Here is a 71834-nt window from a genome sequence, read left to right as displayed (position 1 = left end):
GGCTCTAGTCTGTGATCCCCTGTTGGAAATCAGAACACATGCTGCTTTATAGAGTTGGGTGACATCAGGGAACTAACTGGCTTCTCTTTCGTATTTGAACTACATAGGGGTTATCTTTAAACTCTCTCTCTATGTCTGGTCTGCCTGCACCTAGAGCAGGCATCTGCCTTCAGGAATGAAAGCTCCCATGGTTTCCCGAGCTTCTGTGAGGCTCCTTTTTCTCTTGAATTCAGTTCAACAAGGACTCCTTGCATCTGCTGCTTTTTGTTAGCACCATGGAAAAGTATCTTGTTTTGTCCAAGGTTTTCTGGTAGTTATGGAGAGGAAGATCTTTCTTAAACTTCGGTATGCTAACTGAAAGTAGAAATTGCTTCTTACAGTTCTTTATTCCCATTCTACCTGCAAATAAACTGGGAAGTTTTTGGAATTTTCTGAAGTTTTCAATTTAATGACTGTGACTGTTTTGATTTTGCTGTATTTCTTGGTACAAATGAATTCTCTGCTGGGGAAAACTCAGAACTGTGGAGCAGAATGTAAGAAAGTATCTGGTCCAATTAGTGACTCTTGTCTATGTGTCTCAGTAATGTAGGGGTCACGGGTGTGATTCTTACTTGGGGGGATGGAGTATAATGTATTCCATGACCATGGCTTGGCTTCCAGTCCAAATTAATCACCTTTGATTTGCATGTTGCAAAGGGAAGAAATATGTGTTAATCATTCCAAATCCCCTGTTGCTTTTAGAAATAGTTATACAAGTATATATTCTACTGATGGCTTATTTCCATCATACTTTTAAAAAAGAAAAACTATGTAAATCATAATAGAACTAGATAAAGCTGTTCAAAACATGCCACATGCCTTTCTAAAAAAATGTTTTTAATTCCCAGAATTTTAGAAACATTAATAGGTAGCATGTGAAACCATTCTGTAAGTGGAAAATTCTGAAAGTTGAATCAATTTTATTTCTCATTTTCCACAATGCCTTCATAATCCTGGAGAAAAGCATTTTTAAGTATTATACTTTGATCTTTCAAAAATAAAATAATACATAAAGCGTTTCATTAAAAACTACCTTATTCATATTAACAGTAACCTATTTTTTTTCATCCCCAGAATTTTCTAAATGCATCCTATTTGTGTTCCATGATTGCTAAACTAGAACTAATATTCAAATCCAACTGTTAACATTTCTATGGCATATTAGCATACATTTTGCCTCAGGTAAAATGTAGCAAAGCTAATAACTATTTCCTTCTAAAAGTTTCATAATCCCAAAGGTCCCTATTAACATTCTCTGTCCTTAATGCTATGAAAAATCAAATAATACCGTTTTAGTTGGTTTTCTAGCCCATATTTATTTTACTCTTGAAGTGCCACAGGCCATAAAGACATGTTGTTCTTCTCTCTCTCTGAATGTGTAATCGGTTTTAATATACCGAATGATAACCATAGCTAACGTTTAACAGTGTGATAATTACCATTTTTAGACACTGTTCTCAATGCTTTACTTGTATTAACTTATTTAATCCTTAACACTTACCATTCTTATCCTCAATAGCGGATGAAGTAACTGACTGACAGAAGTTGCGCTCATCGAAATTACACAAATAGTAAAAGCCAAAGCTTGGATTTGAACTTTGGCAGCCTGGCCCTCAAGTCAGTGATAATAAAATACTGATACAATTTAGTATCCAAACTGGAATGCCCTTGAGAGTAAAGGATAGAAATATTAATAATTACACCAGCCCAAAAAGGTACATGGTCCTCCTAGCTTTTAATTGTGAATGCACTGTGATTGTGATATTTCTCAGTAAAACAACACATTTAAGATGCATTGAATTTATGATTACAGTTTTTCTTTACTTGAGTAATGACTGTATTTGGTTCAGTTGCCAAAAGATGAATGATGTTTGGTCATGGGAAAAGAGAAACAGAATGAAGGGCAGGAATTTGGAGGACACGTTGAGAAGCGTGAAACATTTCTTCCTAGATTTACCACTGCGATGGATTTTGAATGATAGAAATACATAAAACAATTACATGAAGGATGGATAGGTTATCAAAATATTATGAATAGCAGCAAGTTAGATAGATGAGATATTCCAAAGAGAAAAAAATAAATTATGAGCTTTGATTGTGTTTTCGATACATGGGTTGATCGCTTTTCTCATTAATTAATTCTGTAGATTTGATGGCACATCTGGCCTAATCACCACTGTGTGTTGTTGTGAAAGGAGGTAGACACAGACATACTCCTGCCTGGGTGGCTTTATGCATTAACGTGAATACTGGTCAATTTGATGCATTACACTGTAATGAGGAAGGAGCTGAATTTATGGGCTTAGGTAAAATAACAGGATGATGAAGAGGCAAAGGTTGGTTGCAGTAGCTCTCATGAAGACATGTGTTCACATGGGAACATTTCCTGTTAGAGACACCTAACAGAAAGTATTGCACTGCTGGTTATGTATGACAAAATCCAAAAAGTATGTTTCATAAAAGTACAAGCTATTATTTTAGACTGAAGGTTTATTTGGGGGAAACCCAAGTTAGCAGGTGATGACCTGAAAACTTCCTTTAACTGCTGTGGCAAAACGTTTTTTTAAGAGGACGTCACAAAATAATGAAAAGCTTCTATACAAACTGATGGAAGGATGAGAGACAGACTGTGTATGAGACACTCTCCACCCATTCCTGGCAGTTGAGCTATAAATTAGAGTTGGAGCTCTGAATGACATCCATCTTCCTTTGTCACCACCTGAAACTTCACCTGCTGACTGCCAGGCATTCCGATTTTGACGGGAACTCTTGGGACGGGGGGTGCTGTGGATGTGGCCTTGACCGTGGCTATGTTGTGGCAGGAGTGACCCAGGATCAGGCTCTGGATTAAGGCTCTGGATATGGTGGTGGCTGTGGGCTGAGCTATGGCCGTGGATACAGGTGTGGCTCTGGTTACTTTCCCTACTGATCCTCATATATCCAAAGATGTCAGTCACCCTGCTGCTAATTTTGGACTCTCGCAGTTTTTATGCCACTTACTAGTGTCCTGCAATGAATTTCAAGAAGCCTGCGTTGATTTTTCCTTACACTTATCTTCATCCCCTTTGGACAGCAGCAGACAACACGACATTGCAATTTACCCTTCAGCCTCTGGGGCCGTTTCCAAAATTTTGATACAATCAATTTTTAAGCATTTGCTCTTCTGTTAAACCATACCATTCTAACATCTCTATGGAGTTTATGTCTTGTAACACAGCTCCTAAATAAATACATTTAAATTCACCTCCCAGGATATTTTTCTGTTTCTGTTTGTCAAAAACTTTATGATTCTTTTTAGCATTCATAAACCAGGCCACACTTAAGAGTTGTAATGGTCCAGAACAATCTGTCTACCTAGAGAGCTGGACACAGGAGCAAACAAGGATTAGACCAAATAAAAGAGCTTTTGTTTTGGTCTCTGCTTCCAATATTTTATGGCTTTTATGCCCAATTTTTAAGTTTCAAGTCCTATAAAACATCTTTTGGGAAATTTCCTTCTTAGTCTTGATTTGTTATAATATAGAATGATTGTTTTCTTCCTACCATGATGTTTATAAAGATCATAGGCTTTTTTACTCCTGCAACACATGAAAATATTATTGTGTTCATCAATTGCCATTACCTGACTTATCTTGAGCACTGTTATGAAATAAACTGTAGGGACCTTCCTGGTAATTTAGAAAGTCTATTTTTAACTTTGTGGCTCAGGTACAACATTCACACTTGAAATATAGCTTTTAATTCAGTGAGTCTAGATAGGAAACTCTTTGGGCAGGGAAGCCCAGATCTTGGAAAAAATAAATAAAATGGGAGATTCTGCTTATGAAAGAACAAAATGCCATATTAAAAGTAAAATGTAAGAAGGAGTTTTCTTAAGTCTTTCAAAAATGATGTGTTCCAACAAACACATTTTACAGCATAAGTTCACTTAATAACCAAAAGTTTGTATGTATAGTGCCAACCATTGAGGCTAATTTTTTTGTTTGTTTGTTTGATATTTTTCCCACTTTTACCATTTGGTTTACTGTCTTATTATCTCTTTAGATTTTTTTTAAATGTTTATTTATTTATTTTGAGAGAATGAGAGAGAACACGCATGCAGGGGAGGGACAGAGGTAGATGGAGAGAGAATCCCAAGCAGGCTCCACGCTGTCACACAAAGCCCGATGTGGGGCTTGAACCCATGAACCGTGAGATCATGACCTGAGCTAAAACCAAGAGTTGGACACTTAGTTGACTGAATCACCCAGGTGCCCTTCTCTTTGGATTTTTGAGTAATTATTATATATGTAAATTTGAAAAATGATGTAAGGTCCAAATTTATAGTCATCAAGAGCCTTAAAGCTTTTCTTTTAACTAGAGGCTCTATAAAGTCAGAGATTATGTCTTCTTTCTTGCACATCTTTGTATTTCCAGCCCCAGAACTGTGTCTGGCATGTAAGAACTCAATCCATTTTTTTGAGATAAATCATGTATGATTTTTTTATTATAATGATGCAAATTATATTGTCTTCAATTTTTAATACTAAACAGATTTGCAAAAGATATTTCAATTTATCCTTGTAATAATCTAATGAAATAGGCAATATTGGCCTTAACATCTGACTTTTTAAATCCCCACACTACACTGTCCCCTTCCCCTCACTCATTTTAAAAATGAAGAAACTATATCTCATTGAGTTTAAATGACTTATATAATATCATATGAAAATGACCTGTAGCTTCAATGTGACTTTCTGATTTCCAAAGCCATGGCCATTTCCCTGTATGATTAATTACTATGAATTCCAAGATATTGTTTAATATGTTTCAAAAATATTAAAATAATAATTCTTTGTACTGATTCCCTCCCCATACACATTTTAATCTTAAAAAATTTTGCATTTTATCTTTAGTCCTCTGCACAAAATTCAATGGTCATTGAATAAAAGAAAATGAATAAATTTAAAAGGTAAAATACAATAAAACACATGATAGAATCCTTATAAAAATATTGATATAAGTTGAATATTTTGTGAACTGATATATCCTTTTCATAGGTATGAAAGAACACTGAATTCAACAAATTATGACAGAATACCTGGATATCCACATGCAAAAGAATGAAGTTAGGCCCCTTCCTATTACCATTTACAAGTCAATTCTAGAGCTAAATATCACAGCTAAAAGTATAGAAGAAAGTATAACAGTAAATCTTCATGACGTTAAGGCAAAACCTAATAATAGTTATGATAATAAAGGCACAAGTGACAAAAGAAATAAATAGATAAATTGGACTTTATGAAATTAAAAACCTCTGATTCAATGGACATGATCAAGATAACTTACAGAATGGGATAAAATATTTCAAATCATAGATCGTATGAAGGAATTTTTCCAGAATGTATAAGGAAATCTTACAACTCAATGACCCAACTCAAATATGGGCATAATGTTTGATTGATTACCAATGGAATCTGTTTATACAAATGATCAATAAACACATGAAAAGATGCTCAAAATCACTAACCATCAGAGAACTGCAAATCAAAATCCCAATGAGACATTTACTTCACAGCCAGTAGGTTAACTATAATAAAAACGTCAGGTAATAAGTGTTGGTGGGGATGTACCGAATTTGGAATCTTCACTAAATGCTGGTAGGAATGTAAAACGAGGCTGGTATTTTGGAAAATATTCTGGCAGTTTCTTAAAAGTTTTAAATATGAAAATACCATATGACCCGGCCATTTAACTCCTAGGTAAATATTCAAGAGAAATGAGAACATATGTCCACACAAATGCTGGTATGTACTTGAACTACACAGCAGTATTCAGATTAGCCAAAAATTAGATACAAACAATATGTCTGCCAATTTATGAATGGATAAGTAAATGTGATCTATCCATAACATGGAATACTATTTAGCAATGAAAAAAGAATAAAGTACTAATGCAAGAGGTTACAATTGTGCCCCTACTGGCCATGTGAAGCATTGTGTATGTACCTGAGCATTGAAACCCGTGAGAAGACTCATGATGAGCTATACTTTAAGGTAGGCAGCAAGAGGATGTGTAATGATTCCTCCTGTACTGTCTATGACGCTTGGTAAACGAGCCCAATTTTTGCCTCTTCTAAGGTTGTTTTAGGCTCACTGTTAATATGAAAATCTAGATTTTACGGAGTTAATTCTTCCTACATCGAAGGTTGGGATGCCCCACATCCCCATAAAGTCCTTGGTATACTCCTCTTTTTTTTTTTTCTTTTGTCTGTATTCAGGTGTTTCTTGGGTCTCTGCAATTCTTGCAAAAGCTTGTGTTTTTTATCAACAAGGAGATACTGAAGAAATCAGGACAGACTATTAAATAATACGGTGGTTCCTAAGATTGCACGAAGGAAAGGTCTCATTTCATTAGCTATTGTTGGCATTATTATCATTTGATTTCCAAGACAGTTCATTGGGTAGCATTTGACTCAACAATAAGGCTGTTGGTTAAAATCCTGTGTTTTTGTGGAAAAATTTCCCTTTATTTATTCATTTTATGCATGCCTATATTTCAGTATGTCTGTGTCCATAGATCATCCTTCATTTAGTGTGGACTGAATACCAAATGAAGTTTTCTCTTCTGAAAAAAAGAAAAAAAAGATATGTGAGATTTATGAAGACATGTGAATACTTTTTGATTCCCTCCTCAGCATTAAACTGGAGTTCTTAAATTGCCAATAAAATTAGAGAGTGCTTAATCAGATGTAATGGTGTGGTGCTCAATTGATTGCATCAATCAATGGCCTGAGGGGTCCCTGGAAAGTGGAGTGTTATGGTTACTCCATCACATGGTCTGACTGATTTTTCTGGGGGGAGGAAGACCATGATAAATATTTGAAAATTAGAAATCTTAGCAAATGTAGATACTGTGTGTAAGAAACGTTCAGATGTTTGAAGTAGCTAGAATACTGTCTAATTCTTTTTTCTCATCTCAGGTAAGACATTTGATCATGTAAAGACATCGTCTGGGTATTTTCCTAGTTTAAATTGATGAAATACTCAAACCTTTCAATGAGCTGGATTATATGAGGTGCTGATGAGAGGTATATTTTTGTATTCATGTCAATTTATCTTATGTTTAATCAAGCATTTACTTTGTGATATTTATTACCTGAAGTAATAGTTCACAACTTAAAACCTAGGTAGGGAGATAAAATCTTGCTAGTGTCATAGGGATAGAAACAAAAATACTTACTAGTGTTAAAAAGAATTCACCTGCCAACTTGTATCAATTCATTTATAATAGAGATATTTCATGCATAGGGAGATAAAAAACAGGAGGTGAGATCCAACGTATTGTTATCTGCTTATTTCCCAGTGATTGAATATAGAAAAACAACACTCGACAGAAGTGAAAATGATTACATTACAGGATTATTTCCTTCGGCTGGTTTCCTGATGAAATTATTTGTATTTTTGAACATGCGAAATCATTTAATTTGCTAGAATATATATTTTTCTAATGTTTTGAGCAATTTTTTTTATGTTTATTTTTGAGAGAGAGAGAGAGACAGAGACAGAGAGAGAGAGAGAGAGAGAGAGCTGGGGAAGAGGCAGGGAGAGAGAGACACAGAATCCAAAAACACAGCTCCAGGCTCCAAGCTGCCAGCATAGAGTGTAATGCGGGGTTCGAACCCACAAGCGGTGAGATCATGACCTGAGTTGAAGTTGGACTCTCAACCGACTGAGCCACCCAGGCGCCCCATGTTTTGAACAATTTTGAGTCTGTTGTTATTCTTTGTTAAAGAGAACTACTTTGAGAACATACAGAAACTATTTTGTTGTCATTTTGGAAAATGTTTATACTATTTTTTTTTCCAAAATAGGTAAGACAAAAATAAGCAATAATTTCCATCGGTCTCTCTTCCTTTTTCTCACTCAGCCATTCTCTCTCTCTTTTTTTTTTTTTTTTTGATTTTTAGTTTCTTTCTAACCATTCTTGATGAGAAGATATTTACTCAATAATAACATAGAAAGGGCATCTTGAAAACTGATTTGCTCACTTTCTGCATGCAATTTATCTATCTATCTATCATCTATCTATCTATTTGTTTCTGAGAGAGTGTGCACGTGCATGCACCAGTGGGGGAGGGTCAGAAGAGGGAGACAGACACAGAGAGAGAGAGAGAGAGAGAGAGAGAGAGAGAGAGAATCTCAAGTAGGTTCCATGGTCACTGTGAAGCCTGACATGGGCTTCATCTCAGGACGGTGAGATCAAGACCTGAGCAGAAATCAAGAGTCAGACACTTCACAGACTGAGTCACCCAGGCATCCCTATGCATGCAATTTTTCAATAGAAAGTAGTCAACTTGGTTCTTGTTAAGATGAAACTTTAGGAAGAGTCAAATTATATCCTAAAATATATCAAGGTAGCCTTGTGATTTCTTGGTGTGTTTCTGAATTCTGGGGACTTCCAAATACAAAGTCGGGTTTGGATGTAATTATTCCAATTACCTATTAAGATATTAAAATTGTGTGCAATCTGTTCTAGGGTTTTGTCTTTTTTTTTTTGTACCATACCTACTATTTGAACAATTTTTCACTTTCATCTGAAAAACCTTGGCTACCATAATCAATCTAAATAGAAACTGTTAGTTTCTTCACTTGAATGTTATGGTTGAAACTGGAGATAGTCATACCAGCCATGAACTGACAGTAACTGTATTGTTAGCTTGGGCTGCATTTTGATGCCCATAGACTGGGTGGCTTAAACACTAGAAATTTATTTTTCTCAGTTCTGGAGGCTGGGAAGTCAAAGGTCAATGTTCCCTGGTGAGAGCTCTCTTCTTGGCTTTCAGATAACCTCCTTCTTCCTGTGTCTTTTCCATGGTAGGGAGAGAAGAAGTAAGCTCTCTGGTATATTTTCTTATAAAACAACACTAATCCCTTCATGAGGGTCCCCCTCGTGATGTCATCTAATCTTAATTAGCTCCTCCAAACCCCATCTGTAAATACTATCACACTGGGGGTTATGGCTTCAATATATGTATTTGGAGGTAGGGGAGACACAGTCCAATCTTAACCTTATGTTAAGTGAAAGTCAGGCTAGTCTACCAAGTGTCATAGATAGTATAGGGAATCGTGGAAACTCTTGCAGCCTGTTTTAAAATCTAGTTCATCATGAGTCTTTTCATTGATTTCAAATTCTTGGCTGTATACAGAACATTTCATAGGATTGTAAGGGCACAGTTGTATCTTCTTTGAGATAAGTTTTTTCTTTCAGTATCATATGCAATGTGTTGCCACAGTTTCCTCTTGAAACAGCCGGCAAAACTATGCATTTGGCACAAAATATATCCCGGCTATCAGATCTCACATGGCTTGCCAGTCTGTCCTAATTTTGGAGACTTGTTAGTTGCAAACACAGTCTTAGAACTTGCATTTCTTATTTTTCTAACATCAGCATCAGCACAACTCAGGCCACAATGCATGCCCTTCCTTGCATTTCTGTTCTGCACGATTTAGGGCCACGGCACAACTGACTTTCCTGGACTCTTCTATAATTTTTTTTTTTAAGAAGTAATGACAAGTTATTGAAATTTATGTTCTCCCAGATATTTAGCCAATTACAGTTTGCTGGTGATCCAGAGCTTCTGAGAAAGGAATTGTCTGATATAAAACTGGTAGTGTCATTCCTAACAGGAACACTTAGGCACGCCTAAATTATACTTTGTCATGATTACCCGACTTGCTGTTATACCAAGATGACAAAATAAATGATATAATGACTATAACTGTGTTTATAATAAGGAATTGTGGTGGTTACAACAATAGCCAGAGGTGTAAAGTTAATAACTGGATCATTTTTTTTATGAGCATTTCCTGGGTGTGGAATACCTAGCGGAGATGAATTATCAGAGCTTTCATTACTCATTTTAATTACTGTTATTGCCAAGTAATATAAAGTCTGGGCCATTTTCTCACCATGCTTTGTGGGAATCTTTCCTTGATCCCAAAGAGCTTATTACACCTTGAAATCACCTTAACTGTAAAGAAAAGTAAAATAATAAATATTAAAATTATGTTATCATTGCCAAGTTGCAAAGGTCTGAAAATTTAACATTATCGTTCATTTCTCCTTTTTCTTCACTACTAGAACCAATCTCTCGCCTAATGTAGTTGTATTTTTTTTTATAACTCCCCCTTCTTTGGAGTGCCATTTCAACTGCTCTGGGCCAGAAATTTCTTGCCTTTTATTTTGTGCAATGACTTCACGAAGGTTCTCTGTGACTTTAGGTTTTCTTCAATTTATACTAGACATTACCACAAGAATTAATTTTTTGCATCCAGTCCAATTCCATCCTATTTCATAAATAATTAATGAGAGCACACACACACACACACACACACACACACACACACACCAGTTGCTGCGTTTGAGAGGCAATGGGAGAATATTAGACAAACAGAAGAAAACACATTGTACCCAAGGTGTTCACAGACTTTAAAAGAAAAGAAACAAACAAAAAAAGTAAGATGAAGATTGTAAAAAGTTATGTCCAGGATGCCACGTAGTTGATTTTAAAGAATACTTGTCTATGAATCTTTACTTTGTATATTAGATTTAAAATGAATAATAAAACAAGAGATAAAAGTAATTCCTCTTCTTAATTCATGTGTTTACTCTTATGAAATCCATTAATGTAATATTGCAGATGGACACTGCTTGGTATAAAAAAAGGAGGTCCTAAAAACCTCACAAAAGAGGTGAAGACTGGGTTTGCCAGATAGTCACCTGATGGAAATATTCCAGGCAAGAAAAGTAGCACCAACCAAATTCAACATCATTGTATCCTGAGAAGTTTGGTGAGGTTAAGAACATATAGAGTATGTCATGTTAAGTTCAGCATTTGTGTTTCACTCTTATGGAGACAGGGAGTACTGAATTAGTGAAGACACACAATCGGACTGGTAGCTTAGAAAAAATTATGGTGGTGGTTTGCAGGATGGGCTGGTGCTAGAAAGATCAAATAATTTGTATCAATAATGTGGGAAAGATGATAACGATGATATATGACTAGAGGATGGCCTGAGAGGATGGTACAGATTTTAGAGATATGTGTAGGAGATAGAATCTATCAGGAGATAGATATGCTTGTAGAGAATGAGAAATAACTGGATAAGGCAGAGGTAAGGCACCCCTAATAATTAAAGGATGAGCAGAAGATATATTAAAAGGAGACAGTGAAAAATAAGGATTTCTCAGAGTGGTGGGGTTGGAGCTAGAAACTAAGGAATGCAAGTGTTTAAGAAAAATCAGACAGATAAAAGAGGAACTGAAAACTGGAACATGGGTCATAATTAGCATTTTTGCCAAGAACAGTTGGGGTGGATGATGGGGTTGGAGTACAGTTCTGAAATGGAGATGACACGGAAAAGAAGCACAATTGGGTCACAGATAGGTGATGTGCGGGCTCAAAAGAGAATTCCTAAAATACAAATTTAAAGCTAGAAGCAGGGACACATATTTTTAAGATTCAGCATCCTGATGCCTATTATATGGTATGTGTTTAATAAATGCTTACCAGTTGTCTGATGACCATAGAAAAGCAAGTAAGAACATTAATGCAAATGAAGATTATTGTAATAAAATCTACTTTGTGGTAATGGAGTTGGAAAGCACATTTATAATAAATCCTGGAGTCTGGAAGGATTGACATTTCAGATGATTATTATAGGAAAGAGTAATCACAGCACCTACAATAATTAAACAAGGATGAGGAAGCTTTGAATGAAACGCACATCTTTAACAGGATTTATGACACTCTATATGTTTCAAAGTTAAAACTTCTAGAAAAATTAATGTTCTTTATCCCTAACTGTATTTAAAATTTTTTAAATGTTTATTTATTTTTGAGAGAGAGAGAGAGCAAGGGAAGGGCAGAGAGGGAGACAGAGGATCCAAAGCAGGCTCCACACTGACAGCAGAAAGCCGGATATGGGGTTTGAACTCATGAACCATGAGATCATGACCCGAGCTGAAGCTGAACACTCAACTGACTGAGCCACTCAGGTGCCCCCCCCCTAACTCTTAATGTTACACAACTCCTTGTCATAAAAATGGGGTCCATTCCTCCACAACTAGAGAATAGCATAGTGTTACCACAAACACAGAATACCTTGAGTTTGAAGGTGTTCAGTTTGTAGCAAGTATAAGAGTTAATCAAGGTGCTCTACTTATGAAGTGTTAATGGTTCAACTAAATGGTGAAGGTCAAAAAGGAAATTAAAAAAAAAAAGATTTGGAATTGAAAAGAGTCATCAGTGTGTGTTACTTAGAACATGTAGTGAATACAAGCTCTATAAAAAGAAATACTCAGCAATGAATTATTTTATTTATCCCTGTCCTGTTTGGGGATATTAAGGAAAAAGTATAAACATTGGATTAGAAAGACCAACTAAACTTCTGATGGTGAAGAGCTGCGTGATATTATAAGTAACTTAATCTCTGACACCAGTCTGTTCATTTATAAAATGGGAAGAACAAATTACAAAACATTTCTCACAGGACTCTTGAAAATAACATGGGCTAAGACGTGTGGGAGTGCTTTATAATCAAATACAATTGTTAATATTTGTGGTTATTTTAGCCATTATTGTTGAAATTTATGTCCTTGTCTCTATATTAAGATAATAAAAATGGAATATTATAATTGGAAGGATCTTCAGTATTATCAAATCTAATGATTCTTTGTCTTTAATTCCTTAATTAATTCATTTTCTCACTTATTCTTTCATTTATTAAACCTTCATTTGCTTTGTGCATCCATTGAATCACACATTGGGCCAGGTCTTAGGGATAAATAAACAAAATAAAAGTCCTTTCTGGGAAGCAAATGAAATTCAGTAAGGAAAGTAGACAAAGCAAAAATTATAGTATGATATGCAGGGATTATGATAGGGTAAGGATCAGGTTATGACCTCAGAGAAGGGGTATGTGGATCAAATTATGGGAAACTTAGAGGGCCTCCTAGAGAAGGGGAAGTCTGTGTTGAGTCTCAAATGATGAGTCAGATTTTGCTAGAAGTTATTCTGGTGGGAGTATGTCTTAGGCATTTGAAGCAACTTATAGGAAATGTGGAATTAATCTTTGGTATTCTGGAAAGCACTGTGGAGAGAGGCTAATGAAGAGAGAGTGTTTTTAAATATGTTTTAATAGCATGGACTTGGGTGATGTCAATGGCCTTCAAGGCTGGTGATTGGCTTGATATACCTTTTCAATAACAGCAAATTATACTGAAACTTTACAACAAATTTGGAATCTCCAAGTAATGAGCTCAGCTCATTTTATGCAAATTACTGTGGTGATGAGAAGCAGAGTCAGACTGAAGTAAGCCGTACCCATTTCTCACAGTATGGGAGAGTCCCAGGTGTGTGGGTGACATTCATGTGTGAAAAAGTTCCTACCACAATTTACTGATCCTGAAACCGTGGGCTGCTACTTTCATGGAAACTCATACAGAGGCCGTGGCTATGTACCTAGTTATGGCTGTGAATGGAGCTACAGAGGACCGAATTGTGGATACAGTTCAAGATATGGCGGTGGATTTGGATCCAGATATGGCTGTGGATATGGTTCTGGCCATTTTGCTACAGATGTTATTTTTCTTGCTGTTAGAACAAGCATATCCTTTGCCTCTGAAGTGATTCTTCTAAGTAAAATCTATGTCAAGTCTTTGTCTGACAAGGCTACGTCCATCTTAGAACTAGGTTATTACTTACTTGAAACCACTTAGGCATAAATAAGTGTTATCATGAATAGAAGCTGAATGACCAGTTGTTCCACATTGAGCTGAAGATTGGAGATCTGAGTTGGATTATTTTTCAAAAGAAACTCTGTATTTCCTGATTCTGTATTATGAACTCTCTCTGGGTGAAGAAAATCACACTTCCCATTCCCATCAATATGCTTCTTTGGATCCTATCAGTTTGGGTATCCCCTCCCCGCTTTTGTTTGTTTGTTTGAATCATTATTATCTTGGGCAACATATATTACAGATGAATCTTACGTTTTCCATTGGTTCAACCCAAACATTGATCTGTATACATTTATTTTCAGTAATTTGTGGTTGATTATTTTTTTATCCCATATTGACATACTTCTACACAAACAGGGAAATTAATTTGGCAGTGAAATCTAAAATAGATATTAAGAAGGACAGCTGAGAATTTTGGTGAATACTCTGAAAGAGAACATGTGGTCTTAACTTTGAACAACAAATTTCTCCTATGTTTAGGGATATTGTGGGATATATAGCAGTATTGCAAGAGGACATGGGGACGGTGTTCAGGATCCAAAGTAATTTTGAACAAGAATAGCAAACCTGGAGGACTTATGCTTTCAGGGATATTGAAACTTATTATGGATCTATAGCAGTTAATTACTGTATTATTATCTGAGTGCCAAATTGGCTCAGATATAGAGAAATATACAAATTAAAGAAAAGAGTTCAGAAGCAGGGCATCCCATGTATGGTTTTCCATTGTGACAAAAATGACTCTGTGTGAGGTTTAAATATTATTTTTTCTAATAAATGGTACCGATCATTGAATATCCATATTTTTGAGAAAGAAACTAACCTTATCTTAAGCCATACACAAACGTCTGTTAAAAAGAAGCATAGATCTAAATGTGAAAGTTGAAACGAGAGATTTCTGACACAAACATTGGAGAATATCTTCAAGATCTTGGAGTAGGCAAAAATTTCTTTAAAAAAGTGTAAAACATCAAGGAAAAATGGATATGTTGGGCTATCAAAATAAGTTGAGAACTTTTGTTTAATCAAAAACATCCACTAAGAGAGTAAAAGGAAAGCTATAGGCTAGAAGAAGACATTTACAATATCTATTTACATTTGATGAAGGACTTGTATCCAAAATACATAGAGAATTATACATTTATAAGGAAAAAAGACATTCTAGTAGAAAAATGAATACAAGACTTGGATACTTCACCAGAGAGGATATAAATAGCTAATAAACATTTTATTTATTTATTTATTTATTTATTTATTATTTTATTTTTTTGAATTTGGGTTCTTTTTTAAAAAAATAATTTATTATTATTTTTTTTCAATTTACATCCAAATTAGTTAGCATATAGTGCAATAATGATTTCAGGAGTAGATTCCTTAATGCCTCTTACCCATTTAGCCCATCTACCCTCCTACAACCCCTCCAGCAAACCTCTGTTCTCTATATTTAAGAGTCTCCTATGTTTTGTCCCCCTCCCTGCTTTTATATTACTTTTGCTTCCCTTCCCTTATGGTCATCTGTTTTGAATCTTAAAGTCCTCATATGAGTGAAGTCATATGATATTTGTCTTTCTCTGACTAATTTTGCTTAGCATAATACCCTCTAGTTCTATCTGTGCAGTTGCAAATGGCAAGATTTCATTCTTTTTGATTGCCGAGTAATACTCCATTGCATATATATACCACATCTTCTTTATTTTTTTTTATGAAGTTTTTTTTTTATTTTTTTAAATTTTTTTTATGAAATTTATTGACAAATTGGTTTCCATACAACACCCAGTGCTCGTCCCAAAAGGTGCCCTCCTCAATACCCATCACCCACCCTCTCCTCCCTCTCACCCCCCATCAACCCTCAGTTTGTTCTCAGTTTTTAACAGTCTCTTATGCTTTGGCTCTCTCCTATTCTAACCTCTTTTTTTTTTTTTTCCCTCCCCCTCCCCCATAGGTTCCTGTTAAGTTTCTCAGGATCCACATAAGAGTGAAACCATATGGTATCTGTCTTTCTCTGTATGGCTTATTTCACTTAGCATCACACTCTCCAGTTCCATCCACGTTGCTACAAAAGGCCATATTTCATTTTTTCTCATTGCCACGTAATATTCCATTGTGTATATAAACCACAATTTCTTTATCCATTCATCAGTTGATGGACATTTAGGCTCTTTCCATAATTTGGCTATTGTTGAGAGTGCTGCTATGAACATTGGGGTACAAGTGGCCCTATGCATCAGTACTCCTGTATCCCTTGGATAAATTCCTAGCAGTGCTATTGCTGGGTCATAGGGTAGGTCTATTTTTAATTTTCTGAGGAACCTCCACACTGCTTTCCAGAGCGGCTGCACCAATTTGCATTCCCACCAACAGTGCAAGAGGGTTCCCGTTTCTCCACATCCTCTCCAGCATCTATAGTCTCCTGATTTGTTCATTTTGGCCACTCTGACTGGCGTGAGGTGATACCTGAGTGTGGTTTTGATTTGTATTTCCCTGATAAGGAGCGACGCTGAACATCTTTTCATGTGCCTGTTAGCCATCTGGATGTCTTCTTTAGAGAAGTGTCTATTCATGTTTTCTGCCCATTTCTTCACTGGGTTATTTGTTTTTCGGGTGTGGAGTTTGGTGAGCTCTTTATAGATTTTAGATACTAGCCCTTTGTCCGATATGTCATTTGCAAATACCTTTCCCCTTCCGTTGGTTGCCTTTTAGTTTTGTTGGTTGTTTCCTTTGCTGTGCAGAAGCTTTTTATCTTCATAAGGTCCCAGTAATTCACTTTTGCTTTTAATTCCCTTGCCTTTGGGGATGTGTCGAGTAAGAGATTGCTACGGCTGAGGTCAGAGAGGTCTTTTCCTGCTTTCTCCTCTAAGGTTTTGATGGTTTCCTGTCTCACATTTAGGTCCTTTATCCATTTTGAGTTTATTTTTGTGAATGGTGTGAGAAAGTGGTCTAGTTTCAACCTTCTGCATGTTGCTGTCCAGTTCTCCCAGCACCATTTGTTAAAGAGTCTGTCTTTTTTCCATTGGATGTTCTTTCCTGCTTTGTCAAAGATGAGTTGGCCATACGTTTGTGGGTCTAGTTCTGGGGTTTCTATTCTATTCCATTGGTCTATGTGTCTGTTTTGGTGCCAATACCATGCTGTCTTGATGATGACAGCTTTGTAGTAGAGGCTAAAGTCTGGGATTGTGATGCCTCCTGCTTTGGTCTTCTTTTTCAAAATCCCTTTGGCTATTCGGGGCCTTTTGTGGGTCCATATGAATTTTAGGATTGCTTGTTCTAGTTTCCAGAAGAATGCTGGTGCAATTTTGATTGGGATTGCATTGAATGTGTAGATAGCTTTGGGTAGTATTGACATTTTGACAATATTTATTTTTCCAATCCATGAGCAGGGAATGTCTTTCCATTTCTTTAAATCTTCTTCAATTTCCTTCATAAGCTTTCTATAGTTTTCAGCATACAGATCCTTTACATCTTTGGTTAGATTTATTCCTAGGTATTTTATGCTTCTTGGTGCAATTGTGAATGGGATCAGTTTCTTTATTTGTCTTTCTGTTGCTTCATTGTTAGCGTATAAGAATGCAACTGATTTCTGTACATTGATTTTGTATCCTGCAACTTTGCTGAATTCCTGTATCAGTTCTAGCAGACTTTTGGTGGAGTCTATCGGATTTTCCATGTATAATATCATGTCATCTGCAAAAAGCGAAAGCTTGACCTCATCTTTGCCAATTTTGATGCCTTTGATTTCCTTTTGTTGTCTGATTGCTGATGCTAGAACTTCCAGCACTATGTTAAACAGCAGCGGTGAGAGTGGGCATCCCTGTCGTGTTCCTGATCTCAGGGGAAAAGCTCTCAGTTTTTCCCTGTTGAGGATGATGTTAGCTCTGGGTTTTCATAAATGGCTTTTATGATCTTTAAGTATGTTCCTTCTATACCGACTTTCTCAAGGGTTTTTATTAAGAAAGGGTGCTGGATTTTGTCGAAGGCCTTTTCTGCATCGATTGACAGGATCATATGGTTCTTCTCTTTTTTTTTGTTAATGTGATGTATCACATTGATTGATTTGCGAATGTTGAACCAGCCCTGCATCCCAGGAATGAATCCCACTTGATCATGGTGAATAATTCTTTTTATATGCCGTTGAATTCGATTTGCTAGTATCTTATTGAGAATTTTTGCATCCATATTCATCAAGGATATTGGCCTGTAGTTCTCTTTTTTTACTGGGTCTCTGTCTGGTTTAGGAATCAAAGTAATACTGGCTTCATAGAATGAGTCTGGAAGTTTTCCTTCCCTTTCTATTTCTTGGAATAGCTTGAGAAGGATAGGTATTATCTCTGCTTTAAACGTCTGGTAGAACTCCCCTGGGAAGCCATCTGGTCCTGGACTCTTATTTGTTGGGAGATTTTTGATAACCGATTCAATTTCGTCGCTGGTTATGGGTCTGTTCAAGCTTTCTATGTCCTCCTGATTGAGTTTTGGAAGAGTGTGGGTGTTCAGGAATTTGTCCATTTCTTCCAGGTTGTCCAATTTGTTGGCATATAGTTTTTCATAGTATTCCCTGATAATTGTTTGTATCTCTGAGGGATTGGTTGTAATAATTCCATTTTCATTCATGATTTTATCTATTTGGGTCATCTCCCTTTTCTTTTTGAGAAGCCTGGCTAGAGGTTTGTCAATTTTGTTTATTTTTTCAAAAAACCAACTCTTGGTTTCGTTGATCTGCTCTACAGTTTTTTTAGATTCTATATTGTTTATTTCTGCTCTGATCTTTATTATTTCTCTTCTTCTGCTGGGTTTAGGCTGCCTTTGCTGTTCTGCTTCTAGTTCCTTTAGGTGTGCTGTTAGATTTTGTATTTGGGATTTTTCTTGTTTCTTGAGATAGGCCTGGATTGCAATGTATTTTCCTCTCAGGACTGCCTTTGCTGCGTCCCAAAGCGTTTGGATTGTTGTATTTTCATTTTCGTTTGTTTCCATATATTTTTAAATTTCTTCTCTAATTGCCTGGTTGACCCACTCATTCGTTAGTAGGGTGTTCTTTAACCTCCATGCTTTTGGAGGTTTTCCAGACTTTTTTCTGTGGTTGATTTCAAGCTTCATAGCATTGTGGTCTGAAAGTATGCATGGTATAATTTCAATTCTTGTAAACTTATGAAGGGCTGTTTTGTGGCCCAATATATGATCTATCTTGGAGAATGTTCCATGTGCACTCGAGAAGAAAGTATATTCTGTTGCTTTGGGATGCAGAGTTCTAAATATATCTGTCAAGTCCATCTGATCCAATGTCTCATTCAGGGCCCTTGTTTCTTTATTGACCGTGTGTCTAGATGATCTATCCATTTCTGTAAGTGGGGTGTTAAAGTCCCCTGCAATTACCACATTCTTATCAATAAGGTTGCTTATGTTTATGAGTAATTGTTTTATATATTTGGGGGCTCCGGTATTCAGCACATAGACATTTATAATTGTTAGCTCTTCCTGATGGATAGACCCTGTAACTATTATATAATGTCCTTCTTCATCTCTTGTTACAGCCTTTAATTTAAAGTCTAGTTTGTCTGATATAAGTATGGCTACTCCAGCTTTCTTTTGGCTTCCAGTAGCATGATAAATAGTTCTCCGTCCCCTCACTCTCAATCTAAAGGTGTCCTCAGGTCTAAAGTGAGTCTCTTGTAGACAGCAAATAGATGGGTCTTGTTTTTTTATCCATTCTGATACCCTATGTCTTTTGGTTGGCGCATTTAATCCATTTACATTCAGTGTTATTATAGAAAGATACGGGTTTAGAGTCATTGTGATGTCTGTATGTTTTATGCTTGTAGTGATGTGTCTGGGACTTTGTCTCACAGGGTCCCCCTTAGGATCTCTTGTAGGGCTGGTTTAGTGGTGACAAATTCCTTCAGTTTTTGTTTGTTTGGGAAGACCTTTATCTCTCCTTCTATTCTAAATGACAGACTTGCTGGATAAAGGATTCTTGGCTGCATATTTTTTCTGTCTAGCACCCTGAAAATCTCGTGCCAATTCTTTCTGGCCTGCCAAGTTTCAAAAGAGAGATCAGTCACGAGTCTTATAGGTCTCCCTTTATCTGTGAGGGCACGTTTACCCCTCGCTGCTTTCAGAATTTTCTCTTTATCCTTGTATTTTGCCAGTTTCACTATGATATGTCGTGCAGAAGATCGATTCAAGTTACGTCTGAAGGGAGTTCTCTGTGCCTCTTGGATTTCAATGCCTTTTTCCTTCCCCAGTTCAGGGAAGTTCTCAGCTATTATTTCTTCAAGTACCCCTTCAGCACCTTTCCCTCTCTCTTCCTCCTCTGGGATACCAATTATGCGTATATTATTTCTTTTTAGTGTATCACTTAGTTCTCTAATTTTCCCCTCATACTCCTGGATTTTTTTATCTCTCTTTTTCTCAGCTTCCTCTTTTTCCATAACTTTATCTTCTAGTTCACCTATTCTCTCCTCTGCCTCTTCAAGCCGAGCTGTGGTGGTTTCCATTTTGTTATGCATTTCGTTTAAAGCGTTTTTCAGCTCCTTGTGACTGTTCCTTAGTCCCTTGATCTCTGTAGCAAGAGATTCTCTGCTGTCCTGTATACTGTTTTCAAGCCCAGCGATTAATTTTATGACTATTATTCTAAATTCACTTTCTGTTATATTATTTAAATCCTTTTTGATCAGCTCATTAGCTGTTGTTATTTCCTGGAGATTCTTCTGAGGGGAATTCTTCCGCTTGGTCATTTTGGATCGTCCCTGGCGTGGTGAGGACCTGCAGGGCACTTCCCCTGTGCTGTGGTGTATAACTGGAGTTGGTGGGCGGGGCCGCAGTCAGACCTGATGTCTGCCCCCAGCCCACCGCTGGGGCCACAGTCAGACTGGTGTGTGCCTTCTCTTCCCCTCTCCTAGGGGCGGGATTCACTGTGGGGTGGTGTGGCTCGTCTGGGCTATTTGCACCCTACCAGGCTTGTGATGCTGGGGATCTGACGTATTAGCTGGGGTGGGTAGGCAAGGTGCACAGGGGCAGGAGGGGCAGGCTTAGATCGCTTCTCCTTAGGTGATCCACTTCAGGAGGGGCCCTGTGGCAGCGGGAGGGAGTCAGATCCGCTGCTGGAGGTTTGGCTCCGCAGAAGCGCAGAGTTGGGTGTTTGCGTGGAGCGAGCAAGTTCCCTGGCAGGAACCGGTTCCCTTTGGGATTTCCGCTGGGGGATGGGCGGGGGAGATGGCGTTGGCAAGCGCCTTTGTTCCCCACCAAACAGCTCTGTTGTCAGGGGGCTCAGCAGCTCTCCCTCCCTTTGTCCTCCAGCCTTCCCGCTTTCCGAGCAGAGCTGTTAACTTATGACCTCCCAGATGCTATGTCGCGCTTGTTGTGGGAACACAGTCCGACAGGCCCCTCCGCTTTTGCAAGCCAGACTTGGGGGTTCTGCTTGGCCGGCGAGCCGCCCCTCCGCCCCGGCTCCCTCCCGCCAGTCCGTGGAGCGCGCACCGCCTCACCGCCCTTCCTACCCTCTTCCGTGGGCCTCTCATCTGCGTTTGGCTCCGGCGACTCCGTTCTGCTAATCCTCTGGCGGTTTTCTGGGTTATTTAGGCAGGTGTAGATGGAATCTAAGTGATCAGCAGGACGTGCGGTGAGCCCAGCGTCCTCCTAAGCCGCCATCTTGCTCTGATTCCACATCTTCTTTATCCATTCATCCATCGATGGATATTTGGGTTCTTTCCATATTTTGGCTATTGTTGATAGTGCTTCTATAAACATTGGGGGGGTGTGTGCCCCTTCAAGGCAGCATACTTGTATCCCTTGGATAAATACCTAGTAGTGCAATTGCTGGATTATAGGGTGGTTATATTTTTAATTTTTTGAGGAACCTCCATAGTGTTTTCCAGAGTGGCTGTGCCAGTTTGCATTCCCACCAGCAGTGCCGAAGAGATCCTCTTTCTCCACATCCTCACCAACATCTGTTGTTGCTGAATTGTTAATGTTAGCCATTCTGACAGGTGTGAGGTGGTATCTCATGGTGGTTTTGATTTGTATTTCCCTGCTGATGAGTGATGTGGAGCATTTTTTCATGTGTCAGTTGGCCATCTGGATGTCTTCTTTGGAGAAGTGTCTATTCATGTCTTTTGCCCATTTCTTCACTGGATTATTTGTTTTTTGGGTGTTGAATTTGACAAGTTCTTTATAGATTTTGGATACTAACCCTTTATCTGATGTGTCATTTGCAAATATCTTCTCCCATTCTGTTGGATGCCGTTTAGTTTTGCTGATTGTTTCCTTCGCTGTGCAGAAGCTTTTTATTTTGATGAGGTTTAAATAGTTCATTTTTGGTGTTGTTTCTCTTGCCTCCAGAGATGTGTTGAGTAACAAGTTGCTGTGGCCAAGATCAAAGAGGTTTTTGCCTGCTTTCTCCTCGAGGATTTTGATGGCTTCCTGTCTTACATTGAGGTCTTTCATCCATTTTGAGTTTATTTTTGTTTATGGTGTAAGAAAGTGGTCCAGGTTCATTTTTCTGCATGTCACTGTCCAGTTTTCCCAGCACCATTTGCTGAAGAGACCGTCTTTCTTGCTTTGTCAAAGATGAGTTGGCCATACATTGGTGGGTCCTTTTCTGAGTTCTCTATTCTGTTCCATTGATTTGAGTTTCTGTTTTTGTGCCATAGCCAATAAACATTTTAAAAGGTATTTGTCTTCCCTAGTCATTAGAGATATGCAAATTGAAACTACAATGTCATATTATTACATGTCAACCAAAATGGCAAAACTATAAAAGACAATATCAAGTGTTACTAAAGATATGGATAAATGGCACTACCACTTAACTTCCAGAAGGATCTATATTGGTACAACAATTTTGGAAAATTGCTTGGAATTAATTTTTAAAATGAGCCTATTCATAGCTTATGATCAAGTATTTCTACTCTTGACTATTCCCCAAAGAAATACATACCTACGTTTATCAAAGGACATACACAGGAATGTTCCTGGTGGCCTTATTTTTAATAGCCAACACATGAAACAACTCAAATGTTCATCAACAAAATGCACAAATGAAACGTCTTTTCATAAAGTGATATACTGTGAAGAAATGAGAAAGAAGTCATGCCTTTGATATATACAAAATGAAAAAAACTACACAAATGCAATGATGAACAAAGGAAGTCAGTCACAAACCGATGGATGGGTGTAATTCCACCTGTGTTATATTTAAAAACAGACAAAATTAATTTATGATATGAAGAGTTGGGATACTGGTTGTACTTTTGGTTCTCCTTTTTGGGAAGAGAATTGGGGCAGTAACTAGGAGGATGTATGAGAGGGTCTCTGAAAATTTGATTTTGTTACATTTTTGGATCTAGACAATGGTCACTCAATTGTGCTCACTTTGCGAGATGTCGTTGAGCAGCACACTTTGATTCTGTACTTTTCTGCATGCGTGTTTTACTGCAATGGAAGGTTTGTAAATATTCTGCCATCTGTCTCATAAAGGATTTATCTCTGGCCAACTATCTACTCATTAACGACCATTCATTGTGCCATGTCTGTTCTCTATTTGCAAACTTTCTCCCTTCCTCTCTTACTTTTAATATGCACAGTAATTTAGTTCTCTTTGTAGCCATCATCCAGGATGCTTCTGGGTTCTTACTTTTCTCTACTAAAAATAAAAACTGTCTACAAGGTTGCATTTCTAAATCAAGCAACATTTATTTCCTGGAGATGAATTCTGTCTACTTCTCCATCTCCTGGAGATGTGGAATTAACTACACCACATTTTTATTTGTATTTCCCTTTGGGAAGTGGCATTCAGGAGAAGCACAGGGAAGATTTTCATTTTTACTTAGTAAGATTCATGATAGAATGATTTAAGTTAAATAGGTATAGACATGGATTAGAGCAACACACCATGTGGGGTGCCTGGGTGGCTCAGTAGGTTGAGCTGCAGACTGTTGATTTCAGCTCAGTTTGTGATCCCAGGATCCTGGGATCCAGTTCCGCATTGGGCTCCATGCTGAGTGTGGAGCCAGCTAAGGATTCTCTCTCTCCCTCTCTCTTTCTCCCTCTCTCTGTCCTTCTCCCTTGCTTACTCTCTCTTGCTCTCTCAAATAACAAAGAAACAAAACAAAATAAGATGCTATGGAGAGCAATGAGGAGGGTATAAGGAAAATGATATGTTATAATCATGTGATATTTGTGATTCTCTGATTCATAAGAAAACATTGATTACCACTAAGATCTCCTGTTACAAGAAAGAATGATTTCAGTTCATTAAAATTGGACATTTCAGAGCCTAAACCTAATGACATATAATGATTAAAAATCCAGAATCTGGCATAAACATTCTTGATTTTGACGTTCTAATCTTCTCTCTGTCATTTACTTGATTTGTGATCTGGAAAATTTATTTTCTTGTCTAAATTGTATTTGAAGAGATAAATTATAGGGAATAATAGTGCCTTTTATAAGAGTGTTGTGAAAATTAAGTGTAGCTTTATAGAGTAGAGTTTCTTATATTCTAAGAGTTAATTATCAAAATGTCATCAAAATCATTTGTTGGTAATAGACTTTCAAGGAAGAATTGCAACTACTCACAATCAAACATATAGAAATATTTCCAAATAAGATGTCATCTCAGAATAAAAATTGTTTATACCTTAGTTACTGAACTCCAAAGTGTTACATGACACCAGACTACTTTCATTATATTTTAAATAGTAAATAATTATTTAAAGCATTTCAGGAAAAAAAAAGGCCACTAAAAGTAAGATATTATATTTCCATGGTTTGGCTCTTTTGATTTTCTGTTTCTTCATAAAATAATATAGTAATTATTTCAAGACATCAGTTACATTTGACAATTAGTTCGATTATAATGATCTTACTGAGAATATTGAATACTTAAGCAGAGTAGTAAGATTGAATACACTTCACTTAACTTGCAAGGGAATGAATAGTAAAGAAGTGAACAAAATTTGTATGGGCTACTGTTTTAAGAAGCTTCATGGTCAAGAGAAACAGGGAGACTAATAGTCATTGATGATATAGGGTGAAGAGGAACTTCCAAAACATTATATCTGGAAACATAAGACTAAAATATATATTCTTCAATGTTGCAACTCCCTGGGGCTTTGCTCATGTACTAATAATCTATTGCTATGTAACTATAGCCTTAGAAGCCTAAAACAATGTATGTTCACTATCTGCAAGTTGGTCAGAAGGTTGGGAACAACTTAACTGGGACTCTGGTCAGGGTCTCACGAGGCTAACATCAAGCTGTTGGTCAACCAACTGGAGGCTGAACTAGAAAGATCTATGTGAAAGTTTCTTCAGGTTTTGGGCAGAATTCATCTCCTTAATGCTGTAGAATTCATTCCTGTCATTTGGTTCTTCAAATCCAGGAATGGAGAGATAGGGTGGAGAGAAAGAGAGACAGAGAGAGATGTGAATGCTGCTTTGGATTAGTCAGGTATACCTAGGATGATCTCCTTTTTGATTAACTTAAAGTCAACATTTAGAGAGCTTGATTACATCAGCAAACCCTTCACTTTTGCTATATGAGGTGACCCAATCCTGGAATGATATCCCATCATTTTTATGATGTTCTAACTGGTTAGAAGAATATTTCAGCTCCTGCCTCTATGCAGGGTGAGGGGATTATAAAAGAGCGAAAACCAGTTGATGAGAGTCACAAGGGCCATCTTAGAGTTCTGTTGGCCATGGCCTGCCATCTTACATATGATCTATGTTTAACAACATCTTGTTGCTTATTAAGACAAAAAACTAAATTAATTAAAAATACTGTCATTATAAAACTACTTGAGAGAGAAGGAATGTGAGGGAAAAAATGCAGAAAAATACTTGGCCTCAGGAAGAAATGAAGGAAGATGCCTACCTTGTGATGGGTAAAAATTATCAAAATTTACCAGTCATGATTGAACGATAAAGAATTTTTACAAATAGCTGAGAACTTGAAGCTTTGTCTTTGCTTGAGTATTTTTGATCTTTGGTACTATACTAAAAACAAACAACAAAAAAGAAAAAAAAGGACAGAAAAAAAAAGAGAAAATTCCTGCAGTGATTCCACTTTTTCTCTCTCTATTCTCCTTTAGTGTGATTTAATGTTTATAAGAGAGCAAAAGTGGAAGAAATACAATAGGTGTGTGAGCCATTCACAGTGACCTACTTGCAAAACAAACTAATTATATCATTAAAATAAAAATAACAGATGACCACGATATGGGAAATACCAGGAAATAATTCAGTGTTAAATTATCAGATATGTTGAATATTGGCATTTGAAAATGGAAGCATGGACAATTGCTTTAGGTTCTAGAATAAAAAGAAGCCTGTTTAATAGTATTTAAAATGGTAGGAATGGGAGGGAGCAGGACACAGTGTCCTTGGTGGGATGTATTTGAAGACTGTGGGGTACTGCATTTCATTTGCTTTGTCCAACTCAAGAGGCTATAACCATAATGAATAAGTGGAAGATTCAAGGGGTTAGACTTATTGAGATAAGAAATCCCTCCAAAAATTAGTTCTGCCTGAAAAGCAGATTGGCAGTGTGCTTGGTTCCCATCTCTGAAGGTATTAAAGCAGCCCAAGGCCACAGTTTGTAGACATGTTGCGGACAGAATTCCAGAACCGAGGAGAGAAGCAGGACTAAGTGTTCTCTCAAGTGCCTTCTTACTGTAGCACTCTGGGATTCTGTATGTGCAGCACGGCATTGAAATACAAAGGCTTGGGGAGAATGATGGTGCTAAATCTAGAAACAGAAAAAAAAATGTGATGCAGGGAGAGGTCAAATCGTAGTAGTTAGTTAGGAACCCCATCCCATTATGGAGAGATAACTTCTAGCATCGAATAACTTTGAGATCCAAAGTAGGAAGCAGATTGTGTGTGTGTGTGTGTGTGTGTGTGTGTGTGTGCACTTTGTGGAAATCTAAAAATTCACCTCTGTGGGCCAAACACTATTTTAGATTCTGAGCTATAAATATTTATTTATCGATGTTTGTGAAATATGTGTTGAACTGTACCAGGGGCTGTGGATTTAATGGTATAAGATAAAGTTTTGGACTCTAAAGAGTTCTCACTCTGGTATACAGGGGAGATAAAAAGATCACAGATTCCATTTTATATCAAAAATAAAACTTGTTAAATAGCACTTACTAGAGGCCAGGTGCTACTCTAAAGGGTTTACAGATACTAACTTAAATTCTCCTCAACAACGTTAAGAAGTAGATATTGCCATTATAGTCTTTTTATAGATGAGGAAACTGAGGCACAGAGAGGTAAAGAGAATTGCCCAAGATGCTAGAGCTAGGAAGTGGAGAATTTGAAGCTAGGCTCCATGTTTTTAGAGTGCCATACCAAGATGCCTCTTTTGAAGAGGTGTGTGGCCAGCCTGCCTCAGCTTGTGAGGGGTTAACTATGTGTGACTCTTCCCAAGCCCACACTGGGGACATCATGTTGCTAGTTTAAAGTTGGCTAAGATGGAAATAGTTATTAATTTTTTTTTCTGGTGAAACAGTTTACCAGCCCCCAATGGCAGCTTACAGTACAGATGACATGATTGCTCTGAAAGTTACACATGGGGTGTTTGGGGAGAAGAAAACTTAAAAGAGAGGCATCGAAATCAGACATGATGGGGAATGAGAAGTTCAGGACACCTGAATTCATTCTTTTCTTTTTTTTTCTTTTTCCTTCCAAGTTTTTATTTAAATTCCAGTTGGTTAACATACAGTGCAATATTAGTTTCAGGTATAGGATTTAGTGATTCATTCTTGAAGGATGAATGGGAGGCAGACTATCAGATGACTGGGGAAATGACCATAAAGGCCAAAGAAGGGAAAAGGAATCAATAAGGTATCATCTTATTGACAGGAGTTTGGCCTTTTCTGGAACAGCCAGATTTAGGAGCAACAGTCCCAGGTTTCTCTTACAAATGTTCTCACAGATTGAGTGTCTCGGAATGCCTGGCTAGAAGATGTCATATCAGCTGATCTGCAATAGTCAGCAGGACCTACCTTGTCAACACGAAAGTGGGAACAGAGAAAGATCACGTTAGGCAAGAGTGTTGCATCGAAATCCACAAAAATGACTCTGAGAGGAAACCAGCGTAGACGATATTTCCATCAGGAATCCTAAGTACCTTGGGTACTATTTGTTGTTGAATGCTGAGGGACTCTGGAGAGGTTGGGACTATTTCTGAATAAATGAATGAATATTCCTGGGAACTAGCTATCTCTTTGTTATGACAAGTCTTCAGTAAGAGACTGGGAAATCATCTTGTACAATGTGGATCAGGAGAATCATCTCTGGATCTGGAAGTTATTGGGTAACTACTTGTGAGCGGGGAGACTTTGGGAAAAGGGCATTCTCCTTCAGTTTCATTTTTCTCCTTGATGTGAAGCTGGGATTCAAACAATTGCTGTCTCCTTCACAATATATTTGTACTGGGACCAAATAATTTTGTTTTTTTTATTTATAAAGTCACTGTGCAATGTAAGCATATAGAGATATTTCTGTTGGAGAATATTTCTTTGTTTGGGAGAATGGCTCATTAGTTTCTTTCTTTCTTTTTTTTCCCCCAATAGTTTCTTGATTTAGCACTGATGGCTTTTGGTAAATTGCCACGAGGTAAAAAGTATACTTAGTATCAGTACAGTTTTTCCCTTCATGTGTACTATACATAATAATGCTCCTAAGTCATTATTTAGCAGGCCACAACTATTCGTATCAAGGTTAATGAACTCTGAATTATGTCACGATGCCAAGCCTAGTAACATACTGCATAGCATTTGTTTTTGGCAATAAATTATTGTACAATGTGCTCCAGGCAATGTGTGGTAAAGCTTCTATAGCTGGTTTATTGTCTGAATGTTTGGTCTTGCTTGTTTCATTCATTCGGAAAATATTAAGATCCTTTTGTAATAAGATGTCCAGACTTTAGTATATCAATTTGAAAACATATAAGGATATAGTACAGCGAGATCAGTAGAGTTATCACCAGCAAATAGTGATTAGTTGTATTTTGGGGGGACTTAAGTGTTTTGAGGATAAAATTGTTGAGTAAGGAATTAAAATTCAATAAGAAGATGGAGGCTTATGTTGTTAAATGCTCCAGAGGAGGTTAAAAAATACCAAGATCTGTTTAGTACCCAGGCAGTAAGCCACCCTTGGTGACTTACTGAGAGTACTAGCTTTAAAGTGCTAATAGGGGATGGAATGCAAACTGAAATTAATTGAAAAAATTAATAGGTAAGAGGAAGTCCACCTTCTGGGCACAGCCCACATTTGAAGAAGTTTCATTGGGAAGGAAAGCAGGGAGGTAGAGTGAATGCTGGACCAGCCGCAGGGTTAAGGACTAATGCCTAAAATATTGATGGAAACTTGAAGGTCTGTGAACCCATGTTTTTCCTACATACGTCCTCCCAATTCTTAACATTGTACCTGGAGCCAGCTACAGAATTTGAAGGCTCAGTGCAAACTGAAAATGTGATACCCCTTGTTTAAAAAGCTGAAAAGTAAATCTTTTTCCTGTATCCTGTGGTCTCTTTTGACATGTTGCGGTTGCTTTTTGTTCACTCTTTAATGTCATGTGCTCTTGGGCACAGGGATACCTACTGAGGGAGGCCAGCCTCTCACAGAGCCTAGACCCCAACCTCTCCCATGCCTGTGCCCAGGCTCCCATGGAGGGAGGGGCAGAAGGTGGCAGCAGCCACTGGGTGGGACTGGGACAGTAGAAAACTGAGGAGGCATTTGGGGAGGGAGTAGGTGGTGGGAGGTGGGACTTCATATGAGAAGACACCACAAGTCCCTAGTCCCATTGTTCCAGCAGAGTTCACTTACAAACCACAAATTCAAAGACAGAAGTAGTAAGGACCTGTGTAGGTTGGCCTGACTGTGCTTCATATATAGTGTGTACTCAGTCCATGTGGGATAAATTGAATTGATTTGTTTAGTGACTATCTCGTGAAGAATCCAATTAAACTTGTGTCAGTAAACATCATCATTCTAAACTTGTCTGGGGAGAAGGCAGGCCAGACTTTGCCATGGGATGGGATCATAAAATTTTAAAGGATCACATGTGTATGGGAGATTTTGGGGGTAGGGTTGGAATGGCCACAGATACTCATGCTGGAAGTCCAAGCTTCAAGATGGCTTTTACTTTCTGGCTTAATTCTGTATGGTCACAATTAAAGTTAATATACTTTTACATAGGCTTAAAATCCAGAATTAAAACACTTATAAACAGCCATATTCATTCTCTCCTACATCCAAGTCTTTTGTTCGGGAAGAAGAATAGTAAGCAATTCTGATGTCAAGGGGCAAAACCTTGAGGAATAGGTAATAATCGTACTTTGTTCATTGAGGGATGGAAGGCTCAGTGCAAACAGAGTAGTTTGAAGTCACAGAAGTATAGTTAAAGTTGACTTGCATTTGGTGTATACAAATCTGTGAGGGTCAAAACACAATGTATGAAATGACCTACTAATACAAAATGGAAAGTTTATGGAGGTTGACAATTTATGAAATACAGATATTGGCATTTTGATTTTTAATGAGATCTAATTTATTGGATTCTGACTTTCAAGGTCAAACGTAAGCAGTATAGAATTTGAAGTCAAATAAGTAAGTTATATCTCTATCATTATACAAGTATGTGATTCTGGCCAAGTCACTTAAAAAAATTTTTTTTAATGTTTATTTATTATTGAGAGACAGAGAGAGACAGAGCATGAGCATGGAAGAGGCAGAGAGAGGAGGAGACACAGAATCCGAAGCAGGCTCCAGGCTCCGAGCTGTCAGCACAGAGCCCGATGCGGGGCTTGAACCCACAAACCGCGAGATCATGACCTGAGCTGAAGTTGGACACTTAACTGACTGAGCCACCCAGGCACCCCACCCCCCCCCCTCCGGTCACTTTTTTAAATGTGAACACAGTAATATTGTTTTGTATAAAATGAGAATAATGATAATAAGAATAGTCTTGCCTAACATGGATTAACACACACATGTACATAACATACAAGCCCATATGTACACATGCACATACAATGTAAAAGTCACTGAATTTAATTAGAGGACGAAACACATATTTTGGTCTATGTAAGGTCACGAGTCACATGAAAGATCGGTTTTTTAGTAGAACCGGAGTGATGAAAAAGAAGTCAATTTTATTCCAGGCTCATTATTAACCGGAGATAAACCCCGGTTAAGAGCAAACCTAAGACTTCTTGACAGAATTGGAATGCCTAGTGAACTGAGCTCATTTGAAGCAAATTATTATGTGACTGAGTAGGCAGACTTCATGTTTCTCATCCACCTCTGACTGTATGTAAAGTTCTGAGACTGTGAGTACCATTCAGGCTTGCAGAACCATCCTGCACCTGCTCTCCCCCTCTCATATACTTACACCTCATTGACATTTTCACCCCCTAAACGCCAGGGACTGCTACTGCTCTGGAGACTCCTGTAGAGGCTGCGGATGCAGCTGTGACTATGGCCGTGTCTGTAGGCACGGGTATGGAATATGGATCTGGCTATGGCTGTGGCCCAACGGGTCAAGCCCTGGTTCTGGCTGCAGTTGCCACGGCTCCCATTCATTTTGTTGCAGGAGATGCTTATTCCTTGCTGTTAGAAAATCACTACCGGAGCATCCTTTGCTGCTAAAGTGGCAGTAGGAAATCTGTTCCAAGGAGTAGTCATTAACGACTTTTATTCCTGTGAATGTTTTTGTCCTAGATGGGCTTTAAGGTCGATGGAAGAAAGAAGATAAAATTCCAATTGTTTTCTGAAATTTAACTCTTCCATCTCATGGTTTCTTTCCACACCGTAGCCTTGGCCACAAGTACTAATGCTCCACATTTGGGCAAATCAGTTCCCCAATGAAATGCTTGTTTGAATCTAGTAAGTCTGTCACCAGTTTTAAGTCATCAGTGAGTACAGATTTTGAAAGTTCCCTGTCTTTTTTTTTTCCTTTCCTGTGATGTTATGGGGTTTTCCAAACAGTTCTCAAAACTTTTTCTTCAATAATTTACTGTTAGTGATTAATCACATCTACAGTAACAAAAACCTCACCCACTTTTGTCTACATATGCACAGAAATCAGAGTTGTGTTTATGGAGAATGAAACTGGTAGTGTCTTGTTGAATTGTCTGGAAGAGGGACAAATACGAGTTGAGCGAATGCAGGGTAGATGTCACGTAGGTCTGAGTGGAGTATCAACACCAGTAAAGGGGAAGAAGTGACAGACTTCTGAACCCATCTGGAGGTCAAATCTCTGAATTCTGGGTATAATGAGGGGGAAGATAGAAGGAAGAGAAACTTAGTGGAAATGTATGCTTAGAATATCTAGATTCGGGGGCGCCTGGGTGGCGCAGTCGGTTAAGCGTCCGACTTCAGCCAGGTCATGATCTCGCGGTCCAGGAGTTCGAGCCCCGCGTCAGGCTCTGGGCTGATGGCTCAGAGCCTGGAGCCTGTTTCCGATTCTGTGTCTCCCTCTCTCTCTGCCCCTCCCCCGTTCATGCTCTGTCTCTCTCTGTCCCAAAAATAAATAAACGTTGAAAAAAAATTTTTAAAAAAGAATATCTAGATTTGTGTGCCACTTGTGTGGCACGAGTCGGTTGAGCATCTGACTCTTGATCTCATCTCAGGTCATGATCTCAAGGTTCATGAGATTGACCCCAGTGTTGGGCTCTGTGCTGACAGTGCAGAGCCTCCCTGAGATCCTCTCTCTCCCCCTCTCTCTCTGCCCCTACTCACCTTGCATGTGCTCTCTCTCTCTCTCTCTCAAAAATAAACATTAAAAAAATTAAAAAAATATATAGTCTTCTGGATACTCAGCAGTGTAGAAAGGAGTTGTTATCTAGTTTAGAGACTAAGGAAAGAGATAAAAAGCTTGTATTAATGGTAGATATTGTGGATAATCTATCATCTATCTATCTATCTATCTATCTATCTATCCATGTATCTATCTATCTATCATCATCATCTATCATCTTTCTATCATCTATCTATCATCTATCTATCTATCATCTATCTATCTATCGTCTATGTATCTATACCATCATCATCATCTATCTGTCTTTCTATCATCTATCTATTTATCATCTAAATGGACCCGCTTCTCAGTGAATTCATAATCTCATGTAGGAGAAATATGGTAAGATTGACAATAGAATGGAGTGATTATTTTTATGGTTATATGCTATAGGAGATATACAATACAATGTGGTTATTTAGTAGTGTGAGAGTCAGGATTGTTCCAAGCAGAGGGGACGCTTGAGTTGAGGCCTGAGGCACAAATAGGACTTGGCCAGGCAGAAAGGAGAGCAGGACGAGCAATCTTCATATGCATTTATGATCACTGTTGGGGGAAGTGTAATCACGAAGCAGATCTGGAGAGGAATTCCCAGGCTTTCCCTCCTCTCCTAAGAGCATCTAGATAGCAGACATACATGAACAGGAGAGGGCAGGGCCAGGAAGAGCATAGGCTGATGAGCCTACCAGCAGAAGACTAAGAAGACGTGGCTGATACTCATCTGCTGTGTGACTTCAGACTAGTGACATAATCACTCTGATCCTCAGCTTTTTTCTGCAAACACTTGCATGTCAGGTAGATGCTCTATTCATTCCATAAGCATATGATAATGCATTGAGATAACGTGTAAAGACACTTTACAAAATACAATGTAGATGGACTGGTTAGCAGAGATTTTCCATTGTTTAATGAGAGTTTAGAGAAGAAGATTTTTTGTGATTAGAAGCTAGAAAAAATTGTATTATGAGGGGGAATTTATATTCATCACAGATTATGGGAATCTCTAGAATGTGTTTCACATGGATATTGAGGATTCACTGTTTAATAAATCTTTAATCTTGACTGAAATCTCTTATTATAAGATGATACTTAATCAAGCTATCTAAACAGACATAGTCCTAAAAATTAAGTACATTTCTGGGGCGCCTGGGTGGCTCAGGCGGTTAAGCGGTCGACTTCTGTTCAGGTGATGATCTCACAGTTCCTGGGTTGGAGCCCTGTGTCAGGCTCTGTGCTGACAGCTTGGAGCCTGGAGCCTGCTTCAGATTCTGTGTCTCCCTCTCACTCTGCCCTTCTCCTGCTCACACTCTGTCTCTCTCAAAGATAAATAAACATTAAAAAAAAATTAAGTACATTTCTACTATGGACTGACCTTTTGACTCTTCTGGAATTTCAAAAAACCCACATCACCTTTTTATATGGTATGTACTTAAACATGTTCCCAAAGGATATGCTTTGTAAATACAATATTGAATCATTCCCTAATTGCTGAACTTGAAAATATGCATGATATCATATCCAATGATATTATGCTGACACTGTAGTTTTAGTAACAAATTACCATACAAAATAGTTAATTCAGGGTGTAAAAATGCCCCTAGGAGAGTAATTTATGTCCCTAGGGGTTTTGGTGTTTCATCATGAAGATATTTTTAATTACACCATATATATATATATATATATATATAAATATATATATATATATATATATATATATATATATATATATATATTACAACCTATTCCAAACTACAAAGTTATTATGTTAAGTGCAGACACAATCAGCATTTCTGCACAAATAAGTATAGATATTTGAAAAACAATTATTTTATGAGAACTTAAAACTATGATGTGAGAAAAATAAGATGAAGGGAATAACATTTATTGAGAACAATTCCTACCTAAAGCACTGAATAGGCATGAAACAAAGAAAACAATTCTGTAATGTGCTCAGACCCAATTTTAGAAAGAAGAAACTAGTGTTCAGAGGATTTAAGCATATATCCAAATCTTTTAAAGCTTATATGTGGCACACCAATATTTGAACATATGTTTGAATTAATCTATCCATTTTTTTTATTGGAGAGATATTAAGTACAAATTACTGAAAGGCATTGTACTCAGAGCTGGTCATTAAGGGATGCACAGAATAGAGATTGTCTTCTTCATCACGGATCAGTATCCAGCATTGTGAATGGAAAGGTATTGAAAATAATGCAATATAGATGGAAGAATGTTTCAATAATCTAGGGGTATTTTTGCATGAAAGAAGGTGTTGGCAGTGACCCTGAAAAGAAAATGGTCTATTCTAAAGAATTTGTGAAGCACAATTTATAATTTTGAATTTCAGGGATGTAAGATAAGGAAAGAAACTGAAGGTAAGTGGAATGGAATGTATTTTCTTTAAGTTTATTATTAAGATGAAACATAGAGAGTGATCAGATTAGACCAATGGAAAATATTCAAAAAAGAAAAAATAAAGGCTTATTGACTGAAGAAAAAATGTTAATTAATAGAAGTTCTCAAAAAGTGAAATTGACAGTTTTGTAAAGATCCCTGTTGAAGGTTGTCAATGAAGTTCTGAATCGCCACTCTTCCCCTTGCCCTTGATGTTCGAGTATTCAGCACAATGAATGATCTTTCATAGTTTGTACTCCTTTCCAACTTGGATTTAATAGTTGTTATAGTAAATTTAAATTTTGTATTCTGTTTGATTCTGAAAATGGTGATTTAAGTAAAATCTAGACAAGTAAGATAAGCTAAAAACTCTTCCACAAACAAACAAACAAACAAAATCCCACTTTTTTGTAAGATTAGCCAAAATATCTTCCACAAACAAAACCCCACTTTTTATGACTATATATATATATATATATATATATATATATATTTAAAGGTGTGTTTGTTTATTTTGAGAGACAGAGGGAGAGAGAGAGAGAGAGAGAGAGAGAGAGAGATACTGTGAGCACATGCATAAAAGCCAGTGGGGAAGGGGCAGAGAGAGAGAGAGAGAGATTGAGAGAGAGAAAGAGAATCCCAAACAGGCTTTGTGCTGTCAGCACAGATCCTGACACGGGGTTGAACTCACAAACCATGAGATCATGACCTGAGCTGAAGCCACACACTTAACTGACTGAGACATCCAGGCACCCCTATGATTGCATATTGTTTATAGAAAGGTCAGATGTTTGATATAGAATGAGAAGAAAGGGCATATTTGGATTTATACACTTATAGGTATAGAAGCTTATGTGTAGATGCATAACTATAAACCAGAGTTTCTAGATCCCAGTACTATTGATATTTTGGACCAGCTATTTCATTGTTGTTGGGGCTGTTCTGTGCCCTGAAGAATTTGAAGCATCCCCAGTTTCTACCACTACATGCCAGTAGCATCCAACCACACCCAAGCCTTGACAGTTGACCACCTGTCTAGATATTGTCAATTGTCTCCAAGATTCCAAGAGGCAAAATCACTCACAGGTTGACAACTACTGATACGGATGTGCTAATAGGTTCATAGTTTGTTTCTCTTGTGGTGTGGAAAGTGGATGAGTAGAGACAGTAGAGACAGTTAAAATGTAGGATGGCCCAGAGAGAACCACTAGATCTCCTTCTTTTGAGGAGTCTCTTTATATGTGCAGATGCTTAATCCTGGGATAAGAATGTGTGACCATCTTTGCAAATTCCCAGTTCCCAAGACAGCACCTTGGCTGTGGCATGTGCTTACTTAGTGTCTGTGGAATTCAGCTAAGTTGCTGAAGGAATGTTTCGCAAACAAAGCAGTCAACACAAATGTATAAGTTATTTACAAACTATTGTAATTTTAGAACTATGTGCAGAGATGAGAAAAACTCAATTAGAAAAACAATGGGATTCTGGTTAGGTCAAGTGAAAATTTAATGTATTTCCCCTGGAAGATGGGATGCAGATAAATAGATTTGTAGGCCTGTTCTTTGGATTAAATACAGTGTTAGAATTTTTAGGGCTACAGAGTTTCTGGGACTAAAAAGCTGGGAGGGACTATGTATGCAAGGACCAAAGCACTGGAGGTCCTGATATTGTTTCTTTAACCCTCCACATCCTGCAGGTGGGGTGTGTGGTCTTCCTAAGTTTGCTTCAATGACCAGTTGTCTTTATAATTTACATATATATATTTAAAAAGTTTATTTATTTATTTTGAAAGAGAGAGAGAGATAAAGCATAAGTGGGAGAGGGGCAGAGAGAGATGAGAGCAAGAATCCTAAGCAGGCTCCACACTGTCAGCACAGAGTCTGAAGTGGGGCTCGAACTCACGAACCAAACCAGGAGATCAAGACTTGAGTGGAAATCAGATGCTTAACCAACTGAGCCACCCAGGTGACCCTAGAGTTTATATTCTTTTAAATGGAAGTTTATGGAGTTTAAATGAGAGTCCTTCTGAGATGGCAATTGAATGCAAGTGCAAAAGGAGGCAATAGAATAGGTATTTTCCCATTTGCTTGATTCCAACAAGATGTACCTACATGAAGAGTGTCATTGACAGTGGACTACTGTGTGGAAGAAACCAGGTGAGAAGGAAAGGCTGGGCAAGACATGATGCTGAGTCCTGCAGAGCACCTCATTTTCTGCTATGTTCTAAATCTTTTTCTGAAATGTCAAGAACTTGGAGCAAGTGTCCTTCTGATCACTTGCCACTAACCGAACCTAACCGGATCACCGTATGGAAAATCATACAGGATAACAAGTCTGAGGAAGGGGCCAGGGAGGGAAAAAAGGAGTCTGAGGAATTCTGAAAATCAGTATTCAACTCTAGCTTTACTGTATTATGGATAGGGATGAATTTTGTAAGTTTTTGGTGATAGGGATGCAGAATTGAGGTTCCTTGAAAGGTATATTTTTCCCATGAATTCTTTGCTTATCCCAGTCACTTTTAGGATATCAGAAGGATATTTTTCTGTGGAGTGCTGAGTTGTGTTGCACATGGAATTTTGTGATTGAGGTAATGTATGGATGGTATTGAAGTTATACACACACACACACACACGTATGTATGTGTGTGTATCTATACATCTACATGTATGTATATATGTATCTGATCCAAGTGCTAATTATAGGTGTCTTCTTGAAAAATGACAGAGGTTCAGCTGAGGGTATGAAAATCAATCAAAAAATTAGAGAAAATAGGGAAAGAAGTCATACATAGTAGACATTTCTGGAATGTGGTAGAAATTTGAAGGCTAAAAATAAACAAGCAAGTGCTATTTTCTGTATCCTGGTCATTAAAAAAAATTATTGATTTACTTTGAGAGAAAGAGAGAGAGACAGTGTGAGTCGGGGAGGGGCAGAGAGAGAGGAGAAAGAGAATCCCAAGCAGGCTCCGTGCTGACAGAGCAGAGCCCGACTAGGGGTTTCATCTCATGAAACATGAGATCATGACGTGAGACGAAATCAAGAGTCAGACACTTAACCGACTGAGCCATTTAGGTGCCCCAATCCTGATCATCTTTTGATCTTTGGTAGAAAGACTATTTATTCAGTGTGGCATCAAAACACCTTGCTACATTTCTTTCTCTCAGATGTGGCTGCAATTTGGGTTTATACTTTAACTTCCACTGATCCTTAAATCTGTCTTGTATAAAATGTGGACCAAACACCAGCTCTGCCCAAAGGTTCCAATATTGAAGGGACAGTACTTCCTCTAGAATATCATTAGTAAAAACAAAAAAAAAAGAAGTAGTTTCAAGAAATCTTGGCAAGTGCTATGACATATGTCTGCATATAGGAGCAAAGAGGAAGATCATTCAATCCAGACAGTAGCAGCAAGGAAAAGCTTTGTGTAGGAAGTGAGTACAGACCTGAGTGTAAAGGAAAGTTTTATTAACTGAGAATTAAGGGTAGCCAGAAAATATTACTGGCATTAGAAAGGACACACACTTTCCTCTTTTGTATGTTGAGAAGGCAAGTATGATAGAGTAATTTGGCAGAAAGGGGACATACATATTGTATTTCAAAATCACAATGAGCATTTTTGTCAAAGACTGAGACCTTCTGTCAACTGGGTAATCTTGGGAACTTTGAATGAGTAGAGTGAAATGTACATATAAATAGGGGTAAAAGTTTGTGTGCTACTTTGTGTCATGACAGTGTCGGGAATTGAGAGCGGGCTCTTGCTGTAGGTATCTTAAAGTTATTCACTCTTCTGCTTCTGAACTAAATGTGCAATGAACAATAGTGGTAGGAGAAGGAAAAACTGGTTTATTAAATTGAAGGAAGGCACTGGTACCTCATGATATGAAACTCTGATAAGATCTGCACTGGAAAAAAAAAGTTTAGTTTTTGGTTTAACTGAGGCATTCTGTTTTCTCATCCAAATAAACTGCAAGACACTTACGTAGCCACAGAAAATGAGACAGAAAAGGAGGGCTGCCCTACTCCCCAGGACCTCAGTTTGCCTGGTATATGGAAGAAGAACATATAAGAAGATACACGCATATATAGCACAGTTCTCCAAACTTATTAATAGTCAGTGTCCCAGTGAAAGTGAATGAATTATCAGATGTTGAGCTGCTTCTTGGGATTTGAGGAGGATTGAACAAAGGGGTGGAGGAATGGAAGTTGAGGGTGAGTGGGAAAAGCCTGGCAGAAAGTAGCAAGGATTCCAGAAAGGAGATAGGAGTTATTTTCTTCCCTATTGGCAGAGGCAGCTATTTTACAAAAGAGAAGAGATCAGGAGTTACAGGTGCACCTGGGTGGCTCAGTTGGTTAAGTGTCTGACTTGGGCTCAGGTCATAATCTCAAGGTTTGTGAGTTCTAGCTTTGGGCTCTGTGATGACAGTGTAGAGGCTACTTCACATTCTTTCTCTCCCTCTCTCTGCTTTCTCCTGCTTTCTCATTCTTTCTCAAAAATAAATGAATAAACTTAAAAAAAAAAAGAGGGGCAGAATTTTTCTATTCCCCTCAGCCTTGTTATATATATTGAAGGATAGGAGGTTGTGAAGGCGAGTATCAGTTTTATGGACAGCACATGATTCTAGTGAGACGATTCTTTGGCAGAGTGAATTAAAATGCTGTTCTTTAAATAAAACAAGAGTGTCCAAAAATAATGAGCTCATTTATCCCAAGCCATTATTGATTGTTCACAGTGCCTGGCACACCACAGCTACTTACATGTTTGTTGGGAACGTCAAGGGATGAATGGCATGCTCTGCCAATCATTGACAGTATATAAAGGTCCAAGGCTAGTAGCAGACACACAGTTCACCACATCCTCTCACAACCCACGTGAATTCTCTTCTCTTGACAACAACATGTGTTGCAACTATGGCAGCTCCTGTGGCTATGGCTGTGGATATGGCCCCTATTATGGCTGTGGTTATGGAATAAGCTATGGCTGTGGCTATGGTAGGGGATGTGGCTGTGGATATGGCTCCTGGTATGGCTGTGGCTCTGGCTGTGGATATGGCTCAGGTTATGGCTGTGGCTATGGCTCCTGTTGTGGCTATGGCACCAGATATGGCTGTGGCTGTGGCTATGGCTCTGGTTGCTGTGGCTACTGGCCATTTTGCTATAGAAGATGTTATTCTTCTTGCTGCTAGAACATCACTGTCCAAGCCACATTTGCTTCTGAAATGACACACCTTAATAGAGGGCTGAGTCAAGGATCCATACCCCAAGATTTCTATATTCAAGAAATTGTATGCTTCACAGAGGCTTTGACCACTGGTCAGCTATTGTAGGATGGCATATTGCGGGTGTATAGTATCATCTTACTTTTTTTCATATATTGGTCTTTACTTCCTTAATCTGGATTCTGCATTGTGACCGTGGCAACAATCCTAACACCCCGCAGTTGGGCAAATCCTTTATTCTCAATAAAATGGTTCTTTGCTTCTAACACGTCTCTGTGTTCTTGCTTGTGAATTACTCCTTTTTTCAGGTGTTATGGCTTCTATTGAAAATTGGGCTGACAGTGTTTCATGAACCTGGGGTTCTTCCTTGATATAATACAAGCATTTCTACTCATAGGTGAATCAGAGAAAATGTCTTCTTCACATATTCCTCTTGCTAAGGTCCTCAAAACCCAACACAAATCACATAGTATTTCAGAACTGTCACCTGGATATCACAGTGTATCTAGAATGGAGGTGGAGGGGAAAGATAAGGAGGAATGACATCTCTTCAGGAGGTTGTGACACAAGCTCAAGGGAGAGGAGGTGTGGCCTGAGTACTTCAAGGATGAATGGAGTGGAAGAGAGAGTTTCCAGGATTAATGAGAAATTAGAAATGGACTCAGGTGTCTGATGAACTAAGGAAAGGATAATTTAGAAGAAAGATGCGGTATTGTATCCTCTGTATTTTAATGGAAGTCCGGATGTATTTGTTGGCATATATTGAGAGTGAGGAAATTGATTTCAGTCACTTAACTCACAAATAGTTTAGAATGTTTATTAAAGGGAACTATCCTACATGCTGAAGATACAGGAGCAAAATTGTAGACAGGATTCCTGCTGTCAGAGCATTTCCATTCTAGTAAGTGAAAATTAAAAAAAAAAAAGAATTAATTTGGATAAATTTAGAGAGATAATTCCTATGGAGGGAATAAAACAGCATCCTTGGGAAGAGAGTGCAGGATAAAGTATTGGAGAGTTAGTTCAAGGAGGTATTTTGACATTTTGTGTAAAATGAATTAATGCCCATTGAAAGAAATACTAGAATGAACAGCTGTAGGTATAAAGAGGAAAGAGAAATTCATTAAGTTTTGGGTATGATCAGTGGTGCCACAATTTTTGGTAGAAAAGAGCAATGATCTAGTGCTTTAAATGAGCTCTCTTTGTTTGGGGCACATATAAGAATGAGATTAATAGTCCCAGTTGATTTTCTGAGCTTGAGGACTGACTACTTTGTTAGGTTCTGACTTCACTGTTCTATCCCTGTGTGGCTTTCCAAATCTCTAACATTTGACCCTACATCAGAAAATGTCTTTTCAGACTCAATTTCCACCAATAGAAAAAATGAGTCATTGTCTCATCTCCATGACAAGGGTCACTGCACAAAGTTTGGATCTGAGGAACTTGGAGCTAGGAGACTAAAACACGGCCAATTCCAAGGAAGATGGCTCTGTCATCAAGGACAGCCCTGAAGTGAGGTTATGCCCAGGATATAATGTGTCTTGCTGATGAATAAATAAGGCTTCTTTTAAGGGTTGAATAGTTTTCATAGATAGGATATTTGTAAGTCATTTCTGGGGACTGACTGTGCTCTGGGTTAATCTGAGGTGGGTACCACTTACAAACAGCAGAAAGGAATGCTATTAATTACAGTTTGTTAAAAATTTACTCATTGTTTCATTATGTTCTTGTCTTTGAAGGCTTTCTGAAAGAGGGAAGAATATCAAATTAGGCACGTGTATAATAATTTACAAATCCAGTAAAGGGTTAATCATTTATTAGGTATATAAGATAATTTATACAACAGGAAAAATGTGTTCATAAACCGACGACTATCTCCAAATGTGAAATTTGAGGCTCACTCAAAGAAATTTGTGACTCTCAGCTTGAATGGATTAAGAACATTGTGATAATACATTGAATTATCTTATAACTACTAAATGCACACCAACGTTTGAACACATTTTTGTTTTAATTCATTTTTTAATTGGGGAAATATTGACTGATTTCAAATTATGTGCCAGGAACTCTACCTACTGGTGATACTGATGATTTCTTCTGCCGTAATGGATCTGTATCCAGAGATCTGAATGGAAAGGTACTAGAAATAATGCAATTAAAGCTAGAAAACTTTTCCAATAGTTCAGGAGTATTGTGACAAGAAAGAGCGTGTTAGAAAAACAAGTGTGTATTCTAGGGATTTTGTGCATTAGAGTTTATAGCTGTGAATTTCAAGAATGGTAGAAAAGTAGAGAAAATTAAGTCAAAGAACAATTGTAATGGATATAGTTTCCTTAAACTTCCTGTAAGGGATGAATCACAGCAGAGTGATCAGATAAACCAGTGACCAGTATTAGAAAAAGTAATAGGAAATACTGTCAAGTGAAGGAAAAATGTCTACTAAGGAAGGATCACAGGAAAGGAAATCAGCAGTTTTATGAAATTCCCAGTTGAAAGCATTTAATAAAAGACTGGATGTCACACATTTCTTTGTTGGGAAATTTTAGTGTGGAGTAGAGGGAATAATCTTCCTGAATTTGTACTCTCTTCCAGCTTGGATTTTATAGTTGTCACATTAAAAAGTAATACAAATTTTGGATTCTGCCAGATTCATAAAATGGTGATTGATGTAAAGCCTAGACAATGAAGATAAGCAAAAACATCCCAAGAAACAACCATACAAACAAAAAACAGAGACACCTTCATTTCTCCCTTCCCTCCTTCCTTCCCTCCCTCCCTCCTTCTTTTCTTTCTTTCTTTCTTTCTTTCTTTCTTTCTTTCTTTCTTCCTGTTTTTTTCTTGACTTCATGTCTGGTGATGGAATGCTTCTATATTTGGTTTACCTGAAGAGAAAGGAAATATTTGGAATTAGACACCAATAAATAGAGAAGCTATAGATGCAAGGTTATAAACCAAGGTTTCTAGATCTCAACACTATTGGCATAGTATAGCAGATATTTCATTGTTGTTGGGGTTTGTTCTGTGGCTTGGGATTAGAGTCTTCCCTCATTTCTCCCACATGCAGCTAGTAGGTATCTGCAGTAGGTATCTGGATGTCAGAATCCTGGCAAGATGTTGCAATGTTTCCAGGAAGGAGATGAAGTATTTCTTTCCTTGTGGGCAGAGGTAGATATTTTGGGAGTGTGGAAAGATCAAGGAGGACAAAACTTTCCAAAATTTCCCTCAGCCTTATTATATAAAGTATGTTATAAGATAGGACGTTGTAAACATGATTCCAGTTTTACCTAAAGCACATGATTCTCCTGAAATATTTTTTTTTGGCAGTGTGAATTAAAATGCTGTTCTTTAAATAAAACTGGAGTCTCCATATTAATGAGCTCACGTTACCCAAGACATTATTGATTGTTGACAGTGACTGGAACAACACAGTTGCTTACATATTTGTTGGGTAAGTCAGGGGATGAGTGACATGCTCTGCTAATTAGTGACAGTATATAAGGGTCCAAAGCAAGTAGAAGACACGCACTTCACCACATCCTCCCACAACCCACGTGAATTCTCTTCTCTTGGCAAGATGTGTTGCAACTACGGCAACTCCTGTGGCTATGGCTGTGGATATGGCTATGGCTGCGGATGCGGTCCCTGTTATGGCTGTGGTTATGGCCTCCGTTATGGCTGTGGCTATGGCTCAGGATATGGCTGTGGCTATGGCTCCTGCTGTGGTTATGGCACCGGATATGGCTGTGGCTATGGCTATGGCTCCAACTTCTGTGGCTACCGGCCATTTTTCTATAGAAGATGTTATTCCTCTTGCTGGTAGAACATCACTGTCCAAGCTCCACTTGCTTTTGAAATGACACGCCTTAATAGAGGGCTGATTCATGGATCCATTCCCAAGATTTATATTTCCAAGTAATTGCATGCTTCATAGGAGTTTTGACCTCAGGTGAACATTTGTGGGATGACATCTTCTGGCTTGAGGCTGTGTAGTATTATCTGACTATTTTCCAAATGTTAGTCTTTACTCCCCTAATCCAGATTCTGTGTTGTGACTGTGGCAATGATCCTTTCATCCCACATTTAACAAATCCCATATTCTCAATAAAAATGGTTCTTTGCTTATAACACATCTCTGTGTTTTTGTTTGTGAATTACTCCTTTTTTGAGATGTTGTATCCTCTCTTGATAATTGGACTGACAACATATTTCATGAATATGAAGGCTCTTCCTTGACATAATACAAGCATTTCTTCTCTTATGTGCATCAGAGATAATGACTTCTCCAACTATTTCTTGTATCCCTAACACCACAACACAAATCACACAATATAAGAACTGTGTTCTTGAAATCACACTGTATTTAGAATGGAGTTGAACAGGTAAGGGGGAGTTACAACACCTCTTCAGGAGATTGTGACACAAGTCCAAGGGAGAGGAGGTGTGGCCTGAGTGCTTCAAGGATGAATGGAATGGAAGAGAGAGTTTCTAGGATTAATGAGAAATTATAAGCAGCCTCAGCTGAGGTAAAAAGAACTAAGGAAATGCAAAGTAAATGAAAAATGTGGTATCGATCATCTGCATTATGAAGTAAGTCCAAATATATCTGTTGGCATATATTGAGTTTGAGTAAATTGATTTAAGTCAATTAATTGACAAATCGTTTGGAATGTTTGTTTTTTTTTTTTAATTTTTTTTCAACGTTTATTTATTTTTTGGGACAGAGAGAGACAGAGCATGAACGGGGGAGGGGCAGAGAGAGAGGGAGACACAGAATCGGAAACAGGCTCCAGGCTCTGAGCCATCAGCCCAGAGCCTGACGCGGGGCTCGAACTCACGGACCGCAAGATCGTGACCTGGCTGAAGTCGGACGCTTAACCGACTGCGCCACCCAGGCGCCCCCGTTTTGAATGTTTTTGAAAGGGAACTGTCTTACACCCTGAAGTCACAGTAGAAAAGTTATAGCTGAATTTCTTGCTCTCAGAGTGGTTCCATTCTAGTAGGTTAATAAAAAAAAAAGGAAGAAGAAGAATTAGAAGAAGAATTAATCAGATAAATTTAGAGAGATAATTTCTATGGTGTGAATAAAACAGCATCCTTGGGAAGAGAGTGCACGTTTAAGTTTTGCAGAATTAATTTAAGGAGGTTTTCTGACATTTTGTTCAAATGAACTGATGTCACTTTCAAGAAAATACTACAAAGGACAGTTGTAAATGTAAAGGGGAAAGAGAAAATCATGAGTTTTGGGTATGATCAGTGGTGCCACAATTTTTAGTGCAAAAGAACAAAGGCTAGTGCTTTAAATGGGCCCATTGATGGGGCAGATATAAAATGAGATTAATAGTTCCAGTTGATTTTATGAGTTTGAGGGAGTACTACTTTGTTGTACTACGTTGTTGTAGACCTCCAACATTTAGGTCCTACAAAAAAAATGTCTTTCAGACACAATTTCAACCAGCAGAATAAAAGACTCAATGTCTCATCTCCATGACAAGGGTCACTGCTCAAAGTCTGGGTCTGAGAACCCTTGCTCCTGGAATCCACGACATGGCCAATTCCAAGGAAGATGGCTCTGCCATCAAGGTCAGTCCTGGAGGGAAACTACACCCAGGATATAATGTGTCTTACTGACGAGGAAAGAGATGTTCTTTCAAGAGCTGGACAATTCTCACAGATGGAACATCTGTAAGTCATTTCTGGAGACTGTGCTCTGGATAAATCAGAGGTGAGAAAATTGTATACACAGGGACAGTCAATTCCAATCATTACAGTTTGTTGAACATCTAACTTACGGTTTCAGGAGGTTCATTTTCATTGAACACTACCTGAAAGAGGGCAGAATAGCATTTATTAGGCACGTATCTCATACTTTCTATTTCTAGTACAGGGTTTATCATTTATTAGGCATATGACATAACTGGTATATCTGGAGAAATAACTTTGAAAACTAACAGATATCTTCAAAAGGTGAAATTTGTGACTGTTTTAGCCATGAACATTTGGAACTTTCGGCTTCAATGAATTGAGAACATTATGACTTATATCCACATTCTTATAGATTCTAAGTGATACCAACGTTTGAACATGGTTTTGTTTTAATGTGTCTGTTTGTTATTGGCAGAAATATTGAGTTGAGATTATGTGCCAGGCACTATGCTTAGAACTAACCGATGATTCAAGGACACACAGAAGATCTTTTTCTGCCATTAAACATCAGTGTCCTGAGCTCTTAATGGAAGTGTATAGAAATAAGGCAATAAAGATAGGAAGTGTTTTTCAATAGTTTGTGGGCATTGTGACCAGAGAGTGGCTGTTTAAAAAGTATCATGTCTATTCCAGGGAACTCATGCATTGGAATTTATGGTTTTGAATTTCAATAATGATGGAAAAGTAGGAAAATTAAAGGTAAAGAACATTTGTAAGGGGATATATATGTGTTATATTTGTTGTTAGGGATGAAACATAGTGGAGTGATCAGATAACCCATGAGCAATATTAGAAAAAAAAAACAGTAGGAAATATTCTCAACCGGAGGAAAAATATCTAATAATGAAACTTCTCCGAAAAGGAAATCAGCAGTTTTATTAAAATCTCCATGGAAATCATTCAATAAAGGACTTAATGACACTCATTTCTTGATGTTGAAATTTGAGTGTGGAGTAGAAGAAATGATACCCGATTTGTACTCATTTCCAACTAGGATTCCATAGTTATTACAGTGAAAAGTAATTTAAATTTTGGATTCTGCCTGAATCTGAACATAGTAACCTAGACAATGAAGATAAGCAAAAACATCACAAACAACCAAACAAACAACATCCCCCCCCCCCCCCCCCACTGTATGTCTGGTGAATAAAAGGTTGGACTTCAGTTTAGTTGAGAAGAAAGGGAATATTTGGATATAGACACTAGTAAAGAGAGAATCTCATTTATAGATGTGAGGCTATAAAGCTAGGTTTCTTGATCTCAGCACTTTTGCCATTTGACATGAGGAATTTCAATGATGTTGAGGGCTATTCTGTGTCCTGAAATGGGCATCATTCTAGGTTTTACCACACAGAGCCAGTAGGTATCTGCGGCAGGTATGTGGGTGCAAGAAGCCTGGTAAAATCTTGCAATGATTCCAGAAAGGAGATGAATTTTTCTTTCCTTATGGACAGAGGTAGATGTTTTACAAGTGTGGAGAGATCAAGAAGGAGAAATAGTTCCTAAAAATCCCTCAGCCTTCTTGTTAAATGATTGGAGATTGTGAACATGGATTTTACTTTTACTTAGAGCACATGATTCTACCGAGAAATGTTTTATGGCAGAATGAAATAAAATGCTGTTTTTAATAAACCTGGAGTCTCCTTAATAATGAGCTTACATTGCCCAAGACATTGTTGATTGTTGACAGTGACTAGCACAGCACAGTTGCTTACATATTTGTTGGGTAAGTCAGGGGATGAGTGACATGCTCTGCTATTACTGACAGTATATAAGGGTCCAAAGCAAGTAGAAGACACGCACTTCACCACATCCTCCCACAACCCACGTGAATTCTCTTCTCTTGGCAAGATGTGTTGCAACTACGGCAACTCCTGTGGCTATGGCTGTGGATATGGCTATGGCTGCGGATGCAGTCCCTATTATGGCTGTGGCTATGGCCTCCGTTATGGCTGTGGCTATGGCACCGGATATGGCTGTGGCTATGGCTATGGCTCCAACTTCTGTGGCTACCGGCCATTTTTCTATAGAAGATGTTATTCCTCTTGCTGCTAGAACATCACTGTCCAAACCCCACTTGCTTCTGAAATGACACACCTTAAGAGAAGGCTCATTCAAGGATCTATACCCCAAGATTTATATATCGGGAACATTGCATGTGTCATAGAAGATTTGACCTCCAGTAACATTTGTAGCATGGCATCTTGTGGTTGAGGCTATGGAGTATCATCTAACAGTTTTCCAAAAAGTGTTGGTCTTACTCCCTTAATATGGATTCTGTGTTGTGGCTGTGGCAAGGATTCGAACATCCCACATTTGGGCAAACCCCTTATTCTCAATAAAAATATTTCATTCCTTCTATCAAATGTGTCTGTTATTTCTTGAGAAAGCCTCCTTTCTTGAGGTGTTATGGCCTCTCTTGAAAATTGGGCTGACAATATATTTCATGTACCCGGGTCTCTTTCTGGATATCATACCAGCATTTCTTCTCTTACATGCATCGATATAATGTCTTCTCCACCTAAGTCTCATATCCCTAGCACTCCAAAACAAATCACACAGTATTCCAGAACTGTGCCCTGGAAATCACACTGTAGGTATAATGCATGTGCAGGGAAAAGACGAGGATGAGGAGGGATGGCATCTCCTAGAAGGTTGTGACAGAAGCCAAGGGGAAGGGGGTGTGGCCTAAGCACTTAAAGGATGAATGTGATGGAAGAGAGAGTTTCTGGTATTCATGAGAAATTGGAAGCTGCCTCAGCTGAAGTGTAAAGAACCAAGGAAAGGGTATGTTAGAAGCAAAGCGTGGTATCATATCATCTGAATTGGATGGATTTGCTAATATATTTGTTGGCATAAAATGAGTTTGAAGAAATTGATTTAAGTCATTTAATTGACAAATACTTTTGAATGTGTTTGAAAGAGAACCATCCTACACACTGAATACACAGTAGAAAAATTGTAGATGAATTTCCTACCCTCAGAGTGTATATATTTTGTTGGTTTTAATAAATATTTTACAAATTAATTATGACAAATTTAGACACATAATTTGCTTGGAGAGAATAAAACAGCTTCCTGGGGAAGAGAATGAAGGTTCATTAAATATTGGAGAGATAGTTCGGGGTGGTACTTTGATATTTGGTGTCAAACGAACTGATCAAGTTGAAAGAATGGCCAGAAAGAGCAGAACCAAGCAGAAAGGGGAAGAGAAATTCATTATGTGTTGGGTATGATCAATGGTGCCACAATTTTCAGTTGAAAAGAGGAAGGAGTAGGGACTAATGGTGTCCTTTAGTGTCTTCCCTGGTGCATATACAAGAATGGGATGAAAAGCCCAGTCCTTTTTGAGTTTGAGAACCTTCCGTTTGTTGGGGTCTGACTTCAGTGTCCTTTCCTCAGGTGCCATTCCAGAACTCTCACCTTTAGATCCTACAATAGAAAATGTATTTCAGACTCAAATTCAACCAGCAGTGAATAACCAATCACTGACTCATATGCATGGCAAAGGTGAGTGCACAAAGTCTGAGTGTGAGGATCCTAAGCCAGGACTCTAAACCATGTCAAATTCCAAGGAGGATGGCCTTGCCACCGAGGACAGCCCTGGATGGAGGCTATGCCCGTATATTAAGTGTCCTGCTGATGAAGAATTAAGCCTTCTCTCAAGAGATGGAATATATGGGATAGTCTAAATCTGGAACACATGGGATAGTCTAAATCTGATGTGATGACTGAGTGTGCTCTGAGTTAGTCTAGGATGGGTACATCCTACAAACAGGGAAAAGAATTCTAATAATTACAGTTTGATGAAAATCTGTTCATTGTTCCATTATGTTCCTTGTCTTTGAAAGCTTCTGAAGGAGGGAAGGATATCATCAATTAGGCACGTATATTATAATTTACATATCTAGTAAAGTTCTGGTTATTTATAAGGCATAGAAGAACATATGGAACAATATGTTCAGAAACAGACAACAATATTAATTAATTAATTAATTAATTAATTTGAAAAATTTTCATTTATTTATTTATTTTTTGAGAGATAGTGTCAGCGTGGGAAGGGCAGAGTGAGACGGAGACAGAGAATGTGAACCAGGTGTCAGGCTCCAGGCTGTCAGCATAGAGCCCTACACGGGGCTCGAAATCACAAACTGTAAGATCATCACCTGAGCTGAGGTTGGGCTCTTAACCAACTGAGCCACCCGGGAATCCCCAGACAACTATCTTTAAAGTGTGAAATTTGAAACTCTCTTAGTCCAAGAATATAGGAGATTTTCAGGTTGAATGGAATGAGAATATTGAGATAATATATTGAATTATTTTATAACTTCTAAATGGCACACCAACATTTGAACACATTTTTGTCTTAATGCATTTTTTAATTGGAGAAATATTGACAGAATTCAAATTATGTGCAAGGCTGTACTTCATCTGGAAAGAGGGGTACACAGAATAAAAGATTTTTTTTTCTGCCATTGTGCATCTGTATTCAGAAACCAAATGGAAAGGTACTAGAAAAAATGCAATAGAGCTAGAAAACTTTTTCAATAGGTCAGGAGTATTGTGACAAGAAAGAGGGTGTTAGAAAAGCAAAGTGTGTATTCTAGGGATTTTGTGCATTAGAGCTTATAGTTGTGAATTTCAAGAATGGTAGACAAGTAGCGAAAATTAAGCTACAGAACAATTGTAGTGGGTATATTTTCCTTAAACTTGTTGTAAGGGATGAATCACAGCAGAGGGATCACATACCCCAGTCTAAAAGTAGTAGGAAATACTGTCAACTGAAGGAAAAATGTCTACTAAGGAAAGATCACAGGAAAGGAAATCAGTTTTATGAAATTCCCAGGTAAAAGCATTCAGTAAAAGACTGGTTGTCACACATTTCTTTGATGGGAAATTTTAGCGAGGAGTAGAAGGAATGATTTTCCTGAGTTTCTACTCCCTTCCAGCTTGGATTTTTTAGTTGTCATAGTAAAAAGTAATGCAAATTTTGGATTCTGCCAGATTCATACAATGGTGATTTATGTAAAGCCTAGACAACCACGATAAGCAAAAACATCCCAAGAAACACCATACAAACAAAAAACAGAGACACCTTCCTTCCTTCCTTCCTTCCTTCTTTTCTTGTTTTCTTTTTGACTTCATGTCTGGTAATGGAATGATTGGATAAAGGGTTTAGTTAAGAAAAAAGGAAGTATTTGCAATTAGACACCAATAAAGTGAGAATATATAGATGTAAGATTCAAACCAAGGTTTTTGATCTCAACACTATTGGCATTGTACAGCAGAAGTTCCAGTGTTGTTGGGCTTTGTTCTGTTGGCTGGAATTTGCATCTTCCCTCCTTTATCACACATGGAGCTAGTAGGTATCTGCAGTAGGTATCTGGGTGTGAGCAGGCAGGCAAAAATTTGCAATGATTCCAGAAGGGAGATGGGAGTTATTTCCTTCCCTATGGGGACAGGTAGATAGCCTAGGAAAGAGGATATAGCAAGAGGACAAAATTTTCCTAAATGTCCCTCAACGGTGATATATAAAGTAAATTAAGTGACAGTAAGTTGTGAAGGTGGATACCAGTTTTACATATGGCCCATGATTCTAGTGAGAGAATTCTTTGGCAGAGCAAATTAAAATGCTGTTCTTTAAATATAACTGGAGACTCCAACAGAATGAAGTCACATTTCCCAAGACTTTTATTGATTGTTGACAGTGAGTGGCATACCAGAAGTGCTTACATATTTGTTGGGTATGTCAGGGGATGAATGGTATGTTCTGCCAATTACTGACAGTATATAAAGGTCCAAGGCTAGTAGAAGACACACAGTTCACCACATCCTCTTGAAACCCACGTGAAATCTCTTCTCTTGACAAGATGTGTTGCAACTACGGCAACTCCTGTGGCTATGGCTGTGGCTATGGCTACGGCTGTGGCTATGGCCCCTATTACAACTGGAGTTATGGACCTGGCTATGGCTGTGGATATGGCACCTGGTATGGCTGTGGCTCTGGCTGTGGATATGGCTCCTGCTGTGGCTACGGCCCCAGATATGGCTGTGGTTGTGGCTATGGCTCTGGCTGTGGCTATGGCTCCGGCTGCTATGGCTCCGGCTGCTATGGTTACCGGCCATTTTGCTATAGAAGATGTTATTCTTCTTGCTGCTAGAACATCTCCCCATTGTCCTCTAAATAAGACACATCTAATGAGAGGGCTGAATCAAGGATTCATACCTCACATTTTCTATATCCACGAAATTGCATGCTTCACAGAGGCTCTCACCTCCAAGCAACATTTCTAGAATGGCATCTTGTGTCTCAAGGCTGTATGGTTTCATCCGACTCTTTTATAAATGTTGGTGTTTATTCCCCTATTCTGGATTCTGTTATCTGACTGTGGCAACTAGCCTAACACCCCACAGTTGGGCAAATTCCTTATTCTCAATAAAAATGATTCTTTGCTTCTAATATATCTCTGGGTTCTTGCTTGTGAATTACTCCTTTTTTTGGAGTATTATGACTTCTCTTGAAAATCTAGGTGACAATATGTTTCATGAACATGAGGGCTCTTCCTTCATATAATGCAAAAATTTCTTCTCTATGTGCATCAGAGAAAATGCCTTTTCTACTTGTGTCTTCCACCCCTTATGCCTAGGCCCTCACACCTCAACACAAATCACAGATATTTCAGAACTTTCATCTGGAAGTCACACTTAGTGTAGGATGGAGGTGGAGAGGAAAGACAAGGAGAGATGTTACCTTTTTAGGAGGTTGTGACACATGCTCCAGGGAGAGGAGGTGTGGCCTGAGTACTTCAAGGATGAATGGAAAGGAAGCGGGAGTTTCCGCATTAACGAGAAATTAGAAATGGACTCAGGTGTCTAATGAACTAAGGAAAGGAACATTTAGAAGAAAGATGTGGTATTGTATCATCTGTAATTGAATGGAAGTCCGGATGTATTTGTTGGCATATATTGAGAGTGAGGAAATTGATTTGTGAGTCACTTAACTCACAAATAGTTTAGAATGTTTTTGAAAGGGAACTATCCTATACTCTGAAGATACAGGAGGAAAATTTAGAGTACTTTCTTGCTCTCAGAGTGTTGACATTCTAATGGCGATATTTAAAAATAAGTAGGAATTATTTGAAATTAATTTGGAGAGATCATCCCTATGGAGGCAATAAAACATCTTACTGGGGAAGAGATTGCAGGCTGAAGTATTGCGGAGATAGTTCAAGGAGGTATTTTGACATTTTGTGTCAAATGAACTGATGCCATTTGAAAGAAATGCTAGAAAGAACAGTTGTAAGTATCAAGGGGAAAGAGAAATTCATGAAGGTTGGGTTTTGATTGTTGGTGCCACAAATTGTAGTGGAAAAAAGCAAGGGATAGTTTGGGAGTTGCGAGCTTACTATTGTGTTGGGATCTTACCAAAGTGTCTTTTCCTCATATGCCTTCCAGATCTCTAACAGAGCGTACATCAGAAAAAAGTCTCTTTAGACTCAATTTCTGCCAGCAGAAAAAATGACTCACTGTCTCATCTCCATGACAAAAGTCACTGCAGAAAGTCTGAGTCTGAGGACACTGGAGCTAAAGGTCTCCATCAACAACATGGCCAATTCTAAGGAAGATGACCGTGCCATCAAGGTCAGCCCTGGCATGAGGCTATGCCCAGGATATTAAGTGTCCTGCTGTGGAAGAAACAGAGCTTCTGTCAAGGGTTTGAAGTTTTCAATATGGAACATTCTAAGTCTGTTCTGAGGACTGCCTGTGCTCTGGGTTAGTCAAGGGTGGGTAAATCCTACAGACAGGGGAAGGAATTCCAATAATTACAGTTTGTTAAAAATCTACTCATTGTGGGGCGCCTGGGTGGCGCAGTCGGTTAAGCGTCCGACATCAGCCAGGTCACGATCTCGTGGTCCGTGAGTTCGAGCCCCGCGTCAGGCCCTGGGCTGACTGCTCAGAGCCTGGAGCCTGTTTCCGATTCTGTGTCTCCCTCTCTCTCTGCCCCTCCCCCGTTCATGCTCTGTCTCTCTCTGTCCCAAAAATAAATAAATGTTGAAAAAAAAATTTAAAAAAAAATCTACTCATTGTTCCATTATGTTCCTTGTCTTTGAAGGCTTTCTGAAGTAGGGAAGAACATCATTAGTTAGGCGTGTATATCACAATTTACATATCCATAAAGGGTCGAAAAATTTTTTTTTTTTTTAACATTTTATTTATTTTTGAGACAGAGACAGAGCATGAACGGGGGAGGGGCAGAGAGAGGGGGAGACACAGAATGGAAGCAGGCTCCAGGCTCTGAGCCATCAGCCCAGAGCCCGACGCGGGGCTCGAACTCACGGACCGTGAGATCGTGACCTGAGCTGAAGTCGGACGCTCAACCGACTGAGCCACCCAGGCGCCCCTGAAAATTTTTTTAGGTATATAAGATAACTTGCACATATGTGACAAGGTGTTCATAAACGGACAAGTATCCTCAAAATGTGATATTTGAGTCTCACTAGTTAAAAACTTTTGAGACTTTCAGGATGGAAAGAGTAGATTGGAATGAGAACATGGTGATAATATATTGAATTATCTTATAACTTCTAATGTCGCACCAACACTTGAACACCTTTTTGTTTTAATGCATTTCTTTACTGGGGAAATATTGACTGAATTCAAATTATGTGCCAGGCTCTACTTCATCTGGAAAGAGGGGTGCACAGAAGAGGAGATTATTTTTCTGCCATTATGGATCTGTATTCAGAAACCTGAATGGAAAGTTCAGGTTAGAAATACTGCAAGAAAGCTGGAAAACTTTTCCAATAGTTCAGGGTATTGTGACAAGAAAGGGGTTGTTAGAAAAGCAAAGCATGTATTCTAGGGATTTTGTGCATTAGAGTTTATAGCTGTGAATTTCAAGAATGGTAAAAAAGTAGAGAAAATTAAGCCAAAGAACAATTGTAGTGGGTATATTTTCCTTAAACTTCTGGTAAGGGATGAATTAGAGCAGAGTGATCAGATAGAGTAGTCTAAAAGTCGTAGGAAATACTGTCAACTGAAGGAAAAATGTCTAGAAAGGAAAGATCACAGGAAAGGAAATCAGCAGTTTTATGAAATTCCCAGGTGAAAGCATTGAGTAAAAGACTGGATGTCACTCATTTCTTTGATGGGAAATTTTAGCGTGGAGTAGAGGAATGATATTCCTGAGTTTGTACTCCCTTCCAGCTTGGATTTTAGAGTTGTCACAGTAAAAAGTAATACAAATTTTGGATTCTGCCAGACCATAAAATGGTGATTGATGTAAAGAGTAGACAACGAATATGAGCAGAAACATCCCAAGAAACAACCATACAAACAAAAAACAGAGACACCTTCCTTCCTTCCTTTCTTCCTTCCTTCTTTCTTTCTTTCTTTCTTTCTTTGTCTCTTTCTTTCTTTCTTTCATTCTTTCTAATTCCTTCCTTCCTTCCTTCCTTCCTTCCTTCCTTCCTTCCTTCTTTGCTTCCTTGTTTTCTTTTTGACTTTATGTCTGGCAATGGAATGATTGAATAATGGGTTTAGTTGAGAAAATAGGAAGAATTTGGAATTAGACACCAATAAAGAGAGAATATATAGATGTGAGGTTACAAACCAAGGTTTCTAGATCTCAACACTATTGGCATTGTACAGCAGAAGTTTCAGTGTTGTTGGGCTTTGTTCTGATGACTGGAATTTGCATCTTCCCTCATTTATCACACTTGGAGCTAGTAGGTATCTGCAGTAGGTATCTGGGTGTGAGCAGGCAGGCAAAAATTTGCAATGATTCCAGAAGGGAGATGGGAGTTATTTCCTTCCCTATGGGGACAGGTAGATAGCTTAGGAAAGAGGAGAGATCAATCGGACAAAATTTTCCTAAATGTCCCTCAATGATGATACATAAGGTAAATTAAATGACAGTAAGTTGTGAAGGTGGGTACCAGTTTTACGTATGGCCCATGATTCTAGTGAGAGATTCTTTGGCAGAGCAAATTAAAATGCTGTTCTTTAAATATAACTGGAGACTCCAAAGAATGAAGTCACATTTCCCAAGACATTTATTGATTGTTGACAGTGAGTGGCATACCAGAAGTGCTTACATATTTGTTGGGTATGTCAGGGGATGAATGGTATGTTCTGCCAATTACTGACAGTATATAAAGGTCCAAGGCTAGTAGAAGACACACAGTTCACCACATCCTCTTGAAACCCACGTGAAATCTCTTCTCTTGACAAGATGTGTTGCAACTACGGCAACTCCTGTGGCTATGGCTGTGGCTATGGCTATGGCTGTGGCTATGGGCCCTATTATGGCTATAGTTATGGACCTGGCTATGGCTGTGGATATAGCTGTGGATACGGCTCCTGCTGTGGCTATGGCACCAGATATGGCTGTGGCTGTGGCTATGGCTCTGGTTGCTGTGGCTACCGGCCATTTTGGTATAGAAGATGTTATTCTTCTTGCTGCTAGAACATCACTGTCCAAGATACATTTGCTTCTGAAGTGGCACGGCTTAAGGGAGGGCTGATTCATTGATTTATACCCCAAGATTTCTATATCCAATGAATTGCATGCTTTTGGTATTGTGACCTCTAGTTAGCATTTGTATGAAGGCTTCCTGTGGCTGAAGGCTATGTGGTATCCTCTGACTATTTTCCAAATGTTAGTCTTCACTTCCCTAATCTGGGTTCTTTGTTGAGACTGTGGCAACATATCTAAATCCCACAGTGAGGCAAATCCCTTATTCTCAATAAAAATGTTTCATTTTTTTCTAAGTAATCTCTGTGTTCTGGCTAATGAATGGCTCCTTTTTGAGGTGTATGGCATCTTTTGAAACTCGGGCAACAATATATTTCTTGGACCTGGGTCTCTTCCTAGATATAATATAAACATTTCTTCTCTTATGTGCATTGGAGATAATGTCTTCTCCTATTTCTTGTATCCATAACACCGCAACATAAATCACACTGTGTAAGAACTATGTCCTTGAGGTAACACTGTATCTAGAATGGAGCTGAAGGCTGGAGGGGTAAGAGGAAGAGTTAGGACACCTCTTTGGGAAGTTATGACACAAGCTCAAGGGGGAGGAAGTATGGCCTGAGTGCTTCGAGGATGAATGGGGTTGAAGAGAGAAATTTTGGGATTAATGAGAAATTGGGAGCCGCCTCTGTTGAGATGTAAGAAACTAAGGAAATGAGAAGCAAAAGAAAAACTTGATATTGTATTATCTGCATTTTGATGGAAGTGCAAATACATTTTTTGGCATATACTGAGTTTCAGTAAATTGATTTAAGTCAATTAATTTCCAAATCGTTTTGAATGTTTTTGAAAGGGAACTGTCATACACTCTGAAGGCACAGTAGAAAAATTATAAGTGAATTTCTTGCTGTCAGATGGTTTCATTCTAGTAGGTTAAAAAAAAAAGAAGAATTAATTCAGATAAATTTAGAGAGATAATTCCTATGGTGTGAATAAAACAGCATCCTGAGAAGTTGAAGTATTGCAGAATTAGTTCAAGGATGTATTTTGACATGTTCTGTCACATGAACTCATGTCAGTTTCCAGAAATACTAGAAAGGACAGTTGTAAATGTAAAGTAGAAAGAGAAATACATAAGGTTTTGGGTATGATCAATGGTGCCACGAGTTTTAGTGCAAAAGAACAATGGCTAGTGCCTTAAATGGGCTCTCTAATGGAGCAGATATAAAATGTAATAGTTCCAGTTGATCTTCTGAGTTTGAATACGTACTACTTTGATGGATTCTGATTTCAGTGAGTTTCTCTCATGTGACTTTCCAGACCTCTAACATTTAGATCCTACAACAAAATTGTCTTTCAGACACAATTTCAACCAGCAGAATAAAAGACTCCCTGTCTCATCTCCATGGCAAGGGTCACTGCACAAATTCTGGGTCTGAGAACCTTGGTTCTGGAGACTCCACAACTTGGCCAGTTCCAAGGAAGATGGCTCTGCCATCAAGGTCAGTCCTGGAGGGAAACTATGCCCAGGATATAATGTGTCTTACTGACGAGGAAAGAGATGTTCTTTCAAGAGCTGGACAATTCTCACAGATGGAACATCTGTAAATCATTTCTGGGGACTGACTGTGTTCTGGATAAATCAGAGGTGAGAAAATTGTATACACAGGGACAGTCAATTCCAATCATTACAGTTTGTTGAACATAGAACTTATGGTTTCAGGACGTTCATTTTCATTGAACACTACCTGAAAGAAGGCAAAGTAGTATTTATTAGGCACGTATCTTATACTTTCTATTTCTAGTAAAGAGTTTATCATTTTTTAGGTATATGACATAACTTGTATATCTGTAGAAATGACTTTGAAAACTAACAGATATCTTCAAAAGGTGAAATTTTTGACTGTTTTAGCCATGAACATTTGGAACTTTCGGCTTGAATGAATTGAGAACATTATGACCTATATCCACATTCTTATAGATTCTAAGTGATACCAACGTTTGAACATGGTTTTGTTTTAATGTGTCTGTTTGTTATTGGCAGAAATATTGAGTTGAGATTATGTGCCAGGCACTATGCTTAGAACTAACCGATGATTCAAGGACACACAGAAGAAAAGATTTTTTTTTGCCATTAAACATCAGTGTCCCGAGCTCTTAATGGTAGTGTATAGAAATAAGGCAATAAAGATAGGAAGTGTTTTTCAATAGTTCTTGGGCATTGTGACCAGAGAGTGGCTGTTTAAAAAGTATCATGTCTCGTGCATTGGAATTTATGGTTTTGAATTTCAATAATGATGGAAAAGTAGGAAAATTAAAGGTAAAGAACATTTGTAAGGGGATATATATGTGTTATATTTGTTGTTAGGGATGAAGCATAGTGGAGTGATCAGATAACCCATAAGCAATATTAGAAAAAAAAACAGTAAGAAATATTCTCAACCGAAGGAAAAATATCTAAAAATGAAACTTCTCCGAAAAGGAAATCAGCAGTTTTATTAAAATCCCTGTAGAAGTCATTCAATAAAGGACTGGATGACTCTCATTTCTTGGTGTTGAAATTTGAGTGTGGAGTAGAAGAAATGATACCTGAATTTGTACTCGTTTCCAACTAGGATTTCACTGTTGTCACAGTGAAAAATAGTTTAATTTTGGAATCTGCCTGGATATGAACATAGTGACCTGGACATTGAAGATAAGCAAAAACATCACAAACAAATAAACAACATCCTTCCCCCCCCCCCCCCCACTGTATATTGGTGATGAAAGGGTTGGACTTTCTGTTTATTTGAGAAGGAGGGGAATCTTTGGACATAGACACGAGTAAAGAGAGAATCTAATTTATAGATGTGAGGGTATAAAGCTAGGTTTCTCGATCTCAGCACTTTTGACATTTGACATGAGGCACTTCAGTGGTGTTGAGGGATTTTCTGTGTCCTGAAATGGGCATCATCCTAGGTTTTACCACACAGAGCCAGTAGGTATCTGCAGCAGGTATGTGGGTGCAAGAAGCCTGGTAAAATCTTGCAATGATTCCAGAAAGGAGATGAATTTTTCTTTCCTTATGGACAGAGGTAGATGTTTTACAAGTGTGAAGATCAAGAAGGAGAAATAGTTCCTAAAAACCCCTCAGCCTTCTTATTAAATGATTGAAGAGTGTGAACATGGAGTTTGGTTTTACTTAGAGTCCATGATTCTACCGAGAAATGTTTTTTGGCAGAATGAAATAAAATGCTGTTTTAATAAAACTGGTGTCTCCTTAATAATGAGCTCACATTGCCCAAGACATTGCTGATTGTTGACAGTGACTGGCACAGCACAGTTGCTTACATATTTGTTGGGTAAGTCAGGGGATGAGTGACATGCTCTGCTAATTACTGACAGTATATAAGGGTCCATAGCAAATAGAAGACACACACTTCACCACATCCATTCACAACCCACGTGAATTCTCTTCTCTTGGCAAGATGTGTTGCAACTACGGCAACTCCTGTGGCTATGGCTGCGGATATGGCTATGGCTGTGGATGCGGTCCCTATTATGGCTGTGGCTATGGCCTCCGTTATGGCTGTGGCTATGGCACCGGATATGGCTGTGGCTATGGCTATGGCTCCAACTTCTGTGGCTACCGGCCATTTTTCTATAGAAGATGTTATTCCTCTTGCTGCTAGAACATCACTGTCCAAACCCCACTTGCTTCTGCAATGACACGCCTTTAGAGAAGGCTCCTTCAAGGATCTATACTCCAATATTTATATATCGGGAACATTGCATGTGTCATAGAAGATTTGACTTCCAGTAACATTTGTAATATGGCATCTTGTGGCTTGAGGCTATGGAATATCATCTAACAGTTTTCCAAAAAGTGTTGGCCTTACTCCCTTAATATGGATTCTGTGTTGTGACTGTGGTAAGGATTTGAACATCCCACATTTGGGCAAATCCCTTATTCTCAATAAAAATGTTTCATTCCTTCTATCAAATGTCTCTAGTCTCTCTTGAGAAAACCTCCTTTCTCTAGGTGTTATGGTCTCTCTTGAAAATTGGACTGACAATATATTTCATGTACCGGGGTCTCTTTCTTGATATCATACAAGCATTTCTTCTCTTACATGCATCGATATAATGTCTTCTCCACCTATGTTTCATATCTCTAGCACAGTACTGCAGAACTGTGCCCTGGAAATCACACTGTAGGTAGAATGGATGTGGAGGGAAAAGACAAGGATGAGGAGGGATGGCATCTCCTGGGAGGTTGTGACAGAAGCCAAAGGGGAAGGGGGTGTGGCCTGATCACTTAAAGAATGAATGTGATGGAAGAGAGAGTTTCTGGTATTCATGAGAAATTCAGCCTCAGCTGAAGTGTAAAGAACCAAGGAAAGGGTACGTTAGAAGCATAGCGTGGTATATCATCTGAATTGGATGGATTTGCTAATATATTTGTTGGTATAAGTTGAGTTTGAAGAAGTTGATTTAAATCACTTAATTGACAAATCCTTTTGAATGTGTTTGAAAGAGAACCATCCGACACAATGAATACATAGTAGAAAAATGGCAGATGAATTTCCTACTCTCAGAGTGTTTACATTTTGTTGGTGTTAATAAATATGTTACAAATTAATTATGACAAATTTAGACACATAATTTGCTTGGAGAGAATAATACAGCTTCCTGGGGAAGAGAATGAAGGTTCATTAAATATTGGAGAGATAATTCGGGGTGGTACTTTGATGTTTGGTGTCAAACGAACTGATCAAGTTGAAAGAATGGCTAGAAAGGGCAGTACTAAGGAGAAAGGGGAAGAGAAATTCATTATGTGTTGGGTATGATCAGTGGTGCCACAATTTTCAGTTGAAAAGAGGAAGGAGTAGGGCTTTAATGGTGTCCTTCAGTGTCTTCCCTGGTGCGTATACAAGAATGGGATGAGAAGCCCAGTCCTTTTTGAGTTTGAGAACCTTCCGTTTGTTGGGGTCTGACTTCAGTGTCCTTTCTTCAGGTGCCATTCCAGAACTCTCACCTTTAGATCCTATAATAGAAAATGTATTTCTGGGCGCCTGGGTGGCGCAGTCGGTTAAGCGTCTGACTTCAGCCAGGTCACGATCTCGCGACCCGGGAGTTTGAGCCCCACGTCGGGCTCTGGGCTGATGGCTCAGAGCCTGGAGCCTGTTTCCGATTCTGTGTCTCCCTCTCTCTCTGCCCCTCCCCCGTTCATGCTCTGTCTCTCTCTGTCCCAAAAATAAAAATAAACGTTGAAAAAAAAAATAAAAAAAAAAAGAAAATGTATTTCAGACTCAAATTCAACCAGCGGTGAATAACCAATCACTGATTCATATGCATGGCAAAGGTGAGTGCACAAAGTCTGAGTGTGAGGATCCTAGAGCCAGGAGGCTCTAAACAATGTCAAATTCCAAGGAGGATGGCCTTGCCATCGAGGTCAGCTCTGGATGGAGGCTATGCCCCGTATAGTAAGTGTCCTGCTGATGAAGAATTAAGCCTTCTTTCAAGGGATGGAATTATCACACATGAGATATTCTAAATCTGGTGTGATAACTGAGTGTGCTGTGAGTTAGTCTAGGATGGGTACATCGTACAAACAGGGAAAAGAATTCTAATAATTACAGTTTGTTAAAAATCTATTTATTGTTCCATTATGTTCCTTGTCTTTGAAGGCTTCTGAAGGAGGGAAGAATATCATCAATTAGGCACGTATATTATAATTTACATATCTAGTAAAGTTCTGGTTATTTATATGGCATAGAAGAACATATGGAACAATGTGTTCACAAATGACAACTTTATTTATTTATTTATTTATTTATTTATTTATTCATTTATTCATTTATTTATTTGGATTTTTTTCATTTATTTATTTATTTCTTTGAGAGACAGAGTGTCAGCGTGGGAGGGGCAGAGTGAGAAAGAGACACAGAATCTGAATCAGGCTTCAGTCTCCAGGCTGTCAGCACAGAGCACTACACGGGGCTCGAACTCACAAACCGTAAGATCATCACCTGAGCTGAGGTTGGACACTTAACCAACTAGCCACCCAGGCACCCTCAGACAACTATCTTTAAGGTGTGAAATTTGAGACTCTCTTAGTCCAAGAATATTGGAGATTTTCGGGTTGAATGGAATGAGAATATTGAGATAATATATTGAATTATTTTATAACTTCTAAATGTCACAACAACATTTGAACACGGTTTTGTTCTAATGCATTTTTTAATTGGACAAATACTGACGGAATTGAAATTATGTGCGAGGCTATACTTTCTCTGGAAAGAAGGGTGCACAGAATAAGAGACTTTTTTTCCCTGCCATTATGCATCTGTATTCAGAAACCTGAATGGAAAGGTACTAGAAAAAATGCAATAGAGCTAGAAAACTTTTTCAATAGGTCAGGAGTATTGTGACAAGAAAGAGGGTGTTAGAAAAGCAAAGTGTGTATTCTAGGGATGTTGTGCATTAGAGCTTATAGTTCTGAATTTCAACAATGGTAGAAAAATAGCGAAAATTAAGCTAAAGAACAATTGTAGTGGGTATTTTCCTTAATTTCTTTTAATTTTCCTTAAATTTTCCTTAAATTTGTTTTAAGGGATGAATCACAGCAGAGGGATCACATACCCCAGTCTAAAAGTAGTAGGAAATACTGTCAACTGAAGGAGAAATGTCTACTAAGGAAAGATCACAGGAAAGGAAATCAGCAGTTTTATGAAATTCCCGGTTGAAAGCATTCAGGAAAAGACTGGATGTCCCATATTTCTTTGATGGGAAATTTTAGCGAGGAGTAGAAGGAATGATTTTCCTGAGTTTATACACCCTTCCAGCCCGGATTTTATAGTTGTCACAGTAAAAAGTAATGCAAATTTTGGATTCATAAAATGGTGATTGATGTAAAGCATAGACAACCAAGAAGAGCAGAATATCCCAAGAAACAACCATGCAAACAAATGCAGAAACACCTTTATTTCTCCCTTCCTTCCTTCCTTCCTTCTTTCTTCTTTCTTTCTTTCTTTCTTTCTTTCTTTCTTTCTTTCTTATTCCTTCCTTCCTTCCTTCCTTCCTTCCTTCCTTCCTTCCTTCCTTTTGACTTCATGTCTGGTAATGGAATGATTGGATAAAGTGTTTAGTTAAGAAAAAAAGGAAGTATTTGGAATTAGATACCAATAAAGAGAGAATATATAGATGTGAGATTCAAACCAAGGTTTCTAGATCTCAACACTATTGGCATTGTACAGCAGAAGTTCCAGTGTTGTTGGGCTTTGTTCTGATGGCTGGAATTAGCATATTCCCTCGTTTATCACACATGGAGCTAGTAGGTATCTGCAGTAGGTATCTGGGTGTAAGCCGGCAGGCAAAAATTTGCAATGATTCCAGAAGGGAGATGGGAGTTATTTCCTTCCCTATGGGGACAGGTAGATAGCTTAGGAAAGAGGAGAGATCAAGCAGACAAAATTTTCCTAAATGTCCCTCAATGATGATACATAAGGTAAATTAAATGACAGTAAGTTGTGAAGGTGGGTACCAGTTTTACGTATGGCCCATGATTCTAGTGAGAGATTCTTTGGCAGAACAAATTAAAATGCTGTTCTTTAAATATAACTGGAGACTCCAACAGAATGAAGTCACATTTCCCAAGACATTTATTGATTGTTGACAGTGAGTGGCATACCAGAAGTGCTTACATATTTGTTGGGTATGTCAGGGGATGAATGGTATGTTCTGCCAATTACTGACAGTATATAAAGGTCCAAGGCTAGTAGAAGACACACAGTTCACCACATCCTCTCGCAACCCACGTGAAATCTCTTCTCTTGACAAGATGTGTTGCAACTACGGCAACTCCTGTGGCTATGGCTGCGGATATGGCTATGGCTGTGGCTATGGGCCCTATTATGGCTGTAGTTATGGACCTGGCTATGGCTGTGGATATAGCTGTGGATACGGCTCCTGCTGTGGCTATGGCACCAGATATGGCTGTGGCTGTGGCTATGGCTCTGGTTGCTGTGGCTACCGGCCATTTTGGTATAGAAGATGTTATTCTTCTTGCTGCTAGAACATCACTGTCCAAGACACATTTGCTTCTGAACGGCACGGCTGAAGGGAGGGCAGATTCATTGAGTTATACCCCAAGATTTCTATATCCAAAATATTGCATGCTTTCGGGAATTTGTGACCTCAAGTTAGCATTTGTATGAAGGCATCCTGTGGCTGAAGGCTATGTGGTATCCTCTGACTATTTTCCAAATGTTAGTCTTTACTTCCCTAATCTGGGTTCTGTGTTGAGACTGTGGCAACATATCTAAAATCCCACAGTGAGGCAAATCCCTTATTCTCAATAAAAATGTTTCATTTTTTTCTAACAAATCTTTGTGTTCTTGCTTGTGCATGAATCCTTTCTGAGGTCTTATGTTATCTTTTGAATCTTGGGCAACAATATATTTCATGAACCTGGGTCTCTTCCTAGATATAATATAAGCATTTCTTCTCTTATGTGCATCAGAGATAATATCTTCACCTATTTCTTGTATCCATAACTCCTCAACATAAATCACACTGTGTAAGGAGTATGTCCTTGAGATAACACTGTATCTAGATTGGAGCTGAAGGCTGGAGGGGTAAGAGGAGGAATTAGGACACCTCTTTGGGAAGTTGTGACACAAGCTCAAGAGGGAGGAAGTATGGCATGAGTGCTTCAAGGATGAAAGGAATTGAAGAGAGAATTTTTGGGATTAATGAGAAATTGGGAGCTGCCTCTGCTGAGATATAAAATAGTAAGGAAATGAGAAGTAAGAGAATAATGTGTTATTGTAACATCTGCATTTTTATGGAAGTGCAAATACATTTGTTGGCATATGAGTTTGAGTAAATTGATTTCAGTCCATTAATTTCCAAATCGTTTTGAATGTTTTTGAAAGGGAACTGTCTTACACCCTGAAGGCACAGTAGAAAAGTTATAGGTGAATTTCTTGCTCTCAGAGTGGTTCCATTCTTGTAGGTTAATAAAAAAAAAAAAAGAAGGATTAATCAGATAAATTTAGAGAGATAATTCCTATGGTGTGAATAACAGCATCCTTGGGAAGAGAGTACAGGTTTAAGCTCTGGAGAATTAATTGAAGGAGGTTTTTTGACATTTTGTGTCAAATGAACTGATGTTACTTTCAAGAAACTACTAGAAATACAGTTGTAAAGGGGAAAGAGAAAATCATGAAGTTTTGGGTATGATCAGTGGTGCCCCAATTTTTAGTGCAAAAGAACAATGGCTAGTGCCTTAAATGGGCTGTCTTTGTGTGGGGCAGAAATAGAATGAGATTAATAGTTCCAGATTGATTTTCTAAGTTTGATGGCTTACTACTTTTGTTGGATTCTGATTTCAGTGTGCTTCTCACTTATGCCTTTCCAGACCTCTAACATTTAGATCCTACAACAAAAAAAGTCTTTCAGACACAATTTCAACCAGCAGAATAAAAGACTCAATGTCTCATCTCCATGACAAGGGTCACTGCACAAAGTCTGGGTCTGAGAACCCTTGGTCCTGGAGACTCCACCACATGGCCAATTCCAGGGAAGATGGCTCTGCCATCAAGGTCAGTCCTGGAGGGAAACTACACCCAGGATATAATGTGTCTTACTGACGAGGAAAGAGATGTTCTTTCAAGAGCTGGACAATTCTCACAGAAGGAACATCTGTAAGTCATTTCTGGAGACTGTGCTCTGGATAAATCAGAGGTGAGAAAATTGTATACACAGGGACAGTCAATTCCAATCATTACAGTTTGTTGAACATCTAACTTATGGTTTCATTAGGTTCGTTTTCATTGAACACTACCTGAAAGAAGGCAGAATAGTATTCATTAGGCACCTATCTCCTACGTTCTATTTCTAGTAAAGGGTTTACCATTTATTAGGCATATGAGACAACTTGTATATCTGTAGAAATGACTTTGAAAACTAACAGATATCTTCACAAGGTGAAATTTGTGACTGTTTTAGCCATGAACATTTGGGACTTTCGGCTTGAATGAATTGAGAACATTATGACCTATATCCACATTCTTATAGATTCTAAGTGATACCAACGTTTGAACATGGTTTTGTTTTAATGTGTCTGTTTGTTATTGGCAGAAATATTGAGTTGAGATTATGTGCCAGGCACTATGCTTAGAACTAACCGATGATTCAAGGACACACAGAAGAAAAGATCTTTTTCTGCCATTAAACATCAGTGTCCTGAGCTCTTAATGGAAGTGTATAGAAATAAGGCAATAAAGATAGGAAGTGTTTTTCAATAGTTTGTGGGCATTGTGACCAGAGAGTGGCTGTTTAAAAAGTATCATGTCTCGTGCATTGGAATTTATGGTTTTGAATTTCAATAATGATGGAAAAGTAGGAAAATTAAAGGTAAAGAACATTTGTAAGGGGATATATATGTTTTATATTTGTTGTTAGGGACGAAGCATAGTGGAGTATTCAGATAACCCATAAGCAATGTTAGAAAAAAAACAGTAGGAAATATTCTCAACCGGAGGAAAAATATCTAATAATGAAACTTCTCCGAAAAGGAAATCAGCAGTTTTATTAAAATCCCTGTAGAAGTCATTCAATAAAGGACTGGATGACTCTCATTTCTTGGTGTTGAAATTTGAGTGTGGAGTAGAAGAAATGATACCTGAATTTGTACTCGTTTCCAACTAGGATTTCATAGTTGTCACAGTGAAAAGTAATTTAAATTTTGGATTCTGCCTGGATATGAACATAGTGACCTAAACAATGAAGATAAGCAAAAACATCACAAACAAACAAACAAACAATATCCCCCCTCCCCACCACTGTGTGTCTGGTGAGTGAAAGGTTGGAGTTTCAGTTTAGTTGAGAAGAAAGGGAATATTTGGACTTAGACACATTCTAAAGAGAGAATCTCATTTATAGATGTAAGGCTACAAAAGTAGGTTGGGTAGGTTTCTTGATCTCAGCACTTTTGACATTTGACATGAGGAATTTCAATGATGTTGAGGGCTATTCTGTGTCCTGAAATGGGCATCATCCTAGGTTTTACCACACAGAGCCAGTAGGTATCTGCAGCAGGTATGTGGGTGCAAGAAGCCTGGTAAAATCTTGCAATGATTCCAGAAAGGAGATGAATTTTTCTTTCCTTATGGACAGAGGTAGATGTTTTACAAGTGTGAAGAGATCAAGAAGGAGAAATAGTTCCTAAAAACCCCTCAGCCTTCTTATTAAATGATTGAAGAGTGTGAACATGGAGTTTGGTTTTACTTAGAGTCCATGACTCTACCGAGAAATGTTTTTTGGCAGAATGAAATAAAATGCTGTTTTTAATAGAACTGGTGTCTCCTTAATAATGAGCTCACGTTGCCCAAGACATTGTTGATTGTTGACAGTGAGTGGCATACCAGAAGTGCTTACATATTTGTTGGGTAAGTCAGGGGATGAGTGACATGCTCTTCTAATTACTGACAGTATATAAGGGTCCATAGCAAATAGAAGACACACACTTCACCACATCCATTCACAACCCACGTGAATTCTCTTCTCTTGGCAAGATGTGTTGCAACTACGGCAACTCCTGTGGCTATGGCTGTGGATATGGCTATGGCTGCGGATGCGGTCCCTATTATGGCTGTGGCTATGGCCTCCGTTATGGCTGTGGCTATGGCACCGGATATGGCTGTGGCTATGGCTATGGCTCCAACTTCTGTGGCTACCGGCCATTTTTCTATAGAAGATGTTATTCCTCTTGCTGCTAGAACATCACTGTCCAAACCCCACTTGCTTCTGAAATGACACGTCTTAAGAGAAGACTCATTCAAGGATCTATACCCCAAGATTTATATATCGGGAACACTTCATGTGTCATAGAAGATTTGACCTCCAGTAACATTTGTGGCATGTTATCTTGCAAATTGAGGCTATGGCGTATCATCTAACAGTTTTCCAAAAAGTGTTGGCCTTACTCCCTTAATATGGATTCTGTGATGTGACTGTGGTGAGGATCTGAACATCCCACATTTGGGCAAATCCCTTATTCTCAATAAAAATGTTTCATTCCTTCCATCAAATGTCTCTGTTCTTTCTTGTGAAAGCCTCCTTTCATGAGGTGTTATGGCCTCTCTTGAACATTGGACTGACAATATATTCTGTGTACCCGGGTCTCTTTCTTGATATAATACAAGCATTTATTCTCTTTTTTTCCCATCCACCATTTTTTTAATTGGAAATTTATTGTCAAATTGGTTTTCCATACAATACCCAGTATTCATCCCAAAAGTTGCCTTCCTCAATACCCATCACCCACCCTCCCCTCCCTCCTACCCCCCACCAACCCTCAGTTTTTTTTCAATTTTTAAGAGTCTCTTATGCTCTGGCTCTCTCCCTCTCTAACCTTTTTTTTGTCTATTTCCCTCCTCCATGGACTTCTGTTGTTTCTCAGGATCCACATAAGAGTGAAAACATATGGTATCTGTCTTTCTCTTTATGACTTATTTCACTTATTTCCAGAGCAGCTGCACCCGTTTGCATTCCCACCAATGGTGCAAGAGGGTTCCCATTTCTCCACATCTTCTCCAGCATCTATAGTCTCCTGATTTGTTAATTTTAGCCACTCTGACTGGCGTGATGTGATATCTGAGTGTGGTTTTGATTTGTATTTCCCTGATGAGGAGCGACGTTGAACATCTTTTCATGTGCCTGTTGGCCATCTGGATGTCTTCTTTAGAGAAGTGTCTATTCATGTTTTCTTCCTGTTTCTTCTCTGGATTATTTGTTTTTTGGTGTGGAGTTTGGTGAGTTCTTTATAGATTTTGGATCCTAGCCCTTTGTCTGATATGTCATTTGCAAATATCTTTTCCCATTCCATTGGTTGCCTTTTAGTTTTGTTGAGTGTTTCCCTTGCAGTGCAGAAGCTTTTTATCTTCATGAGGTCCCAATAGTTCATTTTTGCTTTTAATTCCCTTGCCTTTGAGGATGTATCAAATAAGAAATTGCTGCGGCTGAGGTCAGAGAGGTCTTTTCCTGCTTTCTCCTCTATGGTTTTGATGGTTTCCTGTCTCACATTCAGGTCCTTTATCCATTGTGAGTTTGTTTTTGTGAATGGTGTAAGAAAGTGGTCTAGTTTCATCCTTCTGCATGTTGCTGTCCAGTTCTCCCAGCACCATTTGTTAAAGAGACTGTCTTTTTTCCACTGGATATTCTTTCCTGCTTTGTCAAAGATTAGTTGGCCATACTTTTGTGGGTCTAGTTCTGGGGTTTCTATTCTATTCCATTGGTCTCTGTGTCTGTTTTTGTGCCAATACCATGCTGTCTTGATGATGACAGCTTTGTAGTAGAGGCTAAAGTCTGGGATTGTGATGCCTCGTGCTTTGCTCTTCTTCTTCAAAATTACTTTGGCTATTTGGGGCCTCTTGTGGTTCCATACAAATTTTAGGATTGCTTGTTTTAGCTTTGAGAAGAATACTGGTGCAATTTTGATCGGGATTGTATTGAATGTGTAGATAGCTTTCGGTAGTATTGACATTTTAACAATATCTATTCTTCCAATCCATGAGCATGGAATGTTTTTCCATTTCTTTATATCTTCTTCAATTTCCTTCATAAGCTTTCTATAGTTTTCAGCATACAGAACTGTTACATCTTTGGTTAGGTTTATTCCTAGGTATTTTATGCTTCTTGGTGCAATTGTGAATGGGATCAGTTTCTTTATTTGCCTTTTTGTTGCTTCATTATTAGTGTATACGAATGCAACTGATTTCTGTACATTGATTTTGTATCCTGCGACTTTGCTGAATTCCTGTATCAGTTCTAGCAGACTTTTGGTGGAGTCTATTGGATTTTCCATGCATAATATCATGTCATCTGCAAAAAGTGAAAGCTTAACTTCATCTTTGCTAATTTTGATGCCTTTGATTTCCTTGTGTTGTCTGATTGCTGATGCTAGAACTTCCAACACTATGTGAAACAACAGCAGTGAGAGTGGACATCCCTGTCATGTTCCTGATCTCAGGGAGAAAGCTCTCAGGTTTTCCCCACTGAGGATGATATTAGCTCTGGGTTTTCATAAATGGCTTTTATGATGTTTAAGAATGTTCCTTCTATCCCGACTTTCTCGAGGGTTTTTATTAAGAAGGGATGCTTTATTTTGTCAAATGCTTTTTCTCCATCGATTGACAGGATCATATGGTTCATTTCTTTTCTTTCATTAATGTGATGTATCACATTGATTGATTTGCGAATGTTGAACCAGCCCTGCAGCCCAGGAACGAATCCCACTTGATCGTGGTGAATAATTTTTTATATGCTGTTGAATTCGATTTGCTAGTATCTTATAGAGAATTTTTGCATCCATATTCGTCAGGGATATTGGCCTGTAGTTCTCTTTTTTTACTGGGTCTCTGTCTGGTTTAGGAATCAAAGTAATACTGGCTTCATAGAATGAGTCTGGAAGTTTTCCTTCCCTTTCTATTTCTTGGAATAGCATAGAAGGATAGGTATTATCTCTGCTTTAAACGTCTGGTAGAACTCCCCTGGGAAGCCATCTGGTCCTAGACTCTTATTTGTTGGGAGATTTTTGATAACTGATTCAATTTCTTCGGGGGTTATGGGTCTTTTCAAGCTTTCTATTTCCTCCTGATTGAGTTTTGGAAGAGTGTGGGTGTTTAGGAATTTGTCCATTTCTTCCAAGTTGTCCAATTTGTTGGCATGTAATTTTTCATAGTATTCCCTGATAATTGTTTGTATCTCTGAGGGATTGGTTGTAATAATTCCATTTTCATTCATGATTTTATCTATTTGGGTCATCTCCCTTTTCTTTTTGAGAAGCCTGGCTAGAGGTTTGTCAATTTTGTTTATTTTTCAAAAAACCAACTCTTGGTTTCGTTGATCTGCTCTACAGTTTTTTTAGATTCTATATTGTTTATTTCTGCTCTGATCTTTATTATTTCTCTTCTTCTGCTGGGTTTAGGCTGCCTTTGCTGTCTGCTTCTATTTCCTTTAGGTGTGCTGTTAGATTTTGTATTTGGGATTTTTCTTGTTTCTTGAGATAGGCCTGGATTGGAATGTATTTTCCTCTCAGGACTGCCTTTGCTGCATCCCAAAGCGTTTGGATTGTTGTATTTTCATTTTTGTTTGTTTCCATATATTTTTAAATTTCTTCTCTAATTGCCTGGTTGACCATTCATTCTTTAGTAGGGTGTTCTTTAACCTCCATGCCTTTGGAGGTTTTCCAGACTTTTTCCTGTGGTTGATTTCAAGCTTCATAGCATTGTGGTCTGAAAGTATGCATGGTATAATTTCAATTCTTGTATACTTATGAAGGGCTGTATTGTGACCCAGTATATGATCTATCTTGGAGAATGTTCCATGTGCACTCGAGAAGAAAGTATATTCTGTTACTTTGGGATGCAGAGTTCTA

At 38.3% G+C, this 71834-nt stretch overlaps 8 protein-coding genes across 8 annotated transcripts; all 8 read left to right on the top strand.

Moving 5' to 3' along the window:
- Positions 1 to 39909: 39909 nt before the first annotated feature.
- Positions 39910 to 40197, top strand: LOC125175702 (keratin-associated protein 6-2-like). Its single transcript, XM_047876499.1, has one exon. It carries the CDS (start codon positions 39910 to 39912, stop codon positions 40195 to 40197), a length of 288 nt encoding a protein of 95 aa, XP_047732455.1.
- Positions 40198 to 43804: 3607 nt separating this feature from the next.
- On the top strand, positions 43805 to 44050 carry LOC125174558 (keratin-associated protein 6-2-like). The gene has a single exon (XM_047874067.1). The coding sequence runs from the start codon at positions 43805 to 43807 to the stop codon at positions 44048 to 44050; it is 246 nt and encodes an 81-aa protein (XP_047730023.1).
- A 3734-nt stretch (positions 44051 to 47784) lies between these two features.
- Positions 47785 to 47988, top strand: LOC125174390 (keratin-associated protein 21-1-like). Its single transcript, XM_047873944.1, has one exon. It carries the CDS (start codon positions 47785 to 47787, stop codon positions 47986 to 47988), a length of 204 nt encoding a protein of 67 aa, XP_047729900.1.
- Positions 47989 to 51803: 3815 nt separating this feature from the next.
- On the top strand, positions 51804 to 52094 carry LOC125175705 (keratin-associated protein 6-2-like). Its single transcript, XM_047876505.1, has one exon. The coding sequence runs from the start codon at positions 51804 to 51806 to the stop codon at positions 52092 to 52094; it is 291 nt and encodes a 96-aa protein (XP_047732461.1).
- Positions 52095 to 56167: 4073 nt separating this feature from the next.
- LOC125175717 (keratin-associated protein 21-1-like) lies at positions 56168 to 56401 on the top strand. The gene has a single exon (XM_047876518.1). The coding sequence runs from the start codon at positions 56168 to 56170 to the stop codon at positions 56399 to 56401; it is 234 nt and encodes a 77-aa protein (XP_047732474.1).
- Positions 56402 to 59877: 3476 nt separating this feature from the next.
- On the top strand, positions 59878 to 60081 carry LOC125174391 (keratin-associated protein 21-1-like). Its single transcript, XM_047873945.1, has one exon. The coding sequence runs from the start codon at positions 59878 to 59880 to the stop codon at positions 60079 to 60081; it is 204 nt and encodes a 67-aa protein (XP_047729901.1).
- Positions 60082 to 64232: 4151 nt separating this feature from the next.
- LOC125175715 (keratin-associated protein 21-1-like) lies at positions 64233 to 64466 on the top strand. Its single transcript, XM_047876515.1, has one exon. It carries the CDS (start codon positions 64233 to 64235, stop codon positions 64464 to 64466), a length of 234 nt encoding a protein of 77 aa, XP_047732471.1.
- Positions 64467 to 67971: 3505 nt separating this feature from the next.
- On the top strand, positions 67972 to 68175 carry LOC125175765 (keratin-associated protein 21-1-like). The gene has a single exon (XM_047876591.1). The coding sequence runs from the start codon at positions 67972 to 67974 to the stop codon at positions 68173 to 68175; it is 204 nt and encodes a 67-aa protein (XP_047732547.1).
- The last annotated feature ends 3659 nt before the right edge of the window (positions 68176 to 71834 follow it).

This window comes from Prionailurus viverrinus, chromosome C2 (assembly GCF_022837055.1).
Source record: "Prionailurus viverrinus isolate Anna chromosome C2, UM_Priviv_1.0, whole genome shotgun sequence".
Lineage (NCBI taxonomy): Eukaryota > Metazoa > Chordata > Mammalia > Carnivora > Felidae > Prionailurus > Prionailurus viverrinus.
Note: the sequence above shows the minus strand (reverse complement) of the source record. Positions and strands in the feature narration are given on the sequence as shown.

Bases quoted from the DNA above. Each gene is read 5' to 3' on its own strand.
- LOC125175702 (XM_047876499.1), top strand. From the start codon at position 39,910: ATGTGTTGCAACTATGGCAGCTCCTGTGGCTATGGCTGTGGATATGGC.
- LOC125174558 (XM_047874067.1), top strand. From the start codon at position 43,805: ATGTGTTGCAACTACGGCAACTCCTGTGGCTATGGCTGTGGATATGGC.
- LOC125174390 (XM_047873944.1), top strand. From the start codon at position 47,785: ATGTGTTGCAACTACGGCAACTCCTGTGGCTATGGCTGTGGATATGGC.
- LOC125175705 (XM_047876505.1), top strand. From the start codon at position 51,804: ATGTGTTGCAACTACGGCAACTCCTGTGGCTATGGCTGTGGCTATGGC.
- LOC125175717 (XM_047876518.1), top strand. From the start codon at position 56,168: ATGTGTTGCAACTACGGCAACTCCTGTGGCTATGGCTGTGGCTATGGC.
- LOC125174391 (XM_047873945.1), top strand. From the start codon at position 59,878: ATGTGTTGCAACTACGGCAACTCCTGTGGCTATGGCTGCGGATATGGC.
- LOC125175715 (XM_047876515.1), top strand. From the start codon at position 64,233: ATGTGTTGCAACTACGGCAACTCCTGTGGCTATGGCTGCGGATATGGC.
- LOC125175765 (XM_047876591.1), top strand. From the start codon at position 67,972: ATGTGTTGCAACTACGGCAACTCCTGTGGCTATGGCTGTGGATATGGC.